General features: G+C 46.6%; 1 protein-coding gene and 1 long non-coding RNA gene across 3 annotated transcripts; both read right to left on the reverse strand.

Moving 5' to 3' along the window:
• Positions 1-7,706: 7,706 nt before the first annotated feature.
• Positions 7,707-11,038, reverse strand: LOC118882805. Of its 2 annotated transcripts, none has more exons than XR_005016879.1 (2): positions 8,810-11,038; positions 7,707-7,916 (listed from the first exon to the last, which is right to left on the reverse strand). It is a non-coding gene; the product is annotated as an uncharacterized LOC118882805 (long non-coding RNA). The 2 variants fall into 2 exon arrangements; XR_005016869.1 differs by having other exon boundaries at positions 8,463-11,038.
• A 31,215-nt stretch (positions 11,039-42,253) lies between these two features.
• On the reverse strand, positions 42,254-50,392 carry LOC118899471 (histone H3.3A). The gene is made up of 4 exons (XM_036861250.1): positions 50,276-50,392; positions 48,592-48,742; positions 47,256-47,409; positions 42,254-42,916 (listed from the first exon to the last, which is right to left on the reverse strand). Exons 2-4 carry the CDS (start codon positions 48,717-48,719, stop codon positions 42,788-42,790), a joined length of 411 nt encoding a protein of 136 aa, XP_036717145.1. The 5' UTR covers positions 48,720-48,742; positions 50,276-50,392; the 3' UTR covers positions 42,254-42,787.
• Between the last annotated feature and the right edge of the window lie 18,138 nt (positions 50,393-68,530).

The raw sequence follows: 68,530 nt of genomic DNA on the forward strand, positions 1-68,530 counted from the left end.
GCACCTCAGGAAGCAGATTTCAGTCATTGTTTTCTATTTATTCTTCACTTATTTGTTCTGTACACAGTTCCTGACACCTTTTTTTTTTTAATTATTATTATTTTTAACATCTTTATTGTTGACACCTATTTTGAATCAGGCTCTCCAGTAGAGGTGGGGGTGGAGACCTAAAATATATTTCTTTTTTTTTTTTTAAATAAATTTATTTATTTACTTTTGGCTGTGTTGGGACTTTGTTGCTGTGCGTGGGCTTTCTCTAGTTGCGGCGAGCAGGGGCTGCTCTTCGTTGCGGTGCGTGGACTTACTGCAGTGGCTTCTCTTTTTGTGGATCACGGGCTCTAGGCGCGTGGGCTTCAGTAGTTGTGGTTCGCGGGCTCTAGAGCGCAGGCTCAATAGTTGTGGCGCACGGGCTTAGTTGCTCTGTGGCATGTGGGATCTTCCTGGACCAGGGCTCGAACCCGTGTCCCCTGCCTTGGCAGGTGGATTCTTAACCACTGCGCCACCAGGGAAGTCCAAACATATTTCTTAAAATATGTATTATTTATTTATTTTCCTTATTTTTTTGGCTTCGTCGGGTCTTAGCTGCAGCACACAGGATCTTTGCTGAGGCGTGCGGGACCTTTTTGTTACAGCGCATGGTCCCTTTGTTGCGGTGCTCAGGCTTCTCTCTAGCTGTGGTATGCGGGTTTTCTTTTCTCTAGTTGTGGCGCCTGGGCTCCAGGGCGCGTGGGCTCTGTAGTTTGTGTCATGCAGGCTCTCTAGTTGAGGCACGTGAGCTCAGTAGTTGTGGTGCGTGGGCTTAGTTGCCCCGCAGCACGTGCGATCTTAGCTCCCCGACCAGGGATCGAACACGCATACCCTACGTTGGAAAGCAGATTTTTTACCACCGAACCACTAGGGAAGTCCCCCTAAAACATATTTTTATAGGATTCATGAAGAGTGCTTCTTACTTCCTGATACTGAGGCGAAGAACTCTTGACTTCACCACTTACCAGCTGTGTGACCTGGGGCAAGTTACTCAACCTCTCTGAGACTCAGTTTCTTCAACTGAAAAGTGAGACCAAGGGCACCTTGGTCGGATACCTCCACTATGAGTCTTGGCCATAAAGCTGTGAGAGGTCCCTGTAGAACTTTCTCTGGCCACAGTAGAAAGACAGCCTGAGGCTCTGGGGGTGGAGATTAGCTCAGACCCTCCTCCCCAAAGGCCCTTGGTCTCCCTCCATCTTCCCTCACCCTCCAGGGCTCCTCCAGCCCACCAAGCCTCCTCATCAGTCTCTTCCTTATTGTCTGGAGACATGCAAGCGTGTGCTGCCCGCGTGATTGGTAATTGATTGACTGAATGCCAAGGACCACCGAGGACTCCTGACCAGGACAGGGGCAGATATCCCATGACGAAAGAAAGGGGTCCTCCAGCTCCCCCAAGTCAGGAGGCCCCCCCATACCCCAGCTCTGCCTCTGGTGGCTGTGTGTCCTCCTTTCAGGGCCTTACCCCATCCCATGAGGGTCTGCTCCTCATACCTCCCTGTAGTCAACCATCAGTCAGGAGAATTCATCTGGACCCTTCATCTCCTTCCTTAGAAATACACCCCCCCCCCACGCAGGAAAATTCCCTATCACAGTGGGAAGGGCTACCCATCCTCCTCCCGGCCTCCTCCCCACCAAAGTAGCCCACCCAGCAGCCAGGGTTCCTGGGCTTTAAGAAAAAGCTGATGTCTCCCCTCCCCTGCCACTCCCTTTCCTCCCTCTCTTCTTCTCCCTTCCTCCATGCACTGGGCAGCAGCCCAAGGTCAGAGGGGAGACAGACACCACAGGCCTCCTGTCCCCCACAGCAATTCTAATCACCTTGATGAGCCTAGACAGAGGCCGCCAGAGGCGAGGAGACTTGCGTGGGGCTGGCACCGTCGAGAAGACACACGGTTCAGCTCACCCACATTCGTCATCATTATTCTTCACCTCCTCTCTGTTATTGTCAGGGGCTTCTTTAATGAACCTTCTAGCAGACAGTTGATGCTACTCCTCCAAGAAGCGACATTCCCCTGCTGAAATGACCATATGATGAGGGAGAACTCCCTCCTCCCGCCCACTTCTGACCTAGTTCTGCAAACACTAAAAGTCATCTGGAATACTGCTGGCATTTGCCCCCCACCCAAAGGGCAAGAGAGGAGCCCTCCCCCCAGGGACGGGGTTCTGTCCTCAGGAGCTACATGGTGGAGGGGGTCAGGTGGACCCGGTGTGGAGAGATTTCCCAATGCTTGGGGTCCCTGACCAGCTGGAGCAGAAGGGGAGAGGGCTTTGGGACACACCGGAAGGATGAGTCGATGCCCTGCCAGGCCCAAGAAAGGGAGGGTGTCTATGCTTCCAGGGAGATGAGATGTGCGTAAGGCCACCAGCACCTCTCCTCACTGGGGCAGCCAGAGCCATGGGACCCAGAGGAAATGGGGAGCGGGGACACCATCCTGTCTGGGCCCAAGACGGGCCTCAAGCACACTAGTGCCTTGAGAGTCAGGAGGAGCTTGATGGTGGGGCCCAGGCAGCTGCAGGTCATGATGTTCCAACAAGAGGGACATCCCCAGCCCTGGGTTGGCAGTGAACAGTGTCCCAGCTTTCCACTCCCTCGCACCTGCTGAGGGCTCTCCCCCCTCTCAGGGGCCCTCTCCACTAGCCCCCAGGCCTCTATCCCGCCTCGGTCCCTCCCGGTTCATTCTCCCCTGTGCTCCCTCCAAGCCAACTTATCAAGGCCCAGCCTCCTGTTGCTGGTTTCTCCCAGCCTCTCCCAGGCCCTCAGACCCACTCTGGCCCTGCCCTCCACTGGCCTTGGCTGTAATTGCCATCCACACCCATCAAGCTAGAGCTCATGTTGCCTTGTGGGGTCTTGTCCTCACAACACATCCAGATGGGGGCATCCTGAGGGCAAAGACTTTACATTCTGAGAGCTTCCCATTCTGAGAGTTTAGCTTCACGGACCTCCAGGGGTTGAGAGAAAAAAATGGGCTTTGGGGACTACAGTTACAATTCTGGATCAGCCCTGTGATGGTTTTAAAATGTGTTCACAAGTGCTTTGGCATAGCTCCCTTCCAAAGATGGAGCAAAATCCCCTCCCCTTGAGTGTGAGCTGGACTTGACCCAATAACTTGCTTATAATGAATTGGATGTGGTGGAAGTGACATGTGACTTCCCAGACGAGGTCATAAAGGGCATTGCAGCTTCCCTGTGACACCCCCCCGCCCCCAGATCACTGGCTCTAGGGGAGGCCAGCCAGCACGTTGTGAGGCCACTGAAGCAGCTTTGGAGAGGCCCGTGTGCGGGTAGCTGAGGCCTCCCACCAGCAGCAGCACTAACTTGCCAGCCACATGAGTCAGCAGCTTGGAAGCAAACCCACCAGCCCCACTCAAGCCTTCAGATGACTGCAGCCCTGGCTGACATCTTGACTCTAATTTCATGAGAGATCCTGAGCCAGAATGAAGCTACTCCTGAATTCCTGAGCCACATAAAATGTGAGTGATAATAAATGTGCATTGTTTCAAAGCCACTGAGCTTTAGGGTAATTTATTATCCAGCAGTATAAAACCAATAAAGCCACTTATAAGCTGAGCGTGCTTGAGTGTTCTGAGCCTCAGTTCCCTTTTCTGTAAAATAAAGATCATAAATGTACCTCAGAGTTTTGAAAGGATTAGAAATAAGACATGTTAATGCTATGCAGCAGGCCCCTAATATGTGGTAGCTGAATATTAAATAATGTTGATCCCCTGTCTGCCCATCCCTTCCACAAACATGCACTGGGTTCTTGATGGACAAGGCATCAAGTCCTGCTACAGTCAAGACAGTCCTGCCTCCACGGCTGGGACTGGAGGTGCTCCTGGCAGGTGGACCCATAGTCCTGCTGGCAGGGCAATGTTTGTCGTGTAGCTCGGAGCTGAAACCTTTCAGCTGGAACACAGAGCTGAGTCTGCCTTTACAGACAGGAGCAGGGTTGCTGGGGCCTGGGAATGGAGGGAGTTTGTCCCTGAATACCTTTTTTGTGCCTTTTGAATTTTGAACTATGTGAATGTATCATCTACCTGACAAGTAAATAAGTCAAATACTTATAAAAAGTGAGGCATAGGGACTTCCCTGGTGGTCCAGTGGTAAAGAATCCGCCTTCCAATGCAGGGGACGCGGGTTCGATCCCTGGTCAGGGAACTAAGATCCCACATGCCGCGGGGCAACTAAGCCCACGTGCCACAACTACTGAGCTCGTGCGCACCTCAACTAGAGCCCACGTGCCACAAACTACACGGCCCATGCGCTCTGGAACCCACGAGCCACAACTACAGAGCCCACGCACCCTGGAGCCTGTGAGCCACAACTAGAGAAGAGAAAACCCGCATGCCACAACTAGAGAGCCTGTGCACCATGACAAAGAGCCCGCGTGCCTCAACTAAAGATCCCGCATCCCTCAATGAAGATCCCGCATGCCACAACTAAGACCCAATGCAGCCAAAAAAAAAAAGTGAGGCATAACAAAAACAAAAAATAAATAAATCACAACAGAGTAACATATTGTGAAAAAAAGGAAGGCAACAGCCCCACATGGAGTTACTTATGCTAGGCCCTATGTCACCAATCCGAGACTTAATTATGGTTTCGGCTCTCCCAGAAATGGAATCTTAAACCAGTCCATCAGGAAACACCCAGTCAGCGCTAGTGAGGTCATCTGCCTGGCAGAGCCCTGCCATTCCCTAAAAGTGACCTTGCCATAGCCAACCTGCTTTTTGGCCTCGTATAACTGTTCCTGCTCCCTTCTATAAAAGTCTTCCCTTTTGTACAGCTCCTCTGCTAGATTGGATGCTGCCCAATTTGAATTGATTTTTGCTCAAATAACTTAAAATGTTTAATGTGTCTCAGTTTATCTTTTAACAATACACATCTTAGAAAATCCACCAATGAAAGGACCAAAGTGTGATGATCCAGGCAGGGTTCATTGGTGGTGGATGGAATGCGGGGGGCATACAGAGAGCAGGGGGAGCGAGAGGGGGAGACAGAAGCAAGGGAAGCCAGGCGCTCCCTCATCCTTCGGGGCCCAGTGTCCCCCACCCACACTCTGCCATGGGGTCCGCCCACCCACACTCCCACCCCACTCCCCCTCTGCTCCCAATCAACCTCCTGCCCCCCTCGGTTAGGACACCTAGGGGACTGTCCTAGAGCTAGTTACTTACCCGGCTCCCTTCCCCACCTGAGCCCTGAGTTTCTGGTACCTGAGAACCATGTCCTGTGGTCTCTTTCCCCCAGGCCTGACCCGCTTACTGGTGAAGGGGAGGAGAAGTGAGAAGGCCGTGTAGAATTGGCTTGGAGCAGAAGTCTTCACTTTTCTGTGAGGGCAGGAAGACCCCAGCTGTCCCCTCAGTACCTCAGCAGTGGAGCTCAGGCCTCTGGGCTGTGCCTGAGGTCCGAAAACAGGCATCCTTCTGGGTCATGGCAATAAGGGACCTAACACTGGTGACCAGTGACCTTGCACTCCGGCCCCTCGAGGAGAGAACAAGGAGGGCTCTTCTCATCAGTGTGTAGCCTTCCTCACATCCTGCGTGGTCTGCAGGCTGCCTGCGGGCCCAAGGCTGCACCACTCCTGAGAGACCCGAGACGGCCCTGGCTCTCCACACATCCCTGGCTGAATGCATGCCTTGCACGCATGTGGAAGAGACACAAAAGGGCCTGGCAGAAAGTAAAGGCAGGGTCAAACTTGCACAACCGCCTGAACTTTAAATGCATTCCTCTGACCTACACACAGATCCATCGGCGAAGGGTGGAAGCCTTACAGGCTCAAAAAGTGTGGGCAGGGGCTTCCCTGGTGGCACAGTGGTTAGGAGTCCTCCTGTCAACGCAGGGGACACGGGTTTGAGCCCTGGTCTGGGAAGATCCCACATGCCACGGAGCAACTAGGCCCGTGTGCCACAACTACTGAGCCCATGCGCCACAACTACTGAAGCCCGCGCGCCTAGAGCCCGTGCTCTGCAACAAGAGAAGCCACCGCAATGAGAGGCCCACGCACCGCAATGAAGAGTAGCCCCCACTTGCCGCAAGTAAAAGAAAGCCCGCGTGCAGCAACGAAGACCCTACACAGCCATAAATAAATAAATAAATAAATAAAATAAAATAAAAAAAAGTGTGGGCATAACCTCTGACTAATCACCGGCTCACAGGGACAGCCTCTAGAAAGGCCAGATTAAACATCAAAACAATCTAGGGGCAGGACAGGAATAAAGATGCAGATGTAGAGAATGGACTTGAGGACATGGGGAGGGGGGAAGGATAAGCTGGGACAAAGTGAGAGAGTGGCATGGACATATATACACTACCAAGTGTAAAATAGATAGCTAGTGGGAAGCAGCCGCATAGCACAGGGAAATCAGCTCAGTGCTTTGTTACCACCTGGAGGGGTGGGATAGGGAGGATGGGAGGGAGATGCAAGATGGAGGAGATATGGGGATATATGTATATGTATAGCTGATTCACTTTGTTATACAGCAGAAACCAACACACCATTATAAAGCAATTATACTCCAATAAAGATGTTAAAAATTTTTTTTAAATTAAAAAAAAAACACAAAACATCAAAACAAGAAGAAAAAACGGAGTAGAGAGAGCAGTAGCTACACACTGCGGGGAGACAGACTCTACAGAACTGGTCTGAGCAAGCCCATAAACAAACACACCCAGCAGTAACAAGGGCGGGCAGCAGGGGTGGGGTGGGGTCCAAGTCCAGAGCCGCTACAATATATGACCTCCAATAGCCACTTGTCAATTAAAAAAAAAAAATACAGGATATGCAAAGAAACAGAAAAGTGTGCCCTGTAATCTGAAAAAAAGGAGTCACTAGAAATTCACTGAGGGGGCCCAGATGTTGGGCTTTGTCTCTCTCCTTCCCTCCCTTTCTCTCTGTTCCAATTTCCAGGGAAGAGCCTGGTCGGGCCAGGTGTCCACCCCGATCCTATCACCTGAGAGAGATGCGGGGCGGGGCCAGGTAGAGAAAATTTGTAACGTCATAGCAGGTAGGAACTACCTCCTTGACCCTACATGGATGAGGATCAGTTCCCAGAGAAAAGAGGGGTCATTGATTCCAATCCAGGCAGTGTTAAAAAATCAATGGAGACATATTGAAAATTGTAAGTTTGTTTGAGCAAAAACCCATTTGAAGGGGACAGGGTTAAACTGGAAGTGGTTAGGAGCACTCCTCTAGGAGCTGGGGACAGACAGAAAGAGAGACTTATTTGTGGAAGCGAAAAAAGGAAATCATTTGCTTGGCTGTAGCTTACAGCCTAGTTGGCTGTTTGTGATGAGTTGTCTTTATAGTTCTGATTTCAGAACCTTGAAGCATTTACAGGCTTAGATTTTGGTCTGCCTAGGTAGCCCCCAAAGCATTAGAGCCGCAGTCAGTCTAATGGCCTCCTTGTTTAAGTAATTTAACAGTAGACACCCACAAAGGTGTCTGCCACCCTTGTTTCCCTTCTGAAAAGGTAAGCAGTGATGCCCACAGGAGCCCAAAGGCACTCGAATTTGTTTCCTCCCATCAGAGGAGGGCAGCATCCGCTAGCCATTCCTCAGGCAGGTGCTTTGCAAACGTCCATTCTCCTCACTGTGGGGCTGCGTGGGAGTTGGATGGGGGATGGGCAGTGGGAAGAGGGCTCATCACCCCTAAGCTCCTTTGTAGTTATCATGCCTCAGAAATCATGCCATCATTCTATTTAATAATATAAATTGCACTCAAATAAATGGTCGTTGAGTCTTCTTCCTTTTCTTCCCTCTATTCCCTCTGACTGTTCCTGCCAATGATCAAGATTGGGCCGTCCGTCCACAGGACATGGGTGGGGGGAGCTCTGACAACACTCAGGGTGGGCCCTGTGTGAAATGCAGCTCCCAAGTTGCAAGGGAAGACAAAAGAACTAGGACCAAGAAAAATAAAAGGTATTAAAATAGGCTTAGCTACTTTGGGGCTTTCCTTTGTGTGTATTTTTAGCAAGGATTGTGTGCCTAACTCTGCATTAAAATAGCTGATGCTACCAGTCATTGTTTCAGGCCCTTGCACACTGCAGCCTGGCAGGCTTTCTGCAGCCAAAAGTGAAAGCAGCTGGCAGGGCTAGCCCACCCAAGCTGGGGAGAGGGCATGTGTTTCACCGACAGCGCCCCCCTCCCTCACGAAAACCTCAGCGGTGGGAATGCAAACAGAAGCAGGGTGCTTTGGGTATGGCCCAGGGCTGGGAGAGAAAGCTCCCAGGAGGCAGCCATGCTTGAGGACTTAAGCCTCCAAAAAGCACGCCCTGCTGACTGTAGCCAGCAGAGGCTGGAATTCCTCCATTGGATCACCAAGGCTGGCATCCCAGCAAGACAGATGTGACAGCCAGCTCTCCACACCTCCACCAGGGGGTTTCCTATGAGTACTTGTCCCAGGAGACGCGGTCAGGGAAGGCTTTCTAGTCAGCAAGTCCTACCTTAAGATGCCTGAATCTGTCACATCCTCCCCTCTGGTCCAAGGCCAGTGGGGCTCTGGCCACCTGGGAGAAACACATGTAGCTGGGGAGGGGGTAAGAGGGTGGAAGGGGGAGGGGATCCTGGAGACTAGAGTGAGAAGGTGCCTGAGACAAACTTCCCCTTGCCCAAGGGTTTCCAAGTCTTGGCCCTGTAGTGAGTGACTTCCATGCAGGGCTGGACAGAGTCCCTCAGCAGAGTGGGGCTGATAATACTGAGAAGGAACGCTGCCATAGTGTCTACGACTGACTTTGCAATACTGGGGACAAGGCAGTGCCGTGCTGCTGTGCGTGAGGACTTCAGTTTTTACCGTGGGGATGTTAGCATTTGAAGTAACCTTTCCAGGAGCCACACTTCAGAGGTGGCTATGCCAACCGCTTCAAATCTCTTCATCTGCATATGCACCTGAGGGATGTTAAAAATAAGTTTTCTTTGGCGAAACGACAGGTGTTCCGGACGTGTGATTGGCTAGGAAGCCTGAGCCCGCACTTCTGCGGTGAATCAAAGGGATTCTGAAAAGCTGGCAAGTCCAGGTGCTGTGGGTCTAGAGTTCTACTTGTTCCCGTGGTTCCCCTTAGGGGACGATCCTGTGGGCGGTACTATAGGAAGAACAGCGTTGATTTGCTTCCAAGGGACCACTTCTTGCAAGATATGTCAAAAATCGGGGACCTCGCTGTGGGGCAGCAGCACTGCGATCGCGAGGAGGTTATTTAACTTCTCTGAGCTCCATTTTCTCAGGAGCCTTGCAGGGTGGTTGCAAGGAGTATCGAGCTTTAAAAGATCAAGTTTCTGCAGCAGCGCCCTCGCACTCCGTGGCTGGACCAAGGTCAGAAAGGGCGTCCCGACCTCTTCAGAGCTCTGGGCCTCACCATCGCCGGTTCCCCGCGAACGCAGGTGGCGGCCGAGCCGCAGGGACCGGGCGGGCGGCCCCTCGCTTGCGGGGACGCGCCCTCCAAGCCGGGGTGCTCCCGGCGCCGCCTTTCCTTCCTCCCCGCCCGCGTCCGCTCATCGCCAACATCTGCTGGCTGAGCGGCCCTCCCCGCTCCCTCCACCGCCCCCGCTCTGGGAACCCGGAGCTGGCGTCCCCGCTCAGGTCGCAGACTCGGGGGCCCGCCTCTCCCCCCACTGCCCCCAAGCGCGACGCTCCCGAGGTCACCCGCCACTGTCGTGCCCGCGCCCCACGGGGGTCCGGGTAGCTCCTGCCTCCGGCGGAGAGGGACGTGTCTCGGAGGCGCGGGGACTGCCCGTCGGCCCCACCGCCTCAGGCCTGCCGAGAACCCTCGGCCGCGCTCAGCAGCTCCCTCTCTCGCGGCATTGAACTTGGCCCTTCCCCCACCCCCACCCCCACCCCCACTCCCAGGCACTTAAAGCAGCTGCCAGGAACTGAAATATTAATAGGTACAAACTTCCTGGAAAGATTTGCTGCTCCAAGGTAGATGACCCCGCTTTTCCTCCACCAAAATAAATAAATGAAGGGCAGCTCGGGGCAAGCGGCCGTGGAGCCTGGAAGCCTGGAAGCCTGGAGCGGCTCGCAGGCGACCCCTCCCCTTGGTGCCGGGGCCGCGGCTGGCGCGCGGGCGGCGGGGCGCCCGGGAAAGGATCTCCTTTGTGAGCACGGCCCGGGCGCGCGCCGGCAGCGCGGACGTACTGGAGGCGGCGGCGGCGAACCCGGGCACGCGCCCGCGCCGAGCTGCCCCGGGCTCCGGAGGCCTCGCGTCCGGCTCCGAGCGGTGGCTCGGCCCTGCACTGTCCCGGCGGGACCGAGGACTGAGAACATTCGCACGCCACTCTGCGTCCTCGGCCGCCCTCCCGGGCCTCACCGCCCACGGCCCGGCGGTCAGCCCCTTTTAGCGGAGCGGCGCACTGGCGGCCACGTGACGCGCGCGCTTCCCGAGTCCGCAGCTCCTCCTCCCGGGACAAAGCCCGTCCCGCCCTCCGCGCTCCTCCGTGGGGGCAGCTGTCATTTAGGATCCTCCACACAAATCCCCAGCTTGAGTTTAATGTCACGTTTTGCTTCCTCAGAGTTCTTCGACATTCGGATCTCCCGGGCTTCCCTGGGCCGGGGGGGAGTGGTGACGGAGGAAGCCAACCCGCCTCTGCCTTTCTGCCAGCCTCTCGGGAGGAGATCACAGACCCGCCGCTTTCCCAAGACTCTGAGCTTCCGGCGCCCGCTCCCATCTTGCAGATAGCAAAGTTTCAGTGCCCACCCCCGACCCAACCTCAACCGGGGGAGTGGTCTGCCCTACCCCCCGCTGCTCCCCAGTTCCAGCTTCAGGCTTCTCAAGGTAGCAACTGCCCTTGGATTTGCTCCAGCTTTTCTCCCTGCCTGGAAGTCATTCATTTAAAATATTTCTTGAGCTCCTTATAGGTTCCAGGTGTTAGAGCAGCAAAACAAACACATACGGAAGTCCCTGCCCTCCTGGAGCTTATATTATAAAAGAAGAGACAGAACGGCATAAGTGAAATATAGAATGTGTTAGTAATTAAGGCTAAAGGCAAAAAGGCAGGGAAAGCGGGTATGAAATGTACATGTAGGAGAACAGCGATTTTTTTTAAAATTTATTTATTTTAGCTGTGTTGGGTCTTCATTTCTGTGCGAGGGCTTTCTCTAGTTGCGGCAAGCGGGGACCACTCTTCATCGCGGTGCGCGGACCTCTCACTATCGCGGCCTCTCCTGTTGCGGAGCACAGGCTCCAGACGCTCAGGCTCAGTAGTTGTGGCTCACGGGCCCAGTTGCTCCGCGGCATGTGGGATCTTCCCAGACCAGGGCTCGAACCTGTGTCCCCTGCATTGGCAGGCAGATTCTCAACCTCTGCGCCACCAGGGAAGCCCGAGAACAGCGATTTTTGAGTAAAGGACTGAGTGAGCCAGCCACGCAGCTATCTGGTGGCCTACAGTGTTCCAGGAACAGCCAGGAGGCTGGAGCAGAGTAGGGGGAGGCACCTAGGAGAAGCTGGGGATGAAGGGGTCAGGGTGGATGATCCGATGTGGGAGGGCCTTATGGGGCCATTGTAAGGACTTGCGCTTCTCCCCTGGGTGAGATGGGAGCCCTGCAGGGTTCTGAGCAGAAGAAGGATGTGTCTGACTTCTTTTAAAAGCAGCATCGGAATGGGAACAGACTGCAGGGGCAGGACCAGAGCCAGGAGGCCCTTCAGTAATCTAGGAGCCATGAGGGGGCATGTCCAAGGCTGGTGGCAGCTGAAATGACCAGAAGTGGTGGGATTCTGGAAATACTTCGATGGGGAGACTGACCAGATATGAGGTAGGAGAGAGAAAAAGGACGAGGAGAGTACCAAGGCTTTGGCCTGAGCAACAGGAAGAAAGAGTGGTCATTAACCAAGATGGAGAAAACTGGCCTTGCCAGTTTGGTGTGTGGGAGTGGACCTCTCTGGAGCACAGTTTTGAACAGGTTAGGTTGGAGGTGCCCATTAGACATCCAGGTGCAGGGTTGAGTAGACACTGGTTAGACAGGTCTGCAGTGCCAGAGGAAATGTACAGGCTGGAGATAAAAATGGGAAGTCATCAGCAAGATCTGCTGGTATTTAGAGCCATAATTTTCTGAGATGATCTAGCTCTGTGCTGTCTGATGCAGTAGCTGCTGGCCATATGTGGCTACTGAACACTTGAAATTAGTGGAAATTGTGCAGCTGAAGAGCTAAATTTTAAATTTTAGTTAACTTAAATTTTTAAAACTGATATTTGATTGAATTATTGGAAATTTTTAAATATGTTTGGAACAACTTGGGTATACAGATCTACTTTTTCAGCTGTAGAGTTTATAAAATCTAAATACAGATCAAGAACTTCCAATGAAAATTTGGTGTCCACATTGAGATATGCTGTGTCAAATATACGCTGTGTTTTGAAGATTTAATACAAAAAGTTAAACGTCTCATTAATAATTTTTATATTGATTACATGTTTAAATGATGCTATTTTGGATATATTGGGTTAATAAGATGTTATTAAAATCAGTTTTACCTGCATTTTTACTTTTTAAAAAATGGCTTCTGGGCTTCCCTGGTGGCGCAGTGGTTGAGAATCTGCCTGCCAATGCAGGGGACACGGGTTCGAGCCCTGGTCTGGGAAGATCCCACATGCCGCGGAGCAACTAGGCCCGTGAGCCACAATTACTGAGCCTGCGCGTCTGGAGCCTGTGCTCCGCAACAAGAGAGGCCGCGATAGTGAGAGGCCCGCGTACCGCGATGAAGAGTGGCCCCACTTGCCGCAACTAGAGAAAGCCCTCGCACAGAAACGGACACCCAACACAGCCATAAATAAAAAATAAATAAAATAAAATAAATTAATTTTTAAAAAAAAAAAAAAAAAAAAAAAATGGCTTCTAGGGCTTCCCTGGTGGCGCAGTGGTTGAGAATCTGCCTGCCAATGCAGGGGACACGGGTTCGAGCCCTGGTCTGGGAAGATCCCACATGCCGCGGAGCAACTGGGCCCGTGAGCCACAACTACTGAGCCTGAGCGTCTGGAGCCTCTGCTCCGCAACAAGAGAGGCCGCGATAGTGACAGGCCCGCGCACCGCGATGAAGAGTGGCCCCCACTCGCCGCAACTGGAGAAAGCCCTCACACAGAAACGAAGACCCAACACAGACAAAAATAAACATAATAAATAAATAATAAATAAAAGTTAAAAAAAAATGGCTTCTAGAAAAATTTTAATTACACATGTGGTTGATATTAAACTTCTGTTGGATAGTTTCAATCTAGGGAGGGAATGTGGTTAGAGAAGAGAAGGGGTCCACGGATTAACTGAGCCCAAGGGCACTGCATTATGTAAAAGCCAGCAAGATGGGGAGGAACGGGCAGAAAGCCTGGGAAGGAGCAAAGAGACAGGAGGAAAACCAGGCAGGTGTGGTGTCCCAGAAGACCCTAGAAGAGGGTGATACCAGGAGGAGGGAGTGAGCATCTGGCAGAACGTTGCTGCAGGGTCAAGTGATGAGGACAGAGTGTGGACACCGGGTCCAAACCAGGAGGTCACTGGTGATGTTGGCAAGAGCAGTTTTGGAGGAGCAGTGGGCCCAAAGCCTGATTGGAGTGGCTCCAAGAGAGGAAGGGAGGAGAGGGAGGGACAACTCTTAGCAGAGTTTGCCTGTAAAGGGAGAAGGGAGAGGGAGCTGGAGAGGGAGGTGGGACAGAAAGAAGGGAGAGGGAGCTGGAGAGGGAGGTGGGACAGAAAGAAGGGAGAGGGAGCTGGAGAGGGAGGTGGGACAGAAAGAAGGGAGAGGGAGCTGGAGAGGGAGGTGGGACAGAAAGAAGGGAGAGGGAGCTGGAGAGGGAGGTGGGACAGAAAGAAGGGAGAAGGAGCTGGAGAGGGAGGTGAGACAGAAAGGGCTCTTTTTAGCTGGGAGAAATGGCAGCATGTGTTCCTGCTGATGGGGATGAGCCAGTGGGGAGAGGAGAGCAGCTGCAGCAAAGTCCTTGAGTAGATGGGGAGAGCAGAGGCTTTTGCTGGGGCCAGGAAGGCTCCACAGGTACCAGAGAGAAGGCAGAGTTCTCGAGCCCAGAGACAGAGAGGTAGGTGAGGTGGTGGAAGCTTATGGAAGTTCTGTTCTGATAGCTGCAATTTCGTCCACTTGATTTGCCTCTAAACAGGCATGCCCACTTCGCAATTATCTACTTGCCCATCCCTCTATCAGAACTCTTCTTTTTACTACAAGACTCAAAGAAACAGCACCTGGGGAATATACCTTCGCTTTTGCTTCCTGTACATCCCAGGGCCGCAGCAGTGCTGGCTCCTCTCGTTCCACTTCCGGGACCCCTCTTGCCTCCCTCCACAGGGCTGGGCACTCCTCAGGACACAGGTAAACTCCTGCCATCCTCCCTCTTATCCATCTGAGGAGAGTGTGGTTGGGAGGGGATATAGGATGGGAGTTCTTCTCTCAGTTAAGACATCTGCATTCTCATTAGCCCTGCTCTGGACTTGCCTTTCTAGCTGCTAATGAGGATGTGGATATGTTTGTGCTTTACTCCTTTGCCATCCTCTTCCTAAAACCAAAGCTGCTTCCTGTCTTTCCTCCAGAGCCCAGCCCAGTGCCTGGTGGTCTGTAATGAAAAGGAGCTGAGTCTTTGGAAGATTTGATGCTTTAACCTAATATTTCTCAAGTGTGTCTAGCAGGTGCTCATTCAGCAGTTGAAGCTGAGAGTCCCCTGTGCATGCGCTCACCCAAGTCCTTAGCTATGGGAATTAGGCTTGGCAGGGCCTGGAGCAGTGAAATATGTGTAGACACTTTTCCTAAATGGATTTGACCCTGGACCTTTTAAAAATCAGAATGCTTAGGGGCTTCCCTGGTGGCGCAGTGGTTAAGAATCCGCCTGCCAATGCAGGGGACACAGGTTCGAGCCCTGGTCTGGGAAGATCCCACATGCCGCGGAGCAACTAAGCCTGTGCGCCACAACTACTGAGCCCGCGTGCTACAAACTACTGAAGCCCGCGCGCCTAGAGCCTGTGCTCCGCAACAAGAGAAGCCACTGCAATGAGAAGCCCGCGTACAGCAATGAAGAGTAGCCCCCGCTTGCTGCAACTAGAGAAAGCCTGCACGCAGCAACGAAGACCCAATGCAGCCAAAAATAAATAAATAATTTAAATAAATTTATTTTAAAAATTAAAAGGTTAAAAAAACCCCACTTTGTCAGATTTAAAAAAAAAAAAATCAGAATACTTATTAACAACACCCAAGGCCATGAAGGTACTTGGGAAGATGCAGTCTCTTGCCTCTGGGGAGAAACTCCCCCCAGGGAGCCATTTAGATCGGCACACACTGCCCTGGATGCACCCTGCTCCCGTGGGCTGCCTCTGTGCTACCAACCCAGCTTCAGCACCCGTTTCAATGGTGGGCAGTAACCAGGGGGACTGAGGACTTTCTGGTCAGCCCCCTCATCCTAGGTTCCTGGCCAGCAGGGCCTGCCTCTGGAGCCATCTCTGTCCAGGGCACTGACCCCTCCCTCCAGGGTAGATGGGGAGGTCATCTCCCCTCAACCTTGGGCTGCCGTCACAGCCTCTGCTCTAGGAAATGCAAGGTCACAACACATTAGGGGTGGTTATTACACTGATCTTACAGAAAGATTCTTCTCTTTGAAGTGCCTCTTTGGGACTTTAAAGCGTTGTTTACTGGTCATTACCCAACTGACTGAGGAGTGAAAAATTTGAAAAACTTAAAGCACTGGTTGAGTGTCACTGACAAATGAATACTATATCAAAGGCATCTCTAAAATTCATAAAGTAAGTCAATGGGGAACAGTGACTAGATTTGTGAAAATATGGTTTGCACAGAATATTTTAGGAAAACATTTTTTAGGACCCAGGATCCTCCTTGGTGTGGAAGTCAATGACTAAAAATTTTATTTGAAAAGCAGTTTTTTAGGAAGACACTTCTTCTGCGAAATGAAGTCAAGTTTGATCCAGTTATGTGTATCTGTCTCTTACATAAAAAGTCCAGAGGTAAGAATTCCAGATTGGATGGCAGCTCCACGATCACAGGAACCCAGGCCTCGCCATTATTAGCTCATGTCTTCTGTTCTCAAGGTTGTCTTTATGGTACAAGATGGCTGCTGGTGCTCTAACCCTCACCTCTCAGTTCCAAGAAGGAAGAAGGTGAGAAGGACAAAAGGGGCTAAGTTCCCTGTTGAGTTAACCCCCTTTAGAGAGCTTTCCCAGAAGCCCCACCCAATGACTCCCACTTATATCTCCTTGGCAACCCCTATCTGCAAGAGAGGTTAGAAATGTAGGTTTTTAGCCTCATCCCTCATCAACTATACAACAGTCAGTTACCAAGGAAGAAGGGGTAAGTGGACACTGGGTAGGCCACAAGCAACCTTCGCCACAGCGTCTGAGGTGAATTCTCTGTGTGGCTTGTCTTCTCAGGAGCCTGGAGGGGAATGGTTCTACGCTTGACTTCAGCCCTCAGACACCCTGTGCCAACCTGGCAGCCAGAGACAGAGCCGAGTGGCCCCTGGGGACTTGGGCCTGAAGGTGAGGGCACATCTGGAGGAGAGGTGAGGTAACCATTAAAAGGAGCAGAAACTAAAATGGCAAGTGATCGGGGTGAGGGTGAGGAGCAGACACAAACAGTGTGTGGCTGCCTGGGTCAGGTGCCACAGGAACAGGAGGGCTCAGGGGGCTGAGGCATGCCTGGGACAAGTCTTCACTGTCGGCCTCAGCTCTGCCTCTGTCACAGGAGAGACCGCCTACTCGGCCTCCATCATCATGTCTTGAGAGCACAGAAGGCAACGGAAAGACACAGAGACACTCTTTCCATGTAGAAGCACTGGATCTCCATGACAACCCCATGAAGCGGGCAGACAGCTATTACTGTCCCATTTTACAGATGTGAAAACTTGTTCAGTGATACTGCACTCCTAAGAGGCAGTGCCAGGATATTGAGATACTGAGCCCAGGCCCTGGGGCTCTTGGTGCCTTGGGGGAGTTACAGATGTGAGGCAGTGTAGCCCCAGGGCCTGGGAGTCCATCAGGACCGCTCTGGCTGGGCAGGCTGGTCTCTCCCTGCCTTTGTTTCTGGGTGTCTGGGGCCTGAGGAGTGAGGAGTCAGCAGCAATGCTTTTCAGTGGCGGGGCAGGGCGGCCGTGCTGGGGAGCAAGCAGTGTGGATCACACCCACTCCTCTGGTCAGCAGGCCTGCCCCCTGGACTCGCTTTAGAGTCAGCCTTTCCAAATGGACCAGCTTCTGCCGTCATTTCATGGGAAGAGTCCACAGCAGCATGGCACCAACTTGGATGGTACACAGCTTCCTCCCTTGGGTGACCTGGGGCGAAGCGTGCTTTGAAGCCTCTCCTGGTTGCCTGCCTCTCCCTGCACTCCCGGACCCGAGCCCTCTCTTCTCCACCAATCGGGGATTTGCTCACTGGCAGCTTTGCCTTTTTCGTTGTCCTCATGGCTCTGCTCCTTCAGTCTCAGCTCTGGGGGCCCCGCTCACCCGTCTCCGGGTTGTGTCACCCCTGATGCCTTTCTGCAGCACTTCCTCCTGCTACTATTGCCTGTCCCCAGCTAAAAGTCTCTGGCGAGGATTTGATTGGCCCAGCTCATCCTCGTGCATCAGGCTCCTCCTCATAGGCTGCTGCCAGGCCGCATATTGGCCATTTCGGGCTAGTCAGCTGTCGTTGGGAGGGAGTGGAGTCCCATGGTCGGCCTGGGGCTGGCCCGTCAGTGGGGGGCTCTGGGCTGGGCAGTGTCACTTGCAGGAGACTGTGGGGGTGAACTGTGAGAGGAACCGTCACAGACGTGTCTGATACGCAGATGCTACAGTGTGGAAGAGTCTGGAAGCTTTTATGGATGAGGTGATACCTGAACTAGGCCTGGAAGAATGGGTAGGATTCCAATGAGCAGAGATGAGGCAGAAAGAACATTACAGGAGGAGTAAAGGAAATAAAGCAGATGTCCACAGAGCAGCAGGGAGTGTCATGTGGCTTGAGAGGGACTCACGGTGAGGGTGAGGGAGTGGAGGGAAATGAGGCAAAAAGTTGGGCTGAGGCCAGACTGGGTAGAGGTCGCGTTCTGTAGGAGGGGGGAGCAGTGGGGCTGGCGCTACCAGAGCTGTGCTCTAGGAAGCAGGGCGCAGGCAGAGGGTGGAGGCACCTGGGAGGGAGCCCACACCTCCCCCTGCATCCTTTGTCATCCATCTTTCTGTGTCTAGGCAGGAGCCAACCTGCTCTTGACCCCGGCACTCACCAGGCTGAAAAGACACTGGCCACTGAGCGCCTGTGGGCTTTCCACCTTGCCAAAGTCCTGGCTGCTGGCCAATGGGCCGTCGCTGGCGGTGACCTGTGTCAGTTCTGGGTCAGAGTTCTCTACGCCCTCTCTTCCCACGCCACTGTGACTGGTGATTGTCCAGATGGTGGTTCTTCTAGCAGCCTGGATCCCTGAGACGCTAGGTGGAGCGGAGCCCTGCCGTCGCCCTCTCCCCCTGCGCTGGGCATATAACGTGACTGAGCAAGAAACTTTTACTGTGAAGTCATTGAAGTTTGGGGACTGATTTACTGCAGTAGAACCGAGCCTAACCTGACTAATGTACCAGCTCTGAGGGGACCTCCCCTCTCAGCAGCACAGAGGTGGGCGGGGCATGGGTAGAGCAAGGAAGACATCAGGAGTTAGTGCCCCGGGGAGGATTTGGCTGGGATGTGTCTAAGCACAGGGCTCACTACTGCTGCGGGGCCACTGCTGGGCGGCGCCTGCATTGCCTGGGCACAGACACCAGCGTTGCGGTGGGCAGGAGGCACCTGGAGAGGATGCGGGGAGCCTGCCTGTAGAGGGTCAGCCAAAGGCGGCAAAAGAAGGGGGAGTGTGTCCGATTCACCAGCTGCTCAGCCCAGCAAGGACCCTGTCCCAGGAGGGAGTGAGGCTGGAGACCAGACTCCACTCTCAAGGGAACAGCCTCCTCCCGCAGCCCTAGGCTGGGAGCTCTGAGCAAGGCAAACTTGACCATATTACTTCCCCACTTCAAAACCAAGGAAAGGTCCAAGTACCCTAGTGGAGATTTCAAGGTCATTTACAACCCGGCCCCTTCCTTCTGCTTATCCAGCCACTCTCTAGACCGTCTCCTCCAAACTCCGAGAGAATGCCTAGAATGCCCCGCGCCCGCCCCTCCGTGGCCCGACCTGCTCGGACTCTCGCCACGCCACCGTCTACAGGCTCTGCCTTTGATTCACGCTGACCCGCGCTCCTCTCTCTGCTGGAAGCAGGGCCCTGTCGTTATGGCCTGGAGGGCCCCGTCCACAGTCTCTGTCACCTGTCTGAGTTGCAGACAGGAAATGGTTCCCTCCACAAACTCTGTGCCAGGCACGGTGCTGGGTGCTGGTTCAGAAGTGAGCAAAATAAACGTGGCCTTGCCCTCTTGGAACTGACCGTCTTGGGGGCGGATGGATGTTAAACGCATAATCAGACAAATACACCTATAGATTCCGCCTGGAAGGGAAAACCAAGGTGGGAGGGATCTCTTTTCGTGTGGATTGGGGGTTTCGAGGGAAGGTCTCTTGGAGGAGGTGTTTTTTAAACTGAGGCTGAGGCTGAGGGGTGAGGCCTTGCCAGGCAGGGGCGGGGAGGGTGCAGCTGGCAGGGGGAGAGCGCAGGGTGGGAAATGAGCAATGCCAGGAAAGCCTAAACTGCAGGCCCTGCAAAACCCAAGGTGTTCTTGTTTCCCCTGGCACTTCCCTCTCTTGCTTTTCTTTTTTTCTCCCTCTCTCTTTTTTTTTTTTTTTAATATTTATTTCAATATTTGGCTGCCCTGGGTCTTAGCTGTGGCACGTGGGATGTTCGTTGCTGCATATGGGATCTTTAGTTGTAGCATGCGAACTTCTTAGTTGCAGCATGTGGGATGTAGTTCCCTGACCAGGGATCGAACCCAGGCCCCCTGCATTGGGAGCGCAGAGACTTAGCCACTGGACCACCAGGGAAGTCCCTCTCTTGCTTTTCTTTCTTTCCTCCTTGCTGTTCTCCCACCAGCCCCATCTCCTCTGCCTGGACTATAATAGGTACTGCAGGTGCCCCAGGCACTGTGCCCAGGCCTCGTGCCCAGGCCTCTGCACACATTCATCCTCCAACAACCGTGGGAGACAGGTGCAATGGTGCCCATTTTACAGACAAAGTAACTGAGGCTCAGAGAAGTTAAGAGACCTGCCCAGGTCACTGACCAGCAAGTGCTGAAGCGCATATTCAAATCCAGGCCAGGTGCTTGCGCTGCCTCCTCTGGCCCGCAGGGCTCTGGAGCTTGGCTTGTGCCCCAGAGCGCTGCCTGGCAGGGGTGAAATGCCCTCCTGCCCTCCCTGTACCCTGGGGGGTTGTGGGAGTAGAGGAGGCTGTGACCCCAGGGCCAGGCTGCCCTCTGGGGCCCTGCACCCCACACATTGGTAATGCAAGGCCCTGAAGGTGCAGGCTGTGTATAACTAAATGGTTACAGCCCCAAACCACTCAACGGCCACTGTTTTTGCTGCCAGGCCCGATTGTGTCTACCAGCATCTCAAAGAAAGTAAAAGTGTCGCCATAAATCAAGGGGGCACACCCTCATTCAGGCCGGATGACTTACCGACCACATCTTTTCTGGGATTAAAATGGGGCCCAGGTGAAGGAAAAGCAGCCAGGTCCAATCGCAGTCTGCGCAGTTACGGGGAAAGGGCAGGAGCCGGCCCTGCTGGTGCCCCCCCATCCAGGTGCTGCCACCGCCGACGTTCCATTTGTCCGCAACAGTCCCTGGAGAGGTAGGGGTGAGGGAAGCTCTGTTTCTACAGCAGAGACACTGTGGTTCCTGAAGTCACACGGCCCGCACATGCCGAGCTGGGGTTGGAACACTGGGCTCTCTGACCCGAAGCCCACGTTTCTTTCCAGCGGGCCTGGCAGCGGCCGGGAAAGGGAGCCAAGGCCCCGTGTGGCCACCTGTGGGAGCTGAGTCCAAGCCCCGTGCTGGAGGCCTTCTTAGAAGCTTCTTTCTAGGTCGAATGTTTTTGCCAGTGTCTGAGCATCTCGATACGCCGAGGGTCACTATGCTGATGGCCGAGGTTGGTGACCTCCAGAGGATGAGGAGGGAAGAGGACAAGTGTAGGGCTGCATAGGGGAGACTCCTGGGGATGAAACCAGCTTTCCAGGAAGTGAAAGCAGCCTCACTTCTTTATATTTCTGAGATCTTTTACTGCCTCCAGGACCAGTCTAGGAGACTGTTGGTCACTAACCTCTTAGTTTGTGTGTGTAATGGTAGCGGTGGGTGGAGGGGTGGGCGGGTTGACCAGTCTCCTGAAGTCCTGTCAGTCTGCTCTCTGTAGACAAGGACCCTCTCCTGCTGTCTCCTGCTGGACCCTGCACAGCTTAACTGACCAGAGTAGTTTCTAGAAGCAGTGCTTGCTAGGTACCATAAAAAAAGACAGCACTGACCCTTCTGGTTCCCCAAGAAGGGGTAGCTTTATGAATTTAGGTACCTAAGCCCAAAGCAGAGCTGAGAAGAGTCACCATTTCTTTTTTTTTTTCAACTGAGGTATAGTTGACGTACAATATTATATAAGTTTCAGGTGTACAACATAGTGATTCACAGTTTGTAAACATTATGTTCCATTTATAGTTATAGTAAAATATTGGCTATATTCCCTGTGTTGTAAAGAGAGTCACCCTTTCTTAAGCAACCACCATGTTGAGAAACTATTCTAGACATTTTACATCTTTTTAAAATAACTTTGTTGAGTCCTACTTTACATATCGTATAATTCACTCATTTTTAGTGTCCAATTCAATGAATTTTTTAGTAAATTTACCAAGATGTGCAACCATCAGCATAAATCAGTGGTAGAACATTTCCATCACCCCAATAAGATCCCTCACACCCATTCACTGTTAATTCCTGTTTTCTCCCTGCCCCAGGCAACCACTATTTTCTGTCTCTATATAGATTTGTCTTTTCTGGACATTTTTTCACAATTGAAGCATAGTTGATTTACAATATTGTGTTAGTTTCAGGTGTACAGCAAAGTGATTCAGTTTTATGTATAGATATATATTTTCAGATTCTTTTCCATTATAGATATTACAAGATATTGAATATAGTTCTCTGTGCTATACAGTAAATCCTGTTGCTTATCTATTTTACATATAGTAGTGTGTACCTGTTAATCCCATACTCCTAATTTATCCCTCTCCTTCTCCCTTTCCCGTCTGGTGACCAGAAGTTTGTTTTCTATGTCTGTGAGTCTGTTTCTGTTTTGTATATAGATTTGTTTGTATTCTTTTTTAGATTTCACATATAAGTGATATCATATATTATTTGTCTTTTCTGGACATTTCTTATAAATGGAATCGTACAATATGCAGTCTCTCGTGTCTGGCTTCTTTCACTTTGCAGAATGTTTTCAAAGCTCATCCATGGTATAGCATGTATCAGTACTTCATTCCTTTTTATTGCTGAATAGTATTCCATCATTTGGATATGCCACATTTTGCCTATGCATTCACTGGTTGATGGGCACTGAGGTTGTTTCCAGTTTTGGGCTATTATGAATAACGCTGCTAAGAACATTTGTGTTCTTTACTTTAAATCTGTTATTACTAATCCTCCCAATCCTGTGAGGTGGGTATTATCGTCCTCGCCTTATAGATGAGGATACTGAGGATAATAGATATTAAGTAACTCATCCAAGAGCCCACAGCTACCATATTTCATCACTTCTAGAAAGTACCTTTTCATATTTTCATATTTCTGAAACCAGGATGCATCTAATGAGTGGCTCCTCATAGCTTATTCGGCAGCACTTCCCCCTTTCTCAGTGGTATGTAAAATATATTTTACAATCAAAGGCATCTTAAATTTGATGAGCTATGGTATTAAGTGGCTGATCCTAGTAGCCTCCCTTATATATAGTTCACCCTTGTGTCAGGACTCTTGGTTGCAAGTGACAGAAATCCAGCTCAAAGGGGAACTTACCCTCAATAATTGGGAAGGATCCTGGGAATAAGTCATTGGACTGAAGGAAGAGCTGCAGAGACACTGAAAGTAGGACTCAACACTGTTAGATCTCTGTCCATATTTCATCTCTGCTCATCTTTACCTATGGGTTCTCTTCCTCCATGGGGGAAACCCCAGCTTAATAATCCTGAGAGTAAAATAACTCCCAATCCCTCTCTACCTACCTCTGTGCGTCAATCCTAAGGAAGAACTCTGATTGGCACTGCTTAGTCACATATCCATCACCGGTCTAATCACTGAGGCCTGGGGAATGGTGTACTACAATGGCCCAGGCCTGGCTGACATGCCTTTCTTCTGGCCAGAAAGTCTGTTACCAGAAGAAGGGGAGTAGGAGTAAATGAGCTGGGTACCACCACCCTCACTCCCTTAGGCCACTTTCACATGGCATCACTCAGTATCACTGCAGACGTTACAGACTAAGAGGTATTTAGAAAGAATATCTGAAGTTTATGATTCATTCATTCTCTTGTGAGGTAATGTTCTAAAGAGTTTAATTATACTTCCAAGAACTGTGTTGTTTGAAGGATTTAATAAAGCAATGAAATATGCATGTAATATACTAGACGTAATTATGTTTAAACTTCTCATCAAGTAAAGATTTGTTTGCAGACAGTTCTCTAATAGAAACAGGAAAGAATCTTTTAGGATACTAAACCTGTGAATTTGCCACGTTGAATTTAAGCCCTAAAGCACTGGCTTATATTTAGCTCTACTTTTAAACTGCGTACTATCTCTTCTGCATCTCTCCCAAAAAGATGTCATCTTCCTATCTCCACATTTTGGCTCACTTTCCCTTTATCTGAACTTCCCATACCCCATTTCCATCTATCCAAATTCTACCTTCAATTTAATGCCACTGTCTCTGCAGGAGTCTTCCCTGATAGTTCCATCTGAAGGCAATTTCTCCTTCTTCTAGGTTCCCATAGCTCCCTTGCTGGGACCAGTTATATGGCACTCATCAGAGAAGACCTTAGAGCAGGATAATTTCCTGAGCATTGGTTGCGATTTTCCTCCCTGGGTTTTAATTCCCATTTTAGGAAAGTAGCCAAGCCCTTCTGTGCCCTTGTCTCAGGGAAGGTTAGGTCACAGGGCTTGAGACACTTACTTGTAGTATTATTTGGGTAGAGACTAAGCTGCTATAACAAAGAGACCCCAAAGTATAGTCATTCAAACAGGATATAAGTTTACTTCTCTCTCATGTGCCAACGCAGAGGAGGCCAGCTGAGGTTCAAGAAGGATAAACTGCTCTGCTCCACAGGATTATTCAGGGCCCCAGGCTTCCTCTAAGCTGTTGTTCCTCCATCTCCTAGGCTGTTATCCTCATCTGCATGGTTGCAGCTGGGACATCATCCCATCTATGATCCAACCCATTGAAAGGGGAGAGTTTAGAAAAGCACATGCCCAAGGCTTAGCAGTAGCGCACATCACCCACTCACATTCCATTGTCTGGAATTAAATCAAGTGGATACATCCCGCTGCAAGGAATGCTGAGAAATGGCATCTCTAGCTGGAGCAACATGTGCTAACTTAACTCGATTACTCCAGAGGAAGGGGAGAAGATATTTTGAGGCATAACTAGCAAGTTACCACATTCTCCTTTCTGGCTTTAGTTTTCCCAAAGCTGGTGATGTTGAAGAGATTATACTGGGTGCTCCAGGGGGTGGGGAGGGGTGACAAGCAGTAAGGCCCAGAGGAGAGAGTCTGGGGAAAGAAGTTATCTGCTGTTCCAGTTATCTGTTGCTGCATCATAAAATACCCCAAAACTTAGCATTATACAATGACACCATTTATTTTGCTCACAAATCTGCTACTCGGGCAGTGTTTGGTGGGGACCGCTTGTCTCTGTTCTGCTCGGCATCAGCTTGGACCTGGACTCAAAGGCTGGGGCCTGGAATCACTGAGGCCTCAGTCACATGTCTGGTTGATGCTGGCTGTTGGCTGGGACCTCACTTGGACCTGTAGGCGAAACACCTACATGTGGCCTTTCCATGTGGCTGTTGGGATTTCTCACAGCATGGGGCTTGGGTTCCAAGAGCAAGCATCCTGGGAGAGAGCCACAAGGAAGCATATTGCCTCTTCTAATCTAGCCCCAGAAGCCACGCGGCATCAATTCTGCCACGTTCTATTCACTAGAAGCGAGTTGCCAAGGATGGCCCAGGTTCAAGTAGAGGGGAATCAGATTCTACTCTTTGATGGAAAGAGTGTCAAAGAATGTGTGGACCACGTTTGGAAATTGCCACAGGTCCCATGGAGCCTACTTGCTGTCAGCTGCAGTGAAGGGGGTAGTGTTTCAGAGAGCTGGCTGCTTGTAACACCAGGGAAGGCAGATCCTAGATGTGGGAGGCCCAGCCTCACCCAAGAACCCCAACTTCATAAGAGGCATGGAAGCAACAGCACCTCCAGACCCATAGGGACCTTGTGAGCTGGGGTCATGGGCGTCACTGCTGATGGTACTGATGAACCTAGTCGCAGGGCAGGAATAAAGAGGTAGATGTAGAGAACGGACTTGATGACATGGGGTGGGAGGGCGAAGCTGGGGGGAAGTGAGAATAACATCGACATATATACACTACGGAATGTAAAATAGTTGGCCGGTGGGAAGCAGAAGCATAGCACAGGGAGATCAGCTCGGTGTTTGCGATGACCTAGAGGGGTGGGATAGGGAGGATGGGAGGGAGGCTCAAGAGGGAGGGGATATGGGGACATGTGTATGCATAAGGCTGATTCACTTTGGTGTACAACAGAAACTAACACAGTGTTGTGAAGCAATTATACTCCAATAAAGAGCTATTTTTTTAAAAAAAGGGACTATGGATACATACCTTATACCCTTCACAAAAACTACCTCTAACTGGATCACAGACCTAAGTATAAAAGGTAAAACTATAAAACTCCTAGAAGATAACCCTGGAGAAAATCTAGGTGAACTTGGGTATGGTGATAGCTTTTCAGGTACAACACCCGACACTGGCTTGTCCCGTGGAATGGCATGTGAGAGGCTGGGCTCGAGCGGGTTCAGAAGACACAAGTAGGTTGTGTGTGCAGGTGGCTCAGATGCGTGTAACAGAGACTCTTTCTTCATCGCCTGTCTTCCCTTAATCCCAGGACTTCATAGAAAGTTCCCTGTGATCAGTTGGCTGAGAAGGAAAAAATTCAGGTCTGGTTTACAGAAGGTTCTACATGATCTACTGGCACCAACAGAAAGTGGGCAGCCGTAACCCTACAGTCCCACGCCAGGGTGGCTCTGAAGGACAATGAAAGAAAATCCTCCTAGTGGGCAGGGCTTCAAGAGGCACTTTGCCCACTTTGTCTGGGCTGAGAGACGGCCGGAAGTATGGGTCTATATGGATTCATTGGCAGGGATGTGGAAGGAATATGATTGGAAGGTTGGTGACAAGGAGGTCTGGGGAAGAAGTATGTGGATGTGTCTCTCCAAACGGGCATGGAATGCCAGGATATTTGTGCCCCATGTAACTGCTCACTAAAGGGTATTCACTGCAAAGCAGGCTCTTGCCAATCAGGTGAACAAAGCATGTTCTAAGGATGTCAGTCAGCCTCTTTGCACAGCTACCCCAGTGCTTGCTCAATGGGCCCATGGAACCAAGTGGCCATGGTGGCAGAGTTTGAGTCCAAGTCTATGCACGGGCTTCCCCTCACCAATGCTGACTTGGCAGTCTGCTGTCTAATCAGCCAGCAGCAGATACTAACACTGAGCCATACTGGGGGCCCCAGCCAGCCACCTAGTGGCAGGTTGATTACATTGGACCCTTTCCATAATGGAAGAGGCAGAGATTTGTCCCCAGTGGGCTATACACACATTCTGGATATGGACGTGCGTTTCCTGCTCATAATGTTTCTGCAAGCAACCCCATGCATGGATTGGCGGAGTGCCTCGCTCACGGTCCTGCTGCTCTACACACACTGCTTTGGATCAAAGAGGTCACCTCACGTCAGAAGAAGAGCAGCAAAGCGCTGATGCCTGTGGAGTTAACCAGTTTAATCACATACCCTATCACTCAGAAGCAGCTGACCTAATAGAAAGGTGGGATGACCGACTGATGACCTAGTTATGGTGCCCGTTGGGAGTCACCACTCTGAAGGGGTGGGGTTCTGTCTCACAGGCTACAGTGGATGCTTTGAGTCAGAGACCATCACGTGGCGCTGTTTGTCCCACAGCCACGACACCCGGGCCTGGGAATCAGGGTGAGAGTGGCTCCTCTTGCTTTTATCACACCTAACACTCCACTCGTGGTCCCAATTTCTGTATCAGTCAAGGGCCAGTCAGGAGACGGAAGCCACAGTAGTTTTTTTTAACAGAGAAAATTTACTATAAAGGATTGTTCATTAACACGACATTGTAAATCAACTCTACTTCAATAAAATAAATTTTTAAAAAAAGAACTGTTAAGTAGGTAAACATTTAACTAGTAAGTGAAAGAGTAGAAAGAAAGCTTTAAGGTATCACAAAGGGAGCAACTGCAGGAAGCAGCCGCCACTCTAGAGCTGGGAGAATTAAATTAAAGTGGTCAGAATGATGAAAGCAGAAACTCACACGAGAGGCCCGGAGCTGACACACAGACCTCAGAGAAGGGGGTACTGCTCGGCTAGTGCTGGCGTCTCTGAGCTGGGAAGAAGGGCCCTGTGGGTCTGGAACCCAATCTTCTGAGGAGGGGGCGTTGTCCAAATAGTGCTGAGATCTCCGGTAGGTGAGGGGGGCGGGGGGTTGCGGTGGTACATGATGAGGATGTAGGAGAAACTCTGCAAACTGGGTTGAGCCGCTGCCACAGGAAAGAACTGCTATTGCTGGGCTGAAGAACTGAGACCGGGGTGATGCCCCCAGAAACTGGAAGCAGATGGAAAGCCCACAGGAAGCCTCCGGTAAGAAGTCAGTCCCCTTTGCCCCCTCTAGGCTGGCAGTCTCCTGCCCTGCTCCCCGGTGGGGTCTACAGGGGAGCCAGCGGGAAAGCAGAGGCGCTGCCCCGCACTGCAAAGTGGAAATGGCACAGGGCAACCCAAGGGGTTGGGGTGCGTTGGTCATTCCCGTTTGGAAGACCCTGCTTACTAAACCTGCGGCTGGGTCCATGTTTGTCCTTATATGCTTCCCAAAACCTAACAAAGGTTTCATCCATTTCCTAATTATCTAAATTTCTCCTTCTACCAAGATTGAAGTCAAGACCTATCTTATAATTCTGATTCTGCCCCTCAATAGCTGTGTGATTGGTGCCCGTCATTTCATAACTCTGAGCTTCAGTTTCCGTATCTCTAAAATAGGGAAAACAATACTTATTGTATTGCAACCTGAGGGTTGCTCTGACGACGTGAGAATGAAAGCTTAGTGTGGTGCTTGGCTCATGGTGAAGAAGATATTCAGGCACATCTCTTCACCCTGAATATGAAGCCAAATATCTCCCTTTAAATTGTTTGTCAACCATTTTCAACATTAAATTCCAGGGTCCTAGAACTCTTGGGTTAATCCATCGTTCTTTATTTCCCAAGAACAGACTACTGGGAGGCTTCCAGAGTGTCCCCACCACTCAACCAGCAGATGGAAGGGAGGGAGGCTCTGCGGAGATCCCAGGTGGCACCTACCTGAAATCCCCAGGAGTGGAGGTGGCATCGTCTCTCTGGGTGTGCCCTTTCCTTAGAAAATTATTCCCCTGCTGTGCTGAGGACTGTTTTGACCTGCTCTTTCTCTCAGACTCATTGCCAAGTGCTTGATTCTGTGAGGAGGGAGGAAATGGTCCTGTTAAAACCTCTGGGCAGGGGCTGGGGTGGTACAGAGGCAAAGCTCCGTTGAAGGTGGTGTTCGTGCTTGGGTCCCCGCCCAGGTCATCCCAGGCCTCCTCCCCAGCAAGTGGGAGAAGCTGAGCTGGGCCGTTAAGGCACCCTTGGGAGACAGCCCCCATCCCAGGACCCTTCTACATTTGGTGTCCCCAAGATGACTCCTCCAGGACTTAGGATTCCCTCTCCCCCAGGGGCAGCTCCTCAGGCCTTGCCCTGACCTCATAACTGATCTCTTTGCGACAATCCCACATGACTGATTCCTAAGTAAAATCCCGTCCTAAAGCCTCCCCGGTTGCCTCTCCTGACCTGTATAAATCTTGCTCATCCTCGAGGGCACGGGGAACGCTAACCTGGACGACCGCCCCCCGCCGCTTCCCTCAGCACTGGCTCCCCTCTCCTGAGTGTCCCCTAAGGACTCGCCTTCTCCGGACCAGGAACCGCCTGGTCATCCTTTCTACTAGCTCCCAGCGGGGCGGCTGAATCAAAGACCGAAGCTCCGGGTAAAAAAAAAACTTAATCCGGAGCACTGGGAATCGGGCCGGTCCGGGCGAGCCAGGGAAGCGGTCCCCTCCGCCACAGGGGAGGCTGGGGCGCAGTGACTGCGCCTCGGAAGCCTGCGGCGTCCTGGCGTTTTCTCCGACAGCCCTGCTTCCTGATCAGTTTCAGCCAGGTCCAGGTGGGTTAAAGGCTGAAGCCCACCTTCGAGGGGCAGAAGGAGGCGGCTGCCGGAGACGACTGCGGGCGCGGCGGGACCAGCAACTCACGCTCCTCGGGAGCCGCGGCAAGAATAAACGCAGTTTACATGCTCATGGCTTCTCCGTTCATAAATGTTACATTTTCATCCACAGTTTTCATCTGAGTCAGCTGAGCACTAACCAGCTTCGTTTTCCAAAACGCCAAGTGTAACCCGTCGGCGGGACGTGCGGCGTCTTCGGGGCCGCAGCTGCAGCTCGCGGGCCTCCAGATGGCCACGAGGGCGGGCCGGGGGCGGGGAGGCCCTGAGCTCGGAGCCGTGCGGGCCGCCAGCCCCTCGTCGGGGAAAGGGGCCCCAAACCTGAGGGCCGGGAGAAGCTGCGGGGACAGCGAGCCCGGGCCCTGCCCCCCGGGGAGGCTGAGGTCTGGGAAGCAGGCCTCATCGTGGGCGCGTGTGGCCCTGGCAGGGACGGCAGGGGGCGTCCAGGATCTTCCCTCCTGGGCGGGCGGGGAGTGCGCTGCAGAGCCGGGACTCCCAGCGCTCGCTCACCTTCCGGAGCTCCAGAAGAGCAGCCGGCGCGGAGGGGCGTGGTCTCGGAGGGGCGTGGACTCGGAGGGGCGTGTCGGGATTCCGAGGGGCGTGGTCTGGGTGGGGCGGCCTCCAGTGACAGCGGAGGAAGGCGGCGGTGCTGTCCGCAGGCCTGGCGTTAGGTTGGAAAGGGCTGGAAAGATCAGCTTGGCGTCGTAGGAAGGTCCCTCAGGCGCTGGACAGTGGGTGGGGAGGGAGAGATCGCAGGGAGAGAGCCCAGGTCAGGAGGCGATTTCAGAAAAGTGCGGAAAAGGAAAAGCCCTCATTAGAGCAACAACAGGGGCAAGGAGCGAAAGGGGTGGGCTCGAGAGGCGAAAGGCGTGGAGGACCGGCCTCCCAACCTGAGGTAGATGGGGTGTGGGCGGCGAGGGGCAGGGAGGAGTCTGAGCGCTCGGTTCTCGAGGCTCCGTCCGTGCCCCGTCCCCCGCTGGCTGCTCCCGGGGGCGGGCTGGCAGCGGCAGCCTTTCCCGCACCCGATTCCCCGAGACCGGGCAGCGCTCCTCCGGAATCCGTCCTTGGCAGGCGCCGCTTCGGGCGCTGAGAGCCGCGAGTCGCGCAGGAAGTGCAGGAAGGAACCTATGCGCGGCCCTCTGCTGACCAGTCTGGAGCCAGCGCGGTCGCCTCGGCTCAGCTGGCCGTGAAGCCACCGAGTTCTCCAACACGCTGTCGGGCCCCACCGGGGCTAAGCCCGGGCCTGGGACGTCTTGAGGGTGCCCTAGGCTGGTGACAGAAGTCCTGGCCACCTCTCTCTCTTCCCACTCCGTCTCGGTCCCCTACACTTGGAATCAGAACTGCTTATTGCAAGTCCAAATGTGATGATGATAACCAATTAAATCAGTGCATTGAGTTCTCACTGTGTGTGCGTTCTGGCTCTGTGCTAAGCATTTTTTCATGCTTTTTCTCATAAATTCCCCTCCTCTCCTACCCCTTTCGTCATTTTGGCCAGCACCACCTGTACTATTATTTACTTATTATAATTTTTAATCCACTCAAAATGTTAAGAGGTGCTATCTGAAATCCCAGGTTTGATGTACAATGTTTATTTTACTAGTTCATAAACTATTTTTTATATGTATATATATATATATATATATTTTTTTTTTAAATGTTCACTCATGGGAGTTCCCCAGCGGTCCAGTGGTTAAGACTCTGCGCTAAGAACTGCACGGAGCGGAAGTTCGATCCCTGGTCTGGGAAATAAGATCCCACATGCCCCGCGGCGCGGCCAAAAAAAAAAAAAAATCACTCATAAGCCACATGAAATCACCTCATGTCCCACCAGTGGTCCCTGTTTTTTGGACTGGTAAACTGAGGCTCATGGAGGTTAAGTGTCCTGCCCACGGTTGTGGCATTGGCCAAGCTAGTGCCCTACTTAACTCCTGAAACTGCCCGCAAACCAGACACAGGCGACTACAAAAGGATGCAACCTGGAGGGGTCCAAACAGAAGGATTCTCTCAAAGGGGAACCACAAACACAGGGATGTGTCCAAGACACTAGGGCTGGGCAGGGATAGGAAGATGGGGATACTCAGCCTCGCTTCTCCCATCTCTGAAATGGAGGTAGTAACAGTCTCCTTCCTGAGGTCCTTGTGAGAACTGAGATAAAGCAGAGTTTAGTACAGTGCTTGGCTTGGCACATAGCAAGCCCTCAATAAATCCCTCCTGTTGCTATAAAAAGTTGGGTAAGGAGCTCTGAAGCCATGCTTGTGAGTGGCTCCTCTGCCAGAATATCTAAGATTCCAGAAACTCTGCTCCCCTTAGGCTACCACTGTTAGCGGTTTGGTGCATCTTTCCAGACCTTTCCTATGCATATGCATGTAGTCTCTGTGTATATATAATGTGTACATACACACACGATTTACAAGTGATTTGCGGTTTTGTTGCTGTTTTTGTTGTTAGACTCATAGAAAGAAAAATGCTACGCTTGTTGCACATCTTTCTTTTTTATTTAACAGTATAGTTTGGAAACCTTTCCACATCAGCATGTATAGGTCTCTCTGCCTCATTCTTTTCAATGGCTATATAGTATTTCTTTCTTTTTTTTAAAATATTTATTTATTTATGTGGTTACACCAGGTCTTAGTTGCAGCAGGCGGGCTCCTTAGCTGTGGTATGTGAATTTTTTAAGTTGAGGCATGCATGTGGGATCTAGTTCCCTGACCAGGGATCGAACCTGGGCCCCCTGCATTGGGAGCACAGAGTATTATCCACTGCACCACCAGGGAAGTCCCGGCTACATAGTATTTCTTAATATCACTCCATAAAATTTTATTTAGCCATTCCTGTACTGATGGACATTTAGGATGTTCAAAATTTTCAGCTTTACAAACAGTGCTGGGAAACAGATGCTCATCCTAACTTATCTTTGCATTTCTAGGGGACAGGTTTATAGACGTGGAGATTTTGAGGAAGAATATTAAACTATTCTCTAATATTTCCTTTCAGTTCTCTATTAATTTTGTTTTTGATGTTTATTCTTTTAATCAACCTGAAATTAATTTGGGGGTTATGAAATAGTAATGCAACTGCTGCCTCATGAATAGTGCAATTATCTTACTTTTTCACGATTGAATAGTTTCACCGTTATCCAATGATTTTTTAAAAATAAGTTTATTTATTTATTTTTGGCTGAGTTGGGTCTTCGTTGAGGTTCGCGGGCTTCTCATTGTGGTGGCTTCTCTCCTTGCGGAGCACAGGCTCAGTAGTTGTGGTGCACAGGCTTAGCTGCTCCACAGCATGTGGGATCTCCCCCGACCAGGGCTCGGACCCTATTCCCCTGCATTGGCAGGTGGATTCTTAACCACTGCGCCACCAGGGAAGTCCCCTCAAAGAACTTTAGAATTAATCTGTAAAGCTCCATTAAAAATCCTGTTAGAATTTTTACTGAGATTGTCTCAATGTATAGATTAATGTGGAAAGAAGTGAATTCTTTACAGTATTGAGTCTTTCCATCCAGGAACATATATCTTTCTTACTTTATTCAGATCTTTTCTATGGCCTTCAACAAAAGTTTGTGTTTTCTTTAAATAATTCTCCACACATTTCTTAGGTGTATTTTTTTGATGTGTTATAGGTTAGTGGACATGGTAGATAGTATTTTTTTTTTTTCTTTTAACATTTGATGATTCCATAGTTTTCTGGGAAGACAGTTTTATTTTATTTTTTTAAATTTTGTTTATTTATTTATTTATGGCTGTGTTGGGTCTTCATTTCTTTTTTTTTTTTTTTTTTTTTTTTTTTTTTTTTTTTAATTTATTTATTTATTTATTTATTTTTGGCTGTGTTGGATCTTCGTTTCTGTGCGAGGGCTTTCTCTAGTTGCGGCAAGCGGGGGCCACTCTTCATCGCGGTGCGCGGGCCTCTCACTATCGCAGCCTCTCTTGTTGCGGAGCACAGGCTCCAGACGCGCAGGCTCAGTAGTTGTGGCACACGGGCTTAGTTGCTCCACGGCATGTGGGATCTTCCCAGACCAGGGCTCGAACCCGTGTGCCCTGCATTAGCAGGCGGATTCTTAACCACTGTGCCACCAGGGAAGCCCGGGTCTTCATTTCTGCGCGAGGGCTTTCTCTAGTTGCGGCAAGTGGGGGCCACTCTTCATCGTGGTGCGCGGGCCTCTCACTATCGTGGCCTCTCTTGTTGCGGAGCACAAGCTCCAGACGCGCAGGCTCAGCAATTGTGGCTCACGGGCCTAGTCGCTCGGCGGCATGTGGGATCTTCCCAGACCAGGGCTCGAACCCATGTCCCCTGCATTGGCAGGCAGATTCTCAACCACTGCGCCACCAGGGAAGCCCGATAGTATTTTTTTTATATTACATATGCGTATGTTAATTTATAACCAGCAATTAGTTTCATTATAAATTTTTAACTAATTATTAATGTATAGAAATTATATTGACTTTTTAAAAACTGGAGTATAATTGACTTACAACATTACATTAGTTTCAGGTGTACAACATAGTGACTCAATGTTTTTATACATTACAAAATGATCACCACTATTGACTTTTGTATATTTTATTACCTACCATCTTATTGAGATCTCATTAAAACCAATAATTTTGTAATTGAGACTCTTGGGCTTCCAAAATAAATATTATTTGTTAAAAATAACAATTTTATAATAAACATATCAGTGAATATTTATTGAGCATTTACTATGTGCCAGGAACGTTCCAAGCAGTTGACATGTTTTAATTCATATAATCCTCACAACCCCAATAGCACAAGCATACAAAACACACAATAGCAAACAAATATTCTATTTCTCCCATCTTACAGGAAACAAAAACAAAAACACTGAGCTCCACTTTCCTCTTCATTTACTTTCCATTTCTCTTTATTTTAAGCAAAACTCCTGGAGTTACCAATTCATTTCTTCTAATTCTTTTTAAAAACATTTCCAACTGATTGTTTTGAAAATTTTAAGCCTATAGAAAAGTTGAAAGAATGGCACAATGTAAATTTACCAATTGTTATTTTACCATATTTGTTTTATCTTTTTCTCTATATATGTTTTCTTTTTTTAACTGAAGTATAGTTGATTTACAATGTTGTGTTAATTTCTGCTGTACAGCAGACTCAGTTATACATATATATACATTTTTTAAATATTCTTTTCCATTATAGTTTATCCCACGACATTGAATATAGTTCCCTGTGCTATACAGTAGGACATCATTGTCCATTCATTCTATATGTAATAGTTTGCATCTACTAACCCCACACTCCCAGTCTATCCCTCCCCCACCTTCCCCTCTATATATTTTGGATTAAGCTGCAGCTATTATGACTCTTCACTCCTTCAGCATGAGTGAAGAACAAGTACATTCTCCTGTATAACCTTAATACCATTATCATACACCAAAGAAATTTGAAATTGATATATTATTTAACATATATTCCATACTGAAATTTGCCCAACTGTCCCCAAAGTTTCTTTTTAACTTTTTTTTTTTAATCCAGGATCCAATGAAGGATTGATTAACATGCAATTAATTGTCATGTCTCTTAAGTCACCTTTAATCTGAAACAGTTCCCCGGCCTTGTTTTGGTTTGTGAAATTGACATTTTTGAAGAGCCTAGGCCAGTTGTTTTGTAGTATGTCTCACGCTTTGGATTTAGCTGGTTGTTTCCTCATGATTATATACAGATTAAACATTTGGGGTAAACGTTTGGGTAATGTTGTGTCCTTAGTGTTTTACATCAGGAGTTTATAATGTCAGTTCGTCTCATTATTGACAACGTGAAGTGTGATCATTTTGCTTAAAGCCCCGGTTGCATCCACTCTAATCAGGTTTTGTTCCCTCGATTTCACCAACATGGTTCTTATCAAGATCACCAATTACCTCCACGTTGCCAAATCCAATGGTCAACTCTCAGACCACCCTCTTCTTGACACAGCAGTAGTATTTGTCACAGAGACCACTCTTCCTTGGAGTACTTGCTTCTTCGGGCTTACAGACATCACGGATGCCTGGCTTTCTTCCTGTCTGCCCACTCGTATCAGCCTCCTTCGGAGTGCTCCCCTCACTCCCTAAACTCTGAATGTTGAGTCCCTGAGTGCTTGGACCTCTTCTCTAATTTCTATCTACACCCACTCCCTTGGTGATCTCATCCAGCTTCTTGGCTTTTAGACCATACATTTACTGATGACTTCTAAATTTCTGTCTCCAGCCCAAACCTCTCTCTTAAACCCCAGGCTCGTATCCAACAATCTACTTGAAATCTCCACTAAAGTCTAATAAGCGTCTCAATCTTAACATGTCCATAACTAAGCTCCTTATATTCCCCTCCAACCTGCCCCGTCAGGTTCCCCTGTCTCAGGCAATAGCAACTTCATTCTTGCAGTTGCTCAGGCCAAAAACCTTGGCACCACTAACTCCTCTCTTTCTCATGCCCACACCCATTAGCAAGTCCCAGCCATCCTACCTTTCAAAAATATCCAGCATGCCACTTCTCACCACCTCCACTGCCATCACTCAAGTCCAAGCCACAATATCATGTCACATTTAGGTTACTGCCAGTAGCTTCCTAAGGGGTTTTCCTTCTTGCTCTACCTTTATTCTCCTCATTTTCCACACAGCAGTTGGAGTGATTTTGTTAAAACTTAAGTCACACCATATTATTCTTCTGCTTAAAACTTTCCCGAGGCATCTCCTCTCACTCAGTGTCCTTACTAGGACCTCTAAGTCCTGCAGGATCTGGTCCCCATTGCATCTCTGATTTCTCGCCTACTCTGCTCACTTTTTCCACTGCACCCATTCCTGTCTCCCTGTGGTTCCTGAACACACCAGGCTTGCCCCCAACAGGGCCCCCAGTAGGGCCTGGAATATTCTTCTCTCACATCTGTGTGGCTTGCTCTCTCATTTTCTTTAGGGCTTTACTCCAATGACACCTCAGTGATGCCTTCCTGGCCTAACTCCCAACACCCACCTCCCTTGTATCACAACACTTTTCACCATGTTAATTTTTCTCTTTAGCACCTACCGCTATCTAATAAACGATGTACAGTCGTCCCTCCGTGTCTGTGGGGGATTGGTTCCAGGACCCGCCCCGCATACCAAAATCTGCCGATGCTCAAGTCCCATAGTGGGCGCTCCGTATTTGAAGATGCGGAACCCAGGGAAATCGAGGGCTCACTGCATATTTATTGAAAAAAAATCCACCTATAAGTGGACCTGCACAGTTCAAGCCTGTGTTGTTCAAGGACATGAGTTTGAACTGTGTGTGTCCAAGGATACGCGGATTTTTTTCACTAAATACATCCTACAGTACCACACGATCAGTGGTGGTTGATTCCCTGGATGTGGAACCACGGCCGTGGAGGGGCCAACTATGGGACTTGAGCATCCGAGATTTTGGTATCTGTGGTGGGTCCTGGATCCAATCCCAGGGAATTCAGGGGAACAACTGTATTTTACTTCTTTATCCTTTAAGGATTTTCCTTGTCTGTTTCCCTCACTAGAATGTAGCTCCATGAGGACAGAGAACTTTAACTTTGTTTTGTTCACTTCAGTATTCCTTCAACAGTGCCTGGCACATGGAAGGTGCTCCATAAATACTGAATGAACAAGGCATCGGGTGGACCTGAACTCCCCCCTGCACCTCTGGTCTTGCGAGATCTTATTTCCCCGACAAGGGGTCAAACCAAAGCCACGGCAGTGAAAGCCCGGAGTCCTAACCACTGGACAGCCAGAAAACTCCCAGAGCCGGAACTCAGCTATGAAGTTATACTGCAAATAATTATTTCCTTTAAAAAAATACATTTTCTCATTGACTAGAACTTTCCAAAGAATGTTTAGTGATACTGGTGAAAAAAGTACTCATAATGACTTTAAGAGAATGCCTCTTACCTATGGTTTCACCACTAGTTATGTACTTACTGATTCAACTGACTGTCGTGATAAGGGTGTTACCTAAATCCTATTTCACTTAGAGACCAATGCTTAATGGCATAAGAATGATAACTATTCAGCAGGGTTTTAATAGAAAATGCATACTACTTAGAAAGATGGGAAGTTGGAGGCATTTTTCTCTACAACTTTGCAAGAAACAATATATACCTGACTTGCTTTATCGGAATTTAAAATTCTAGCCCAGCATTTATTGAATATTATGTGCCAAAGCTCACGTTTTCACTTAATCTTCAAAACAATAAATCAGTTACTATATTTTAAGGTTATACAAGCTTAATGTTAAAATCTGAAGGACAGCAGGAACATTCATTCTAGCATGAATGCAATTGATTATTATTTAGGTTTACTATGTACCAGCACTGGGGCTACAATGGAGAAGACAATGAACCCCTGTTTTGTAGCACATTCTAGTAGGGGTAGAGTCAGGAAGAATGTAATGTAATTTCGGATTTTGATAAATAAGGAAATAAAGCCAAGGGATGTGACAAAGGGTATGTGGGCAGAGGGTTTGGCTACAGCTTAATAAGTAAGTGGTGGAAAGAGAAGATTGACAAGGCCAGATCACACAGGGCCTGCCTCATGAGCAAGTTTAGATGTTAATCTGTGAGCAATGGGAAGCCACTAGAAATTTTTAAGTGCGGAAAAGATCTGAAATGATTTATGTTTTAGGAACATTCTCTGGGGGCTGTGTGAAGAGGCCGGAGGGAATGAGTGGATGAACGCAGACTGATTTAAGTTATGGCAATAACTTAGCTGCTGATAGCAGCTCGGACTAGGATGGTAGAAGGGGTAAGTGGAAAGTTTTGGATGCACTTTTGGAGGAAGTCAACAGGATTTAATGGAGGTGAGGAAGAGGGAGGAATTAAGGGGGTAGCTCAAGACTGAGCTGGTGGTGAGCAGCATGTTTTCAAATGAAGAGTTTTCTTGTAATTTCTATAATCTGTCCCTATCATTCCCAATTTTGTCTCCCCTGGCCCCCACTTGTTTCTACTGTCAAGACTTTCCTTAACTTCTTCTAGTGCTCCCGACAAATTAACTGCTCTTATTTGTATATCTCACACTTAGAGCATGGGAATTAGAAAGCAAGGCCTTGGATTTAGTCTACTGGGGAACAAATTCCATCCCCTCTATTTACTGTGTGATCTTGGGCAAGTTTCACCTGTAAAATAGGGTATATAATAGTACCCACCTTACAGAGTTGTTGAGAATTTAAATTGGAGCAGCTTTATACCTTTACATACTCAGCATCTAGCACATCCTCAATATATTCAAATGTGCAAAGTTGATTTCCTCTCAGATTCTAGGCTGTCAGGATGAGAAGGGCAAGAGCTTGGACATTGTTCAAGCACTAACCCACCTGACAGTATTTAGCCAAGGGAAGATTTCCTCCCCTCATTTGCCTAAGAGAATGACATTTCCAAATTCCTTCCTAGAAGTTCTTCCAGCATTCCCTGATTTCCCTAAAACCTTACCTAAAGTTTTTATCTTACCACATGATTTCATAGGGTTTTTCATCTGTAAACTTGTCTTAGACTTTAGGAATATTTTCTGGAAACTTTTACATATTAATCAGCTATTTTCATAAGATACTTCATATTCAAAAGCTGGTTACCACCTTGTTACAGATGCTAAAAACTGAACTTAATAACGAGAGGTGAGTTTAGCTATGGTCCCCACATATCACTTTGGGCCCAACTCTAATTCACTATAGATTTTTCCTAGGTAAATTCTCATGTAGCCAACTCCAAAGCATAGCAGGTAAGAGGATTTTCAGGGCTTCCCTGGTGGCGCAGTGGTTAAGAATCCACCTGCCATGCAGGGGACATGGGTTCGAGCCCTGGTCCGGGAAGATCCCACATGCCACGGAGCAGCTAAGCCCGTGCACCACAACTACTGAGCCTGCGCTCTAGAGCCCGTGAGCCACAGCTACTGAGCCCGCACGCGTAAAGCCCGTGCTCCACAACAAGAGAAGCCACCGCAATGAGAAGCCGGCGCACCACAACGAAGAGTAGCCCCCGCTCACCACAACTAGAGGAAGCCCGGGCGCAGCAACGAAGACCCAACACAGCCAAAAATAAATAAAATAAATTTATAAAAAAAAAAAAAAAAAGGAGGATTTTCAGGCCAGGTTAATAAGCATCAATGGGAGTGGCAGATCACACTCATATCTAAGTCAAAAAATAACCCTGACCTCAAAATTATGCATATTGTTTAGACCCTAGTCAAATAAGAATAATCCTCCCAAATTTCATTGCCTCTTTAGTTAAGTAGGAAAGAGTTATCTACCTTATAGAAATAAGAGAATACCTATCAAGTATTAACAGACCATGGTATATTGAGACAAGCTCAGTACATTGACCAGACATCTGTGTACCTGCTTTGAGTGCCAAGTTCATCTATTTTGTATCAAACATACTTCAATTGGCTCTTAGTAGCTTATACTGCAGTGAACATATGCTCCTGCCAATACTCCAAGTAATACTAGTGCCTGCCTGTAGAAGCCTATACAAACGATCACACTAAAACTAGGATACCATGTCAACAAATTAGAAACAGGCTCTAAAAAAATCTCATATTTCTCACATTGATTTTATAATGACATAAATTCTAAAAATGAAGTTACTGCTAAAAACCTTAACACCAATGTTTATGTTTATAAGCCCAATGTTGTATCTTATTGACATGAATCTGTTCTTAGCCCATTGATTAGTTCACCTCAGTTCACTTCCAGAGCAGCTTCACTCATATGCTACAACTAATGTCAGAGTTCCCTGTGCTATACTGTAGGTTCTCATTAGTTATCTATTTTATACATTGTATCAGTAGTGTATATATGTCAATCCCAGTCTCCCAATTCATCCCACCCCCCTTCCCCCTTGGTATCCATACATTTGTTGCCTACATCTGTGTCTCTATTTCTGCTTTGTAAATAAGATCGTCTATACCAATTTTTTCAGATTCCACATACATGCGTTAATATACAATATTTGTTTTTCTCTTTCTGACTTACTTCACTCTGTACGACAGTCTCTAGGTCCATCCACGTCTCTACAAATGACCCAATTTCATTCCTTTTTATGGCTGAGTAATATTCCATTGAATATATGTACCACATCTTCTTCATCCATTCCTCTGTTGGTGGACATTTAGGTTGTTTCCACATCCTGGCTGTTGTAAACGGTGTAAGTGGTGCGATGACCACTGGGGGAGCATGTGTCTGTTTTTGTTTTGAACTTTTTAAAAATTAATTAATTAATTTTGGCTGCACTGGGTCTTTGTTGCTGTGCGCGGGCTTTTCTCTAGTTGCAGCACAGACTACTCTTTGTTGTGGTGTGCAGGCTTCTCATTGCAGCGGCTTCTCTTGTGGAGCACGGGCTCTAGGTACACAGGCTCTAGAACGCAGGCTTAGTCATTGTGGCGCACAGGCTTTGTTGCTCCGCAGCATGTGGGATCTTCCCCAACCAGGGCTCGAACCCATGTCCCAATCAGGTGGATTCTTAGCCACTGCGCCACCAGGGAAGCCCCTTGTTTTACATTTTATCTTTTACACAGCAGGTTCTTGTTAGTTATCTATTTTACACCTATTAGTGTATATATGTCAATCCCAATCTCCCATTCATCACACCACCACCCCCTCCCCCCCTGCTTTCCCCCCTTGGTGTCCATACGTTTGTTCTCTACATCTGTTTCTATTTCTACCTTGCAAACCGGTTCATCTGTACCATTTTTCTAGATTCCACATATATGCATTAACATACGATTTGTTTTCCTCTTCCTGACTTACTCTGTATGACAGTCTCTAGGTCCATCCATGTCTCAGCAAATGACTCAATTTCATTCCTTTTTATGGCTGCGTAATATTCTGTTGTACATATGTACATCTTTACCCATTTGTCTGTCGATGGGCATTTAGGTTGCTTCCATGACCCGGCTATTGTAAATAGTGCTGCAGTGAACATTGTGGTACATGACTCTTTTTTGAATTATGGTTTTCTCAGGGTATATGCCCAGTAGTGGGATTGCTGGGTCGTATGGTAGTTCTACTTTTAGTTTTTTTAAGGCACCTCCACAGTGTTCTCCATAGTGGCTGTATCAATTTACATTCCCACCAACAGTGCAAGAGGGTTCCCTTTTCTCCACACCCTCTCCAGTGTTTATTGTTTGTAGACAATTTTTTAACGATGGCCATTCTGACTGGTGTGAGATGATACCTCACTGTAGTTTTGATTTGCATTTCTCTAATAAGAGATGTTGTAAGTCTTAAAAGGTTCACCATCCTCTTTTCACATTAATCACCCCAATGCTAAATAAAACACAGTGCTAAGAATGAACTATAGGTGCTTGATTAATAACTTCAGGGTTAAATATACAATATCTTAAAATAGCCAGCTTTCTGATGCACTAATTTTTGAGCTGAAGACTGTTACATTTGCAGTTAAATTACCATTAAATATTCAAAGTTTAATAACAGATTATGTTTATAAATGTACTTTCACTACTAAAACAGATTTAACTATTTTCATGTGATTCTGCTGGCCAGCTAGGTTTGGGAATTGCTGGTTAAAAGTACACATATCCATAGTCAAACTCTGGTTTTGGAAAATAGATATACCATCTTCAAATTTTTAAAAATTTGGAGGAAAGCCAGTAGCTCCAGTTTCCTTCCCATACAAAGCTTATACTTTCCTCCTCTCTCAACAGTATCAGATAAAAAGTGACAAAACACTTGATACTAAAATTATTCTGAATATGGAAATTTCAAGTAAGTTAATTGTACAGACAAGGCTGATAGTAAAGACCAAAAGCAGGTATAGTTTAATGTATTTTAATAGCAAACTTACAAGAACAGCACAGAAGACAGACAACATTAAAAACATGTACTTGCATATAGGACAACTCAGTTAGAAAAGTATAGTGAATGGATGGAATCTACTGTATGATAAAAATGCTACAAACACCATTTAGTTGCAGTCAATAAGAAATTTACTTGTTTTAAAAAAATCCAAATGCTGGCATTGTCCAGAAAAATTTAACAGGTTTATTTATAATTGTTATAAAGTTGAACTGCTGAAACTTGTTCACTGAAACATTTTGACTTGCATTAATGCTTTATGTCCCCGCATTTATATTAAAAATTCACACACAAATGAAAATGGAAAAACTGCCAATACCTGATTTCTGTCCCCCATTTTTCCACCTGCAATCATATACTTAGGTACCTTTTGACCCCACGGGAAAAAAAAAAAAAAATCTAACGTTCAGAACTACCAATAACAGGAAGAGAATTTTTTTTTTTTTTTTTTTTTTTTTAAAGAATGAAATGTTTCCCATCATAGTGGATTCTTAAGCACGTTCTCCACGTATGCGGCGTGCTAGCTGGATGTCTTTTGGCATAATTGTTACACGTTTGGCATGGATAGCACACAGGTTGGTGTCTTCAAAAAGGCCAACCAGATAGGCCTCACTTGCCTCCTACAACAGGAATAAAGAAAAAAATATTAACAATAGTTAAGTTACATCTGTATCAGTTAAAAAGATGAGGTTTTTGAGCCCTTAAAAAACCTACTTCAGAAGATGTTGACTATTTTACCAAATGCTTACATTTTAAAACCTGTGCGACTAGGCTGAAAGGCAGCTTATGAAAGTGAAAACTCAAGTCTTTATCAAATAATACAAGTCAAATAATTTCACTACTAAAAAAGTTTAATTTTTTAAATGTTATATGTGATTTTTAGTAAACTGAAATGTGTCTTGAGTAAAGCAAAAAATCCAACTTAAATTCTAACATTCATTCTCATCCTCACAAAGATAAATGGAATCATGTATCTAATCCAAAGTAATATACTCTCCTACCCTGCTGTGTCCTCCTTTTTCTGAATCTTACTCACACTTCATTATACCTGTTTGACCACTGGTTTCCATCATGGTCCTCATCTACCCTTCCTTTAACACCTCAGTTTCACCGCTAGAGTGCTGTTGGGTCCCAGAACACACCAGATTTGTGTCTTACTTACATACATTGACCTATTTTGCCGAGATATGCCCCCATGTCCCCCACTAACTGTACCTTCCTCTATGCACCCCTATCTGTAGTGGCATTTTTGCTACCTCCCAGCATTAACATTGATCCCTCTGGTTTTTCTCATTATACTCTAAGACTTTTCTGAAGGCATCTTCTTATCCCTACTTTCACTCAAAAACTGGTAGCTACATGAATCATTCACCAACACTTGGCATGTAAAGAGGAAAAAAGGGGAGCTTCTACTTATAATTAACTCTTAAATTGTTAGTACATCTTACAGCTGTCTGAAAAGCTGAAGAATCCTTTAGTCTAGGTTAAAACATCTGCTTACTCATTTTGAAATGTACCTACTGTTTTACCAGTCCAGTCATCAGTCCAACTGTTTTAGTGGATTAGGAACACACTAAATGAAAGACATTATTTGGCTTCTATATAAGCAAGTTATTTCTCTGTTTGAGATATATTTAGGGGAAAAAACCAGATTTTTGTAATTGCTATTTTTGTCCTAATTAAAAAAATTATTTCCATTTTGGAAACTTGAATTGCTCAAGCCCAAAATACTACATAACACATAAGATACAGAGATGGGAAGAACCAGATTTGCTTTTTACAAACATTTTGACTGCCAATAAAACTCGAGATTCTGCTTTTAAAAGCACTAACACAGCAACAATTAATTCAAATGGTTTACGTTATTCCATCTTACGAAAAAAATTATTTCCTACATTTATATCTTCATTCTTTTTAGCCTAATCTCTCTCTTCTATAAAAATCTGTTTCACCCAAAGTTTACTATCCCCTACATGTCTTTCTGCAGCATTTGTTATCAAGAGCTAAGTCTTATTTACCTACCCTTTATGGACTACCTCAAGATTATTCCATGAAGGAGAAAGCAAACACTCCTCTTGCCCCTGGTTCCCAGGTGCAGGTAACTTTGAACTCCTAATTCCTTGGCAATCACATTGGCCTTGTACACTAGCCATCTTTTAATGACCTTAAATTACTTAACAGAGATCTCTAACCCTAACTGAAATTTGCATCTTTTCTTTTTTTTTCTTGGCTGGGATATGTGGCTTGCAGGACAGTTCCCTGACCAGGGATTGAATGCGGCTCCTCAGCTGTGAAAGCGCGGAGTCCTAACCGCTGGACCACGAGGGAATTCCCGAAATTTGCATCTTTTCTATGCAATTAGTTCCGTGTATCTTACCTATTCCAAAGAATATATTAAAAGCAAAAGTCCTTAATGTTCTGGGATTAATTCTTGGGATATTCTAGAAATGGGTAAAAAATTTAGGAAACACAGCATACTGTAGCCTACCTACTCTTACGGGTTCACAACACACATCAGATACTAGGACTGAAGTTCCTCAAGAAAGAAACTAGTTTCTTTTTTGTTTCACCCAGCGTATCTCAGGATTATGCAAATCTAGAAGGCTTCTACAAAACACAGCACTATGAGCTGCTATATGGACAAGCCAACAGGTCCTCCAATTCTGAGACCATTTAAGAGTGGAATAATGATCTACTGGCTCCCCTAGTACTACTCAAATGTGGCATGTGGCAGCTGGGCCTCTCACTGCCATCTTACAACCTGGCTATAGGTTTTATAGAGTTGTGTCTGGTCAGCTCTGGGAGAAGAGTCAATACTCATAGGGAATTTAACCATGACTCATATATTTCTAATTCTATTGCCAATGTGCCAAAGTCTCCTAAACATTAAGGCTATGATGGGAATTAAAGACGGACACATTAATTTATAGCCCAATGAACGTAATTTTGAGATAACAGCAAAAGAAAAAATATCTTATAACTGGAAGGAAATGTTAATTTACAACATTTTGAGTATGTTCAATATCTGACTCTTCCACCACTTCAAACCACCAATGTCCATTTTTAACACGATACCTTAGTTCAAACTCTCAGATATTAGGGGCAAAGGCTAAATTTCAAGTTAGCTAATTCTTGATTATTTATGGCAAACCTAGACTAAATTCTCTCCCATCCTCACTGGACTACTTCCCCTCCTCATTTAGTTGTATTAGAAAAGTTGTAAACTGTGTAATTCTAAAGACAAAAATAGTGACTTTTGGAATTCTATTTCAACTGCTCTCTTCTATTGCCCTATTTCCATTAGCAAATTCTCCATCTCTGTATCTTTAAGAGAACTGATGTATAAAAAAGGCAACACAAAACAAAAAAAATTTCTAACAAAGATTACTCTTCCAATAAAGAGCTACCTAATGCAAGAGTACTACAGGCAGCAGAATTAAACATTTTGCTCAAAACCAATACAACCACACTTACTGACAAATATAAAACACACACCTTAATAACAGCAACGTGGAAGTTTACACATGAATTTTAAAAAGACAATAGTCTTTTACTCAGACTGTTCAGTAATCAATTTACAAAGCTCTATCATTGACACTTAAGCTCAACAATGCTGGACTTTCAAGTATAGTGTGTTCTTCAAGCATAGCCCTGCTAACTGTAACTACAAAACAAAATTGGCGGCTTTAGAGCAATGCTTGAGAATATCAATAATATTTCTATATTTAAAATTAGTGGGGAAAATGTGATTAGCAATTGTAGTAATAAACAAAATGGGATCTAAAGATAGTCAATGATTAAAACAGAAAATAAAGGTTTTAAATAACAGCACTGGAAAATTTTAGTAGTTTGAAATTTCAGTAATTTCAATTCATTGAGAATTTAATGGATGCCTACTCCTGGAATTCACCAATCAAATGAAGTTCAGACTAACCATAGAAACAGCTCAACCAATTACACTTCAGGGTAGAATCCACCTATCAAATCTTCCTCACACATAAAGGAAAAGCTTGGCAACAGCAGCCTTGAAAAATCCTCCAATGGAGTGTATGTAGATTCTGGACCCTCCCCCAAAAGAGATTCCGATTCAGGTCTGTGGAGGTGCCTAGCAATCTGCAATTTTAATCACCTCAAACCCCACACTCTGAAGGAGGTGGCAGTCTTACCATACTTTGAGTTACAATGATCTAACGAATGCCAAACTCGTTAACATTATAGGTTACTCAAGTGATTGATGTTAATTATACCCACATACCTAATCAAATATCTTACTTGTGGGCATTTCAAGTTTTAATCTTGGCACAAACCACCAGTATTTTCAAATACATAACCACAGCTAAAACAGTACTTCTCAAAGTTCTGACACACTGGAGCTAAGATTAAATTCACTATGTTTCCCATTTAAGTGGAAATCCATACATAATCCCCTTTAGCAAACTACAAGTCTTCCAATTCCTCTTTACAAGCCTAGTATCTTTTTCTCCTTATCGTCAACCTAATCCTAACTACCATTCATGCTTCTTTTACCTCAATGCACAATTCTTTTATGCTGCCTATTCCCACCCCAGATATTATGTTCTCTCCACTTGCAACTGCCTCTTCAGGTCCAGGAAGCCATTTATTCTAACATTCCATTTATATCAGTCACTGTTTGAAACTAATTACCAATACAGACCTTTAGCCCCATGACTTCCTGATGTCCTGCAGCAACTGTAAGCCAAACCAGAAGGTTCTTTTTCCCCTTTAAACACTGCAACGACTAAAATTTTAAAATCCTATGTCTGCTTGTATGACCTTGAGCAACTTAACCTTTCTGACATCTTAACAGTGAAATAGATAAGACCTACCTCATCTGCTTGTGATGATTAAATTTAACAAGCACATGCAAAGATTTAGAATTGTTCTTGGTACAAAGCAGGAACGGCCAACTCTTAGAGCTTTTCCCACCCGCCATTTTACCTGCAAAGCACCAATAGCTGCACTCTGGAAGCGCAGATCTGTTTTGAAGTCCTGAGCAATTTCCCGCACCAGACGCTGGAAGGGAAGTTTGCGAATCAGAAGTTCAGTGGATTTCTGATAACGTCTAATTTCACGGAGTGCCACGGTACCAGGCCTTTAAAACAAAACACAATAAAGACATGGTTACCAAATACATAAAAAACATAAAAGAGGAGTGGTCATCAGCTTTAAAAAGACGCAGTCACTTCTCAAAAAATAAATCACCCAACTATTCTTCAGCTTCTGTATCAAATTTCACTATTAATTTATGACCTGAATATTCAAGTCTGTTAAGAGTAACACAATACCTTTAAAGCAAAAAGCATGATATTAAAGTAGATTCCTGGCAGGAGGTTTAATCAAAGTCCCCTTTATTTTCTTCCTCTTTAACATATATATCACTAACTTGTTATTATTACAACTTGGGAAAGTACTAGGCCACAAATATAGAAGTCAAAATTGTTCAGACTCTTCTCAATTTGGCAGCACTCTCCTCCTTGCCACTGGCACCCCCAATTCTTCTAAAAGACCTACCAGCACAACCCAATGAGTTTCCTTTAAAAAATACACTTATGGCATTTAAGTCTGATTTCTCAGAATACCTTTGAATACTGCACACACTTTATGAATGATTAAATGTGAATACTCTTTTATGGTGTATCTTCCATATGGAAGTTTTCTTTCTTTCTTTTTTTTTAAACTAATTTTAAGCAAGAAATTTACCTCAATTCTGACTTATTTCTTCCACTTTTATTTTAGGCTAACTGTAAAATCATTTGCAGAGGACACCTAAATACAGACAACTTCTGCCCTCTAATGGCAGATGCCCTTAACAACACTGCTCAGGGTAGTTCAAAACTGTGCTAACAGAAGGAAATAAACCAATTCAAGTAAATGAGGGACTTACCTAAAACAAAATGACCCCCAATCTTGATTAAATTACCGAGAGAAAGAGTATCCTCAAAAATGTATTTAAAAACAACACTTTACTATTTAAAAAATACACATTACACCTAACAGCTAAATAAAATGTTACCCTATCCCATTAATGTTATTAGTGATATAACCTCTCCTTTGGGCTATGGGTAAGATTATGGCTTCAAAATTAAACATGTTCCCAATAAAACCTAACACTAAATTATATATATATTTTAAAGTATTAATAAATATTCAAAAGGAAAAATTATCAGTTTCTCTAAAGCAAAAAGTATGATTATACATCTTTTTATTAAGTTATATAGATACTGCTTCGGGAGATAGGCTTTGTCCCATTTTTTCCCTCCTCTTGTTTTAATACCTGTAACGATGAGGTTTCTTCACCCCTCCAGTAGAGGGCGCACTCTTGCGAGCGGCTTTTGTAGCCAGTTGCTTCCTCGGTGCTTTACCACCGGTCGATTTGCGGGCAGTCTGCTTTGTACGAGCCATGGTATAGAGACCTCCTTACTTACCTACCGGCATCAAAACACAAAAATCACCATATGCAACTACCAAACATACAAGTTTTCCTGCCACTACCACCGCCCCCCCCCAATCTGGAAATTATGATCAGTATAAAAAAATAATGTCTGTAACGTTACATAATTTGAAAGTGTGCAGATTACGTCTACCATCCAAATATGACTTCCTGAAACAAACTGTAGTACTAGAAAATTGTTAGCATTAACACCAATCATCTCTAAAAAATGCCAAATCTGAGCGATAAACGGCAAAACAAAAAGACCCCTAACAGCCTTCGCTTCAGTTTCTTTAATTAAAGTAGAAATTAGAAATGTCTGTAAATATTCGATCCACTAACAAGTCAAAAGAACGAAGCCACAAACCACAGAAAGGTCGAGTCAAATTACAGCAAGAAAGGTTTTGGTCACCCCCCCGCCCCCCCCCCTTTACGTCTGGCAGTTGATAGACTGCTGTAAATATCTGAAAACATTCCTGCTTTTGCATCTCTACAGTTCTGTTGACAAAAAGGCGTCTCAAAAAACAAGAGGGGAACAACAGCTACCACCAGCGAGCATTCTACAAAGCACCGTCCTGGCGTCCAGTCTTCAGAAGCTTCGCAGTGAAATAAAAAAAAAAGTGCCCCGCACCCAGGCTTTAATTAACGCACGAGACCGGCCGACCAGTCCACCCCAAGCACCACATAAACTTTTGGTTTCGCCTCCTCCGGCCCCTCGGCACAGGGTCCCCCAGCCTGCCCGCCTCGCTCCCAGCGTCTCGCGCAGGCACAAACTCGGCTCCCAGACCAGAACAAAATGGAAACAATCGCAAAACGTATCCGATTCCCTACCAAAGAGACAAAACACCAAATCGCTCGAAAATAGCCCGATCCCCTGCCACGTGCCGCCCTCCAAAATGCAAAAGTTTTTTTTGTGCATTTCAAATGTATCAAGTTTCCGCTTCTCTAAAAAAGGAGAAAAAAATGTTTCTCTTTAAAAAATTTTCCTCCTTTTTTGAAATGGGGAAGAGAGAAACGGGGAAAAAAATATGGTCGGTGACCAGAGAAGAGAGACAAGATGGTGAAGCTTAGCAACAACTGTGGGGAGGCAGCAAAAAGCGAGTTACCCCAGGGTGGGAAGCAGTGGCGATTTCCACCCTTTTCCCGCTCGAAAACTGGGGTCCGGGGTCCGGGGGCGGTAGTTAAGAGGCCCGCGCGGGTCGTGGTGAAGGTCTGGGGTCCCGGGAAGGGGCGGCGGGCGGGATTTCACCGAAGAAAGAGGAGCCAGGGGCGCGGGGAGGGAGAGCAGGCTCGGCGACGCGGCGGTTGCTGCTGTTGGGCTGAGGCGGCGAGAGACTCGGGAGCCGCCGGAGCCGCCGCCGCCTGAGAGGTGAGGGAAACTCGCTCCTCACCTCCGTTTCTGGGCCAAAAAGTTTGTGGGCCAAGCCAGAGGGACCGTGGGTCCCCTCACCGCACCGCCGGGGCCCGGCCCGGGGTTGACGGCAAGCGGGGCTCGGTTCCGGGGAAGCGGGCAGACGGGGAAACTTACCCCCCTTCTCCTTCGGCTGGAGCTCAGCGAGCGAGAGGCGGCGCTGGCGTCGGAGAGCGACAGCGGCGCGGCGGCGGCAGCGAACACAATTGAAAGATGGCTGACACCGAGGCTATCCCCCAACACACGCCGCCCCGCCCCCGCGCCGCGCGCCAACCAATCACACACAATGGAGGGAAGGCTCGGCCCCGCCCCCGCCCCCTCGCTCGCGCCCCGCCTCCGCCCCTCCCCCCGCGCGCCCGTTCGCTGGCGCGCGCTCGCCCCTCCCCCGCGCGCCGCCCGCTCCCTCCTCCCGGCCGCCTCGCGCAGTGTGTGTACAAACACAAAAGACACGCCGAAGGGCCGCCGGCTCGAGCCGAGACGGCTGCCCGCCCGCCCCTGTTTTAACTCCGGCTCTCCGGCCCCGCACTCCCACCCTGCTCCGTGCGCACACGTCTTGGAACTCGGGAAGCCCGGGTTTGGGGCGCCGAGGGGGAAGTGAGGGGGGAGGGGCGGGCGGGAGGAGGTGCGGTCGGTGAACGCCCGGCCTGCGGGCGTCTCGGGCCGCGGCGGGGAGGGCGAGCTCCGCTCCGGCGCGGGCCCAGGCGCGCGTCCCCGAGGCGCCCCGGGCGGCGTGGGGGCGGGGAGGAGGGCACCGTCAGCCGGGTCGGTGCACCCCAGTTGAAAACACTACCCAACAGGAAGCTTGCAAATAGCAGCCTAGCGTCCCGCGTCCACTTTCGGATGGGGCTGCTCTAGCCGCTGGCAGGGCTGCCGGACGGCAGTCTTCACGCTCTCTCTCCGGGCCAGGTGCGGCCGGCCCGCCCGTAGACAACTTTAGTCACTCAACACACCGGCCCGGGCCGTGGCGGGCCCCGCGGTGCGGGCTGTAGGCAGTCCGCAAGGGCTCTGCCACCTAGGACGCCCGGCCCCGCGCAGGTGGCATCTCCAGGGCCGAGGGGACGGGGCTCGCCTTCTTCCTGAGCCGGGATGCCTGATGCAAGATGGCTGTATTTTGTAAGCCTCTAAAACAATGTGTGGAATACACAGCTAACTGCACCAGAGCCTGGCTACCAGTCCTGGCGGCAGCTTGTCCTACTAGCAAGTTCGGCCTTTTAACCTTTTCAGTATTCGGTAGAATTGCCAAATACTGGATAGTCAAGTGTTGTCAGCAGCTTCTGCATAGTTTAGATGCGGTGGAAAACGGCAGAAATAAGGAAAACGTGGTTTGGGGATTATCACATTTATCCATTTTCCAATTCTCAGTAGCATAGGAAACAGACTTCAGGTTCAAGTCATCCACGTTGTCAGCTCATTGGCCTTAGAATATCTGTACGTCCCTAGATGGTTTTGACAGCACTCGCAACTATGTGTGAAGGTTTTCAATAGAAGTGTCATGAAGACATCCCATAGGATAGTGAAGGAGATAAATTTCATAGATGGAGGGCATAACTACTATTGGTAGTCTGAAGATCTTATAAAGCATCTTAGTCATAAACATTATCCTGAAACGGATATATGGAAATCAGATATGAGAGATTATCCTGACACGGATATATGGAAATCAGATATGAGAGAGGGAACAGATTTGTCCAAGGACACTTGAGTGATGAACAGACCCAGGAGAAACCAAAAAAAATCCAGGCCTCCTGTTTCATTACTATTTAATGAATGTTAAGTGTCTGTGGTTGCTCTGCAGAATACATGCAATCTGCAAGCCTGTCTTAAAAGCACATATGCAAAAAAGCTTAGGCTGAGCTGCCAGCGAAGACTTCCTATAATTCGGGCCAAGAAGAGGTTTCTTTGCTTGTTTTATGTTTTGTTTTGAGGAAACCAAAATATTTGTTGGTTTTTTTTCCAGGAGTTTTCCAGGAAGGCTGTTATATATCAATTAAATTCATCATATCTTCAAGAAATGTTCAATGACACTGGTAACGTTCTCTTTATATGCTAGATTTTTCCATAGCTTCTATTTTTTGTCTTCAAAATATTTCTAAGGACAGGAAAGACTATTTTAGGTGAAATAGTTCTGATCTTGGATTATCTGAACCTACTCAGCTGTCCATCTGTAAAACAGGAGTGATATTTATCTGTGTGAAGATAGGCCACAAGTTTTTTCTAGTTGTAGGATCAAGTACGTTTAGCACCTAGGTAGGTGCCTGGTTACCTACCTAGTGGCTTCTGGAAGTTTTCTCACTGAGTGAATGTTTATTGGGTGCTAACTGTGCTTGGCACTGTTCTGGGTGCTGGAAGACAGCGGTGAACAACACAAGCCCTCATGGGGCTTATGATCTCTGGAAGCATTGCTTTGCACAGGGAAGTAGCACTTGGAAGAGGGAAGGAAAGAGGTCCTTTGGAGTCCTAAGAGTGGCAAAAACTGTAGCTGAGGGGAGAAGAGGACTTTAAAGTCAGATGATGGGGGAAGGAAAGCTGTCAGGGCAAAAAGGGATTCTAAAGGGGGTACCAGGGTCAGTCCTGAATTGGCTCTACTTCTAGAACTATTGGGCTAATAATGGCTTCAAAATTTGGAGTTTAAAAAACAATGGAGGGACTTCCCTGGTGGTCCAGTGGTTAAGGCTCCATGCTCCCAATGTAGGGGGCCCGGCTTCGATCCCTGGTCAGGGAACTAGATCTCGCATGCTGCAACTAAGACCCAGTGCAGCCAAATGAATTAAAAAAAAAAGAGAGGAAAAAAAAAAAACAGTGGAGAGGAGGGGAGCAAAAGCTTTTAAGTTAAAACATTTTCCCTAGAGTAGAAAGCTTATGGTCACTAATTCAGATTTGTTTATGAGTAAAAGTTTAAAAAGTAGAATGGAAAGGACTTTAAAAGCACCACTGTTGATATCTGTTTAGCTCGTGAGTCAGTCCAGTGCAAAGATTACTGCCTCAAGGAGCTGTTGCTTCTGGCCACTCAGTTGCAGTACCCATGCACACTTTATCACATCACCCTTCCTCTTTATCACATTGATTTAAATCTGTCATATTTGTTTACTTGCTTGTTATCTGTCTCTTCCCCAGAGAATGTCAACTCTAGGACAGCAGTGGTCTTATCTCTTTCTTTCCACTGCACTAGCACTGCCACCTCTACTCCACTCCACCCCCAGTGTGGGGCTCTCCCCATTTGTTGAATATTAGGTGATCTCATCCAGTCCCATGGAATTGTCAGACATACACAAAAGGAGAGTAGTATAATGAACCTCTAGGTACCCATCATCTAGCTTCAAAAATGATCTACTCATGACCAATCTTGTGTTTCATCTACACCTGTACTCATTCTTCCTACCTCCCCCCACTCAAATGATTTTGAAGCAAATTGCAGGCTTTACATCATTTTACCTGTAGATATTTCAGTATGTATTGTAGGAGCCAGATTAATGATTCATACGCCCATTAAATCTCTTATCATCTATGATTCTATTTGCCCTTTGTTGAAAACTATGTCCTGAGACTTTGGATCCCAGTCCTCTTTCCATAACTGTCCCTCCTTCAGTGTCGCCCAGTAAATGGCATTATGATTTACTTAACTGCTCAAACCAAAAAGTGTAGGCATCCTACTTAAGCCTCCCTTTCTTTCACTCCCATAGTCCTATTGGTCCTACCTCTGAAAAGCTTCTCAGAATGACCTACTCCTTTCCTCCTCTCCTCACCTCTCACCTGGCCCCCAGTTACTTCCTATATGACCTTTCTCTTTCCACTCTTGCACCTCTGTATTCCATTCTCTACACTGCATGCCGAGATTAGATTTATAGAATGTAAATCAGATTAAGTCACACCCTTGTGTAAATGCATTCCGAGGCCTCCCACTGCTTTTGGTTAACATGCAGGGCCTAGCGTCACCCCTGCCCTCTCTCGTGGCATCCTGCTCCCCCTCCCTGGTGGTATTCTGCTCCAGCCCTGCTACCTTATCTTTCAAGCTCTTCCCTCCTGAGGGTCATTTCACTGTGTTTTGCAGCTTGAATGCTCTCCCCAAACTTTTCACAAGGCTGGCTCCCTCATCTTCTAAGGCAACTTTTCCACTTTTCCATGTCTCTTAGAAAAAGATCCTCTTTGTACGGTACACTGAGGAAAAGTGAAGGGGATTTGGAGCGATTCAAATAGAACTTGATTAAAACTTTCCTTACATATTTTTATATTACATAATCACTATGAGAGAAAATAACTACATTTTAAAGAAGATAATAAATATCAAACTTGTATAAAACTCCCAAATAAAATGTTTTCAAAGTTTTTAATGGGAAATGTTGAGCTTACATCCATGAGCATAATTTTTTATATCAGGTTTTATACTTGAAATGGCCACATGCCATTCCTGATCAAGATTTTAGGATGAAGAGCTCTTCAAATTCTTGATGATCTTACTGAAAAACTTCAAAATAATTGTTTTCAGTCATTCAAAAAAGTGATAACTGTTGAAGTTATATATTTAAAATTCTTGCCTTTCTTTCATTGACAAATGTAAACTTGGAATTTCTTGTGAATGGATTTTGAATCTAATTAAACTTTTTAAAGGTCAAGTATTTTAAAATTATGATACAGCTCAAATTTGCAAAATGTACATGTTGCTAAGCAGTCACCCTGTAGGTGCCTTGGTCACCACCAAAAAGAGTCTAAAATAGTGAGAAGTACCTGGTAGGAGGACAGAAATTCAAATCTGCGCCAGCAGCCCTGTTCAGCCTCCTTGTCCCCAGCCCCGACTGGCTGCATGCTACACCAACGCTCCTTGGGCACCTGGCATGGTATTCCTCTGTCTCCTTGTGCATGACGGGCAATGTTCCCTGCTGCAGAACTAAAGCAGGGACGAGGGGCTAGAGCACCTCCTGGGCTGTGCTCAGCATATCACATGGAACAGTGGGTCGTGGGCACCGCTTATCTGCTCAGCTCTGTGCCAACCATGGGGCACAGGTCAGACCCATGCCTCTCAGGCTGCCCTCCAAGGAGCCTTGGAAGGGGCTGCTCACAGCCAGGAGCCCTGGGCCGTAGGGCTGAGAGGACCTATCTCCTGGTACCTACATAGCCCAGAGTGAAGACCACTGGATGGCTCTGAGGTCTCAGTTCCAATGTCATCCCTCAGAGAGCCACCCTGTCTTCCTTGCCCCCCACCCCTCATGTTATACTCGGTCACATTTCCATGCTTATTTCCATCAGCAGTTCTCACAAGCTGATGTTTTGATTCATTTGCCGATTAGTGGTCTCCCCAACTAGACTGTAAACGTGATGAGAGCAAGGACCTTGATATTTTATACACTGTTCTGTCCCTGTCAACTTGCATAGTACCCAGTCCATGCTGGACACTTAATAACTATTTGATGGATAAATAAACAAAAAGTGACCATAGTTTATAGAGTTTTATAACCAATTTTTAAATGTATTTTGTTTGCAGGATATTCACATCTGAAAAAATGTACCTCTTAGAGTTAATGAGCTATGATATCTTTCTCAGTATTCTCATCAGTATAAGGAAGGTAAATATTTTTCTCATGGTGAAGTTGTGAGGATGAATTGTGCTTTTGACCAGGGCTAACTGTCACTATTAATGTTTTATAAATTTTGAACACTCATTAAATGACTAATGGCATCTATTCTTATCATTATTTTCTGCTCACCAAGCAGCCTTGGGATTGCAGTTGGGCTCCTTACGTAGATTGGAGGTGCCCTCCCCAGTATCCAGGAGATTGTCACATTTCTTTGTAAATGAATAAATGGGTGTCCCAGTTCTACATCAGTCTTGGTGAAGTGAGTTGGTGTAGGTCTGCCCTGAAGAAGGACGGCCAAGAGGTTAAGTGGTTTCTAAGACCACAAGTCCCAGAGCCAGGCCTTTGAACCATTGTGAATTCATACATATAAATGGCACCTGGTGAAGCTTGTTGGACATTAAACAGCCTTTGAGACACTCCCCAACCCCTTCCTTCAAACTCCAACATTCTAATATAACGATCTTGACACTTGCTAAGTATTAATAAACAGGTGAGAAAATTCTATTTCATAAAAAAGCCTTTAAAAGAAAAGAGGATTCTCTCTTTTTAAAAAATCCCCCCTGGGCTTCCCTGGTGGCGCAGCAGTTGAGAGTCTGCCTGCCAATGCAGGGGACACGGGTTCGGGCCCTGGTCTGGGAGGATCCCACATGCCGCGGAGCAGCTGGGCCCGTGAGCCACACTTACTGAGCCTGCGCGTCTGGAGCCTGTGCTCCACAGCAAGAGAGGCCGCGACGGTGAGAGGCCCGCGCACCGCGATGAGGAGAGGCCCCCGCTTGCCGCGGCTGGGGAGAGCCCTCGCACAGAAACGAAGACCCAACACAGCAAAAATAAATAAATAAATTAATTAATTAAAAAAAAAAAAATCCCCCCTTTTCCAAGAACTGGATTAATTGTCCAAGGTCAAAGAAAAGTAAGGTTCAAGAAGTATACTGCCTTTGGGACTTCCCTGGTGACGCAGTGGTTAAGAATCCGCCTGCCAATGCAGGGGACACAGGTTTGATCCCTGGTCCGGGAAGATCCCACATGCTGGGGAGCAACTAAACCCGTGCGCCACAACTCCTGAAGCCCGCGCACCTAGAGCCGGTGCTCCGCAACAAGAGAAACCACCGCAATGAGAAGCCTGTGCATCACAATGAAGAGTAGCCCCTGCTCTCTGTAACTAGAGAAAGCCCATGTGCAACAACAAAGACCCAATGCAGCCAAAAAAAAAAAAAAAAAGTACTACCTTCTCCTCTGGGAAAAAGAGGAGTTATGCTTCCTTTGACAGACAGAATATTCTACTCTATAGAGCTTGCCTGTCAGAAGGACAAGGACTTGAATTACCAGGGAACCCTGAACTGCCTGGTACCATTTTTTAATGGTTCAAGCAATGGTGTTCCCCTTTTCTAGTATCAAAAAAAGAGAGTAAATTCTTTCTTCTATAATCCCCTTTCTCACTCCTAGCATTTATAAGAATACCTCAAATACCAGACAAGTTAACATCCCTAGTATATTAAGATTTTTTTCTTTTTAATAGACTATTTTTTCCCAATTATATTAAGAATTTAAATTATAGAACACATGGGGACTTCCCTGGTGATCCAGTGGCTAAGACTTCACGCTCCCAATGCAGGGGGTTCGGCTTCGATCCCTGGTCAGGGAACTAGATCCCAGATGCCGCAACTAAGTGCACGCTGCAACTAAAGATCCTGCGTGCCACGACTAAAAAGATCCTACACGTGGCAACGGAGATCCCACATGGCACAACTAAGACCCGACACAGCCAAATAAATAAAGAAATATTTAAAAAAAAATTATGGGACATATGTTATCAAACCTTAAGTATGAAGTCTTTACCTGGAAAGGAAAATTTCTAAGTCACCTCAGTCTAAAAATCCATGCACCTCCGCTGTATTCTTAGATGGCTTGTCCTACCCTAGGCTGGAATGAGAGAGCTTAGGGCTCATATGGCTCCCTGTTGAGACAGTAAGTTTCCCTAACACCACTTCCAACACTGACATCCACCAACAGCAAGACCCATCCTGGACACACTGTCCCCTCATAGAGGGAACTCGTTCTACTCAAGCTCAGCTCGGCTAGGGTTTCCAGATAAAATGGTGCCTGGGACATATTTATACTAAACAATATTTTGTTGTTTTTCTGAAATTCAAATTTAACTGGGCATCCTGTATTTTTATTTCCTAAGTCTAACAACCCTTACCCATGCTAAGGGGATATTTCTCTCAACTTTCCATGACCCCAGCTCCCATTGCTCAAGCTTCTCTAAGCTTCTTTAGCAACTGAATCTGGCTTCCTTTCAATGGGCTGGCAGGGCTGGTGTCTGCTGGCACTCTTGCCACACCCATCTTACCCTTTCTAGAAAGCAAAATGTTCCATGTAAGATCTCCACACTCGAGGAGTTTCCAGGCCCTCTCAGGTCTCTTCTGGGGCCTTTAGAACCCTCCACCGTCATGGCGAAGTGCCGTAATAGCTGAGGTTATTACTCTGTTCTCCCTCCTAAGTATTCTGCCGAGAAACTACCCCAGGAAGCAGTCTGGAGTCCTTGTCACATCCTGCCAGTGCTGTGAGGTTTGACAGCGCTATCTGAGTTCAATTCCTCTTTAGTCCTTCCCCCAGCAGAACCTACCCAATGATGACTGACACCCATGGCACAGCCAGGATCAAAGGAGACCAAGTAGGAAGGGAGGGGACTTTGGAGTCAAACAGGACTGAGTTTGAATCCTAGCTCTGCCACTTATCAACGGAGCGTTAACCTTTCTGGGTCTTAGTTTCCTTGTCTGTAAAATGAGCAAAATTACCTTAAAGTGTAATAATAATCCTACCTTGCCAGGTCACTAAGGATCAGAAAGAATAAATACAGAGCACCTGACACAGAGTACGGGCTCCACAAATGACCATCATTGTGTCAAACCTGTCTTACTGCTTTCAAAAGGTATGATCTACTATGTATCATTGCAATTTAAAGTAGCTGTGTTAATAGTTCCCAAACACGTGGGCAAACTGTAACCTTTTTTGTTTATTTTTTTATTTTTTTTTTTATTTTTTATTTTTTTTTATTTTTTTTTTTTTTTTTTTTTTTTAATTTTATAGCTACTTTTATTTTTATTTATTTATTTATTTTTGGCTGTGCTGGGTCTTCGGTTCGTGCGAGGGCTTTCTCTAGTTGCGGCAAGTGGGGGCCACTCTTCGTCGCGGTGCGGGGACCGCTCTTCATCGCGGTGCGCGGGCCTTTCACTATCGCGGCCCCTCCCGTTGCGGGGCACAGGCTCCAGACGCGCAGGCTCAGTAGTTGTGGCTCACGGGCCCAGCCGCTCCGTGGCATGTGGGATCTTCCCAGACCAGGGCTCGAACCCGTGTCCCCTGCATTAGCAGGCAGATTCTCAACCACTGCGCCACCAGGGAAGCCCTGTAACCTTTTTTGAAGCATGAAGCTTAGCTTTAGAGAATTTGTCATGCTTTGTTTAGCTTCAGTCCCCTGCTAGGTAGCTAGTCAGCGTCCCCCCAGGACATAGTATTGGCCCAGTACTTCTACATAAGGTTTAGGAAGAAGCTTAATTAAGCAATAACCACATTATTAGAAGCCCCACAATGTCCCCCAGTCTCTGAGGTAGAACAGTAATTGCAGAATCAGGAGGGAGGAAGATCTTTCTATGCTGGATCCACAGGAGTGTTAACATCTCAGAGAGAGAGACAGGGAGAGAGAGAGACTGACTCTGCCTAGGTGATGTTTTGGCCTGTGAGTAGTGTCCTTCCCTGGATATTCTCTCTGATGACCCTTGGGGGTCATCAAGGACACCCTGCTGCTAATCCCCTTATTCTATGGAGGAGGCTCTCCCTGACTTTATATATGACTCAGTTATCTTGGAATGATATGTTTATGTTTCCTCCAAGAGTGATCAGCTTTTCCTTGCCTCTGGGTTATCTTGAACACCAAAAGTAGCTTCTTCACACCTAGTTACCAGGATTCGCTGATGAGAGATCTGTTGTCATTTCGGAGGCAAAGTTTCTCTCCCTAGGTGCCTTAAACTTATTAGGAGATGAAGAAACCCCAACACGTTAAACATGGTTTATACAAAGATTATTAAATATCTTTTATATGCACTATTGCCCCTACACATTTTCATGCGTGGGCATAGGCTCCCTCCATTTCCTAATCAGACCAGTGCTGGGAAAATTTAGAAGTTAATATATGTGCCAGGAAATGGGAAAAGAAAATTGAAAAACATTGATTTAAATAATTCTGGTTAAAAAATAGTAGGTATTTGGACTGAATAGATCTTTTTTTTCTTACTTTATTGCAGTATATGCTTTCCAAATTTTTATTTTTATAGTGAGACTGTATTACTTCTATAGTTAGAAAAAATGGAAGTGCAAAAACTGGGAAAAGGCACCCACGGCTCCTGTCAGAGTGACTGGGAATGGCAGACACAGAAAAATGGCTCTGCTCCGGGGTTTGCCTCTTACAAATGTGTGCCCAGGATCTGCTAGCTGCTCACTAGGTGTGAACAAGGGCAATTCAGGTCGGTTCAACAAGCATCTATTGAGTGCCCACTGTGTGCCTGGCACTATGCTAGGCACTTGCTACAAAGGCAAAAAGATAGCCCTTGTCCTATTGAGAAAGGGATAATCTCAACACGGTGTGATGTGTTCTCCATTCGAGGCATTTCAGGAGTTCTGTGGGAGCACCAAGGAAACCTCAGGGTCAGGGAGCATTTGGGAAGTGGTGACACCTAAACTTTCTTTAAAACATTTTCAACATTTAAAAATATTTAAAATATTTTCTTATAAGGAAGAAAATTATTACAGATAACTACTTCTAACAGTTTGTATTTTCAAATATTTTGACTTCTTTCTATACATCAACATGCATAAACATGATATTCATATGCAAACTTTTCTTTTGGCATTTTTTACAAAAAATAGGAATTAGCCCTGAAGAATGAGTAGGAATAGAGCAGGTGAAGAAGAGATGGAAGGGTGTTCTAAGTAGAGGGAATAGTATGAGTAAAGGTAGTGAGGCAAGCATTTTCATGAAACCAGGACACATATATCAAGACAGGAAGTCTCAGGAGAGGAGGCTGGAGAATGACCAGAGACTTGGTCCTAGATGGCCTTGTCTGTCAGCCTAAGATACTTGGGCTGTGGGGAGGGTTAGGGAAGAGACATGATCAGGTTTTCTTGTATGAATATCACATTGGCAGCAGGATGAGTGGTGAGTTTGAGAGGGTTAAGACTGAAGGCAAAGAATTTGCAACAATATGGATGGACTTTGAGGGTGTTATGCTAAGTGAGGTAAATCAGACAGAGGAAAACAAATACTGTATGATCTCACATACGTGGAATCTAAAAAGAAAACCCCCAAACCCAAAACCCCCAAACCAAGCTCCTATGTACAGAGGACAGACTGGTTGTTGTCAGAGGTGAGGCATGGGTTGTTGGAGGCATGGTGTGTGTGTGGGGTGGGTGAAATGGGTGAAGGGGGTCACAGCTTCCAGTTATAAAATAAATGAGTTATGGGGATATAATGTATAACATGGTGACTGTAGTTAAACGTACTGTACTGCACATTTGAAGTTGCTAAGAGTACATCTTAAAAGCTCTCATCACGAGAAACAAAGTTTTGTAACTGTGTGGTGATAGGTATTAAGTACACTTATTGTGGTGATCAATTTGCAATATGCAGATGCCCCTTGAATTACACGGGGTTGGACTGTGCGGGTCTACTTATAGGCGGATTTTTTCAATAGTAAATACTACGGTACTAAAACAACCGTGGTTGGTTGAATCCGCGAATGTGCAATTGTGGATACGGAGGGCCGATTGTAAAGTTCTACACCGATTTTTGAATGCCGGGGTGTGTTACCCCTAACCCCTGAGTTGTTCAAGGATCGACAGGATATAAATATTGAATCATTTTGTTATACACCTAAAAGTAATATAATGTAATATGTCAATTATACCCCAATTAAAAAAATTTATCTCTATTCAACAAGTACAATTGAGCATCTACGAAGTACCAGACACTTAAAAAAAAAAAAAGACTGAAGGTAAAGAAACTCATGAGGAGACCTCAGGAATGCATATTTATTATTATTATTATCATCTTTGGCCGCGCTGCATGGCTTGCAGGATCTTAATTCCCCGACCCAGGATTGAACCCGAGCCCTTGGCAGTGAAAGTGTGGAGTCCTAACCACTGGACTGTCAGGAAATTCCCAGGAATGCATATTTTTTATACTTAAAGATATAGTCAATTTCACCTCCCTAATCAAGAGGAATTTAGCTTTTTAGCAAAAATAGTTTAATGATTTGATTGTATCAAAGTCTAAGGGATTACACATCCCTGCTTATCCTGTGCTTTCATCTGATGGGCTCCATCATCATCATCATCATCATGTAAAACAATAATAATAAACATAGATAATATTTATTGAGCATTTATGGTATGTCAGGCACTGTGCTGAGTACATTAGATATGTTTTCTCAAATAATAATAAGTATATATTATTCTGCCCCATTTACAGATGAGGAAACAGGCTAAGGAAGGCAGGACTAGCAAGTTGCAGATCTGGGAGCCCATGCTTTCCTGCCCACATGATTTGCAAACTTTAGTCACAGTTATCGGAAATTTACCTTGAAAATCTTTCAAATGGCCACATTTCATAATATTTTTACCTACTAAGAATTGGTCAGTTTTTCTAGGGTGTCATGCAGATATACTAAGAGCATCACAATAAGTTGCTAAAATCTGGAATGTAAACCATAATGCTTACTATTAAAAGCTGTAGTAATTTTCAGAGATTAGCATCTAAATGCAAGAGTCAACCAGTAAAGAGGGTGAATATCAACCATTGACCATGTATCGGCAGTTAGCCTATTAGCCTAGTACTTAGTAAATACCCTTCTATCATTTTAGAGGTGCAGTGCCTGAGCCTGGGGAGCCCCAGCCAAGAAGCCCCAGCTTAGTCACTCTGTACCCCTGGAATATGGTTTTCAGAGCTGCCAAGTGAGGCTGAAGGGCCAGCACATTTGATCCAAGCCCATTAAATGGACAAAACCAATGTGAAGGGCCTGGCTCTTTGTAGGTACCCTGTAAATACTATTTTCCCCTTCCTTTGTCAATGAATTGCTGTTTAGTTGTATCTAGCCACTACTTATTGTTGTATTAGAAAATAATAGAGTCGTTCCCATATATTACATCCATAAGTAGCGTTGAAAAGACCAGTGTGTGGCAACAATGCTTTCCAAGGTATTTACATAGAAATCAGACCCTTCGTATGAGGCAGTGTGCCTGGAGCTGTTTGGAGTTTGGCTTCAGACTCAAATCCACCAAAAGACTTTTCTTCTGAAAAAGCTCCCCTAATTGGGATTGCTGCATGCCGTTTATTTGCCTGCCATAGTTTTGTTTCCTAGCAGTCCTCAGACACATCATTGGAAATTGTGGTTTAGAGCATCATTTAAGTGCTTTTTATTTTTTCCTACTCATCTGACTTAAAAGATAACCTTTGTCAGTTTACCATCGTAGTATATCATCTGTTTATAATCCATTTTGTACCTGTACTTCCCCTTCTAAAACAGGGGGCCATTACTCAATGAAATTATCATGAGATTCGTTCCAAAACTTCACCTCAACACATCGGTTTGTTGGTGGTGATGACGTGGAACAGATACCCTCATGCATTGCTGATGGTTGTGTATGTTAGCTCAACTCTTTTGGGAAGCAATTTGCAATATGTATTGAGAGTCATTAGCATATTCATACTCTGAGCCTGGAATTCAACTTGTAAAAACTAAACTAAAGAAAAATTTTAAATATAGAAAATGTATTACAATGGTATATATTGTGGATTTATTAACAGTGAAAATTATAAACAAATATAAATATGATTAATGTATTTTAGTAATCTTCTGAATGAAATATTACCCTTTCATTAAAATGCATGCTTTAAAAATGTTTATTAGCAATGTTTTTAAAAAAAATGTAATGTTGGTTGGAGAAAGTAGAATATAAAATTGTGTATTTATTTTGGTAATATGCTGGGAAATTATACACTGGTATATATACCTATACAGCAGGATGGCGGTATTATGGGTGCTATGTTTTTCTTCCTAGTTTTGCAGAATTTTAATAATATGATTATATTTTTTTATAGTGGAAAGATTTTTAATAAAAAACTCTTACAAGTACAATTAGAACCATATGACATTATGATGAGAATTTTTAGAACTAAAAACCCCAGGATACATGGCCTGACTTATGGTCTGGCAACAGGACACAGGATTTGAAATTGGAATATTCCTGCAGATCCAGGACACGTATGTACATGTAAACTGGCAGTGATGGCTGTAAGCCAAAAGTGAATCAGGTTACAGGGCTTTTGGAGGGAAGCCCTCCAGGCACTGTATTGTCAGTGACTCAAGGCCACCCATGGTGCCTTAGTCCCAGGGTGGTGCAAGCTGTCAGGGGACCAAGTAAAATCGATACCCTCCTGTGGCTAAAACAATGAATCTTTTGAGCAAGTGTCCTGTTCCAGAAACTTCTCTGTTGGTGGTGTCATCATTCTATACAAAGGCAAGTCCTAACTAACATAAACACTTGTACAGAAGCATTACAATGCCTTACCCATAATTTAGAAGCTTTTTGGTGGAATTCAGATGATGACATTCTGCTACTTTTCCCCTCTCCCAGCGCATTCACCGAGTTTGTCCTGGGAAAGAGCCTTCCTCCCAGCCCCTGCGTTAGGCAGCGCAGCGAGGATGGTGCCTGGAGACTACGCCAGATGCTCATTGCCGTTGCTGCTTTCTGTTCTCCCCCGCCCCACCCCTCTCTTTCTCTCTCTTGCTCTCTCTCGCTCTCTCTCTTACTACTGTTACATACACTCCAAATTAAGTTTTCATTAAAAGGGATTGCTGAATGTCCTGAAGACTGATTCAGTCATGTGTTCATTTATTAAAGGATTAATTTAAATGGGCATAATTTATTACGTACTGGAATTAAAGACCACAGAAAAACATCCCCTCCCCTCCCCCTCAGTTTATAGGTTAAATCAGAGTCACAGAAACTGCTGGGGAAAGGGGGGCAGGGTAGGGGTGTCTGTGTGCTTAGGACCCTGATCCCATGAGTCCATGTAGAAAGGGCTCAGACAGGGAACTGCCTGCAGAGAGTGGGCCTCAGGGTTGTGCCTGAGGAAGGCCTTCAGAGGGCTGGTGACTTACTCTTAGTGCTGAGATTAGCTGGAAATTTAGAGGGAAATTCAGAAAGGGGAAGGAGGGCTTCCCTGGTGGCGCAGTGGTTGAGAATCTGCCTGCTAATGCAGGGGACGTGGGTTCGGGCCCTGGTCTGGGAAGATCCCACATGCCGCGGAGCAACTACGCCCGTGAGCCACAACTACTGAGCCTGCGCGTCTGGAGCCTGTGCTCCGCAACAAGAGAGGCCGCGATAGTGAGAGGCCCGCACACCGCGATGAAGAGTGGCCCCCGCTTGCCGCAACTAGAGAAAGCCCTCGCACAGAAACGAAGACCCAACACAGCCAAAAATAAATACATAAATAAATAAATTTTAAAAAAAAGAAAGGAGAAGACACTGAGGACAAATGTCACATACTGGACAATATTGTTTGCTAAGTGAGGGAACAGTAGGACTTTCGCTTTTTCTTCCTTGATTCGCCTCTGGATTTCTCCTTAGGGTGGTTCTGCTAATAGAAAAGTGTTCATGGCCACTTGCCTAGGAGGCTTTCTAGGAATTTATTGACCAGAGTTCTTTGATGCCTGAGATTTGATGCTTACCAAGAGTCAGTCTGAGCAAATTCCTAAATATTAGACCTGAAGACAACATTCACAGGGGCAGTAGATGATGCTAATCGCTTCTTTCCCTACCAGAGACTGGCAATAGCACGGGCTACCTCTAGCATGTGGGATCCTAGCTCCCCGACCAGCGATCGAACCCACGTCCCCTGCATTGGAAGGCGGATTCTTAACCACTGGACCACCAGGGAAGTCCCTAAAAAATTTTTAAATGAAAAAAATTAATTACAAAGCAGTCCTACATTAGAAAAACATTTGGAAAAGAAATAATAGATCAAGAAAGGAAAAATCCACCCATAATTCCATCACTCTATTATGATCTCTCTTAGCAGTCCCAAACCTTTTAGTTATTAGTTCAGCTTAGTGCTCTAGTGGGTACATAGGGTCAACATGAAGGTACCCACAAAGTCTAAACTTAAAAAAAAAGACTAGTTTTTGAGAATAAAATTAGGAAAAATTGTTGAGATTAGCCATCCATAGAAATGGCCCAATTCATCACACTGTCTGATGTAAGTTTGCTGAGAAATTTCAGCTTTCTCATCGGTAAAATGATACTTGAATTCCCTTCCTTTTAGAGTTGTTGTGTGATTAAAATGAAATAACTTCCTAAGCATCATCCCTTCATGTACAACTGGCTGGCCCTCAGGCTTCTCCCATCAGAGATCAGGGTCAAATCACTTTGTTATGGACTGAATTGTGTTCACCCCAAAATCTACATGCTGAAGTCCTTACCCCCAGTACCCTGGAGTGTGACTCTATTTGGAGATAGGGTGTTTGCAGATGTAATTAGTTAAAATGAGGCCATACTGGAGTAGGGTGAGTCCCTGACCTGATAGGATTGGTGTCCTTATCAAAGCGGGAAATTTGGAGACAGACACACACACAGAGAAGAGGAGGTGAAGAGACAAAGGGAGAAGACGGCCATCTACAAGCCAAGGGAGAGAGGCCTGGGAGAGATCCTCCCCTGACAGCCCGTAGAAGGACCCAGTTGTGCCCACACCTTGATTTCAGACTCTGGCCTCCAGAATTGTGAGACAATATCTCCTTCTTATACAAGGCACTTTTACTCATTTCATGATTGGTTCCAGGGAGGAACTTCCTGGAGAAGCTGGGCAGGTCAGTGAGAGCTCAGCCTCTCTCATGGGGCAGTTGATTTCCAGGCTGCCAAGGCCCACCCAACACCCAAGAAGGTTGGTGATATCCATGTGAGGCCTGTGAGTTTTGGCACACGGTTTCCCTTCATCTCTGGCACAGACTGATCCTAGCCTAGAATAACCCACATTACCCTCCCTCTCTTGACCTAGACTTGACCACCATTCCTGAGACAACAAACATAGGTGTCATACCTTCTTGAGATTTTGCTTCATCAGAACTTCCTTTGGCCAGAGGCAAGCCAGCTGTGAACCACTGATTACGCAAACCTGCAAACTAGAAACTCTACAGGGCGTGACAAAGGATGCAGAATGTGGACAGAGCTCCAAAGAAATGGCCTGACTTTTCCTTTCCCAAGGCAGAACATTAGGAGATACAGATAGGACATCTTATCCCAGAGTCCTCTGGCCTTTTCTTGTGGTTAACTTAACCTTCCTTGGTTTCTACCAAGAGAATTTTCACTATGAAGAAGAGGGCAGCTGGGTTAAGCAACAGAATGTAGTTTGGAGGTGGGAAGATTTAGGAGTACAGAGTCAAACAGCTAGGGCAGACAATCGGGGCAACCTAAATATGAACAATATATTAGATGATATGGAATTGCTGTTAATTTTATTGGGTGCAGTAATGGTACTGGAGTTATATAGGAGATTGTTTTTATTCTCTACAAGGAGAGGGAGAAAGGGAGAGAGACAGAGAGAGGAGAAAGCAAATATGGCAGAGATGAAGTGTTGAATCAAGGTGTAAATTCTCTGTTTGTTGAAAATTTTCACCAAAATGTTAGGGGTGGGGAAGAAAAAAGGAAAAAAAAAAAATTCAGGGCAGAGACACGAGAGTAACCAGGAGAGAATTCAGAAGAATGACATAATTTTGAAACAGAGGTAGGAAAAAGGCTCTGGAAAGAGGGAGAACTTGGAAGTTGGAGAAAGTGGACGGAAAAGCGTGGACCACCGTTTTCATCCTTCATTCAGTTCCTCTGTGTCCGGAGGAAGTTCTGATGAAGCACAAGGAACCTCAACAAAATCACCTCAAATTTCTGTTTTTACTTTGACACTGCAACATAAGAATGAAAATGCAAACTTACTTTGTACAGGAATACTAACTGTGCAGGAATACTAACTGCATAATGAGATTGCTGAGATGAAAGGACAGCCTGCCCACTGCTGATGGACCGGGTTGGGTATCTAACCGCGAGGTCACCCGCTATGCTGTGAATCAGCTGCAATCATTTTGTAGATAAGAGTGGCCGTTAGAGAGAAGATTAAGCAGAAGACACTGGTCAAGAGAGAGGTGAGCAGTCCAGCCAGGAGAGGCGGAGCTGAAGAAACCAGAAGCCCTGGGAGAGCAGAGCAACCTCCCTTGGGGTCTATCCGGTCCCCTAAGGCTCCTGCTGCTGCACCCTGTTTCCTGCTCTTGAATCTAAGAACCTGCTGTTGCTGGCTGTGTCCCCATGACCCCTCCCGGCCGCCCACCCTCTTTGGGCCAAGCAAACTCCAGCAGGTACCGGTCTCTCGTGACCCAAATCACCTGGCCGTCCTCACTTGTGGAGTTACCCAGCCACCCCGTCCCTGGGCTGCCAGAAGACTGGACCCACTCGCACTTTCATAACCCCATCTGTGTGGATGGAAACTGTGCAGTTCATGGCTGTGGTGCCAGCTCCTAGCAATCCCTAGCAGATGGTAAACACGCGAGGACAGTCTTAGAACGAATGAGATGCACCTCAGCTGGGATCTTTCTTTTTCTCAGCATTTTTCACCTGCCTCAGGGCTTCCTTCCTTGCCCGGGCTATTCTAATAATTTCTGCAGTCCCTCACCCTCCCTGCCTCTCCCGGCAGTGAGAATAGATGACG

The sequence above is a fragment of the Balaenoptera musculus genome, chromosome 1 (genome assembly GCF_009873245.2).
Source record: "Balaenoptera musculus isolate JJ_BM4_2016_0621 chromosome 1, mBalMus1.pri.v3, whole genome shotgun sequence".
Lineage (NCBI taxonomy): Eukaryota > Metazoa > Chordata > Mammalia > Artiodactyla > Balaenopteridae > Balaenoptera > Balaenoptera musculus.

Bases quoted from the DNA above. Each gene is read 5' to 3' on its own strand.
- LOC118899471 (XM_036861250.1), bottom strand. From the start codon at position 48,719: ATGGCTCGTACAAAGCAGACTGCCCGCAAATCGACCGGTGGTAAAGCA. The intron at 47,410-48,591 runs GTATTAAAACAA...TTTGTTTTAAAG, and splicing joins AAGAAACCTCATCGTTACAG to GCCTGGTACCGTGGCACTCC. The intron at 42,917-47,255 runs GTAAAATGGCGG...TTCCTGTTGTAG, and splicing joins CAGCTATTGGTGCTTTGCAG to GAGGCAAGTGAGGCCTATCT.